Source organism: Myodes glareolus, chromosome 1 (assembly GCF_982192425.1).
Source record: "Myodes glareolus chromosome 1, mMyoGla1.1, whole genome shotgun sequence".
Classification (NCBI taxonomy): domain Eukaryota; kingdom Metazoa; phylum Chordata; class Mammalia; order Rodentia; family Cricetidae; genus Myodes; species Myodes glareolus.
This window is the reverse complement of record NC_142026.1, coordinates 73081399-73153487: the sequence shown is the minus strand read 5'-3', so window position 1 is coordinate 73153487 and position 72089 is coordinate 73081399. Positions and strand designations below refer to the sequence as shown.

Here is a 72089-nt window from a genome sequence, read left to right as displayed (position 1 = left end):
TTACTGATTGTACTTCTGGTTTAACTGCTTCTGACCTTCAAGAGAAATATAAATCTCCATATTTATGTAAATTATATGACAAAATTTCTTATTTTGTTAATGAAGTGATGTCACCATTTGACAGTTAGCCATTGACATCATCAGAGATCTGAGAAAGATAAATTAGGGGAAGTAATACAGTTCAGATGTCCTCTGAATCACCAAATGCTCTTCCATTTAACGCTAAATGCCATTTTTAGCAGACGTCGGGGAAATTTGAGGGCCATCTATTAAGTATACCTGATTTTAACCAAGCTCTGTTTTAGGTGCTTCCTTTAGGCTTAACCTTGACAGCTTTCGCACAAGGCCAAAGTCTATCCTTGTAAATGAATTACGTTTGTACTTAGTATAACTACAAACATTGCCCTGCGCACATTAAACACTTGAATTTAATCATATATGAGGTGACTAACGATCAACTTGTAGGGCTTATTTATCTTTAACACTTTACAACAATTTAGTAGCTTTTATGAAGGTTTTTTTGTAAAGTTTGAGCTTTAAATGTGAATTAAAGACCGCCTAGCATCAAAATAAAACTTTAAACCATAAATACAGTCACAAGTACAAAGAGGCTAAAAATATATCTTCAAGATACTTTCTGCAAACCTGAATAGACCTTGGGAAATTATAGACCTTAATAATCAAACATGTTGTTCTTAATTAAAAATCAAAAATTCTGGTTCCAAACAGTTAGAAAAGACATAAGTGGTTAGATATACATCTCTAAGTCAGGTTCTTTCAACATGAGGAACTTTAAAAATAGAGAAGTTTATCATCATACAGAAATTTATCCTAATAAAAATACTTGAAAACCTGCTGTTGTCACATTAGTCTTTAAAGGAAATGCAATAATAAGCCGAGGGATCAGAGAAACTCAGTAATTTTATGACTGTCATCTTAGTTGGTTTGTACCACGTGCTCATCTTAATCAAGATGAAGGTGAAGTTACATGGCATGCACCATTTAAGTCTAGCAAGGATGGAAGACAAATGGGTGCTTCATCCTGAAGCCAAGATTGAGGCAAGGTACAGGGATGGTAATAAAAAAAATCTAATTGCCTAAATAAGAATCAAATTTAAGTTACATATACAGAATTTGCTAGGAGGTAAGAGTATATACTCCTTGTTCTTATGAGGAGCCATTCGTAAAAGCATTAAAAGAAGCCTCTACAGGATTACTAGTTAAAATATTGGCAATACCCATGTAATATGCTCACAAAATTTTAACAGGGGATCCTTTGGAGAGTGGTCATCTACAATCTTCAAAAACATGCAAAGGCAATTTGCCAATCCTCTTCGGTGTGAAGCAATCAACTTGTATTCTATTTAGTGGCGCAGTTGTTTCTATGGGGTCTTTACCAGTGAGTTAAGACAACGTGTTGTTGTCCTTCCATTCTTGTCTTTGTTGTTGTTCTTGCCATTATTATTAAGTCTATAATTTCCGGTATATAAGGAGTAACAGATGGTTGTGGAAGAATTATGATGTGCATAATTTTCTTGAATATTATTAAATTTCTGTTATGTAATTTCAGTGGGAGATAAAGAGAGAGTAAAGGTCAGTAACTGATAAGGAAGTAAGATGTTATAAAGTGACTGCTTTAGAAACATCCTTAATAAGCTAATAACTAACTCTGTTTCAGGTGTTTTGTGTCTTAAAGAATCCAGCACAGAATTTCAAAAAGAAAGCCAAATGGTCACTAGTGATAGACAGATTATAGCATTGTTGACATGGCCCAAAATTTTAAATTTTGTTCTTTTAGTTTACTTACCATGAAAGTTAATCACTATTTAATAATTGTTTAGATGATCAGGACAGTAGAATGTCCTACGTATAGTGAGTGATAATTAACTCAGGAAATCTAAAAAGGTCCAACTTATACGACTTCTGTTCTAGTTGCAATTTTTCCTGTACTAGAAAGTGTACCTATTTTAATTTTTTGGCATGAAGAGACCATTGATCAACCAATACTGAGAAATTCACATTATCATAAAAAAACAAACAAAAAGCAAACACGAAAATCAAACAAACACAAACAAATAAGCCCGAGGACAGCCAGGACACAGCTCGTGCTCTTGTGGCAGAGAAGTACACATTAATCCTTGGAATTTAGATTTTGCCTCAGATGCCTTTCCAGGCTCCATGCTTGTCTAGACCTGGGATCCTGAAAAGGCAGAGAACCAGAAGGACTATGACTTTCACACAGATAGCTTGGGGTGGCAAGCGCTGAATGGGTGTGCTGACTGGAATCCAAAGAGCTCCAATGTCTACTTCCTTTACCCTGCTCAAAACTACAAAGATGAGTCCAGCAGAAAATTTTCTCCCTCCCACCCCTCTCTCCCACTCTTCTTTTTTTTCTTTTGGGTTTGTTCTTCCTAATATGGTCCAAGCAACATATTACTGTACTCTGGCATGCAAAATAATTGAGAGAGCTCTTATCTTTCCTTTGTATGTCTCTATGCACTGATTCCTAAGCAAGTAAAGTTGTAGAGCTGAGTATTTTATAACTTTTAGTTTGGATCTTTGCAAACATCTGATAATTCTGCCAAATGGTTTGTCTCATAGGACTGATTAGAACCCATGTTAATTCCATTCTCACTTATGGCCCCGAAAACTTGTGTGAAAGGCTAGAGTTTCATGATCCCTTAATTTCTATTCAAAGAAACTTTTTCTTATCTTCTCTGAGTATTGAGTCCCTCACATTGCTTGCTGGCTGTGGGTATTCCTGCAAATGCTATGCATTGCCGGGAAACAAACTGTGAGAAGCAAGAAGGAAACGTGGTTAGCCACACGGGTTCAAACTTCTGTAGTTAAACCCTAACAGTTATTTAAAACATATTAAACAGTGCAGTTTGGGAGTGGGGGCTCCCAGGTACAATAAAATCCAAAGTGCAAAGTAAATACCACTAAAATTTAACTCAAGTATATGTTATTTCTTTCAAGAATGTATATTATGCAGATAACTTACTGTAATACTTTATGGGCCTAAGGAAGGATCTGATGTAGTCAGTCATAAAAGTACTTTACAGGACATTTGGTCTTTTATTAAGCACCACTATTCCTTTTTGTGGACCCTGAGGAATCTCCTGGATATATAGAAAAAGTAAAGGTCATCTAAACAATTAGGTATCTGTGCTCCTGGTTGTGGGAGCTGATGTGGTCTGGTCTTTCAGATAACATGGAGATTATATAAACTATTAACTTACTCTGGCCCTGCTTGTGAGAGACTGATATGATCTGAATCTTCAGATATCAAAGATAACCTGGCTATTAATCACTTCTAATTCCTAGAATTCTGGGAGAAAAACAGGTTAAAAATCTGTTTCTTTGAAAAGAAAATAATTAACAGTTAACTTTTCTGACTTGCCCGGTGGGTGGAAGGCACAAGGACTTTTGTGCTGCCAACATGCAATCATAGAGAAAAGCTAAATAAAACATTTACAAGAAAATTAATGTAACTGAAATTCATTATGTTTATCATGATAGGACAGATAAAGAAAGACAATTACTGCACACTTTAATATATGGAAGCTAGATTAAAAATTATGGTTCTATATTTTTGTTTTTTAAATTTTGGGGTCAACAAACAAAGTATTGGTTTTCCTTCTGACATGTTTACACATATGCGTCATTCTATGTGTGTGTGTGTGTGTGTGTGTGTGTGTGTGTTTGTATATGTGGGTTAGAGAGAGAGGAGAGAGAAAACAAAAGCTTTATTATTTAAGATGATCCCTCCCTGAAACTTGTGGAGACAGATGTAATACAGAGAAGAAAGCAATATAAAGAGGGAAGAATGAGGAATGGTAGGTAGTAAATCCATGTGACAGTAAATCAGAAGAGAGCAACAAATGAGAGAAGAAAGGAAAACAGCAGGAACAGGGAAGGCTGTTGTCTAAGGACTTCTAAGAGCAAATTCAGATTTTCTTCAGACACTTGAGCTCAAGAGATCTAAAACAGTATATAGAGACAAAAAGCCATCTTAGAACACCTACATTACCCATTCCAAGCCTCAGCAAACATAGTAACAGAGGGTAAATGAAAGAATACAAGAACTAAAGGAAGCAAAGAAATACTGGTTGAGGCTGGTCTCTGAAAATGACTATTACACACATGAATTCACATCAGCTGTGATTAACCAAATGGATCAATAAACATGAATATGCAATTATATCCATGGTGTGCTGATGACTAAAGAAATATCACTGCATATTCTCAAGATTGGTTTACATAATTAGACAAGGTAGAAACATGATTTCTAAAAATTTTAGGCAATTTGAATGGTAGAGTTTTGTTATTTCTGTTAGTGTGATTTTCAATTTAAATGCCAACTTGCCATTATCTATACTTACTTCAAGATAGAGTCTGAGAGTTAGTCTAAATTACAGAGAGTTGCCCTATTAGCCTGTCTGGAGGGAAATTTTCCTGTTTACTTTTAGTGGTGTGAGAAGACCTGGTCACTATGTATGGAGTAGCCACATTCCCTAAGAAAGACATCCCCAGACGTTTAAAGTGAAGAAAACAAGCTGAGAATAAGCATGTGTTCCTTGTACTCTGATTTTTAACTATGAACACTATGTGGGCAATTGTCATTCCTGAGTGACTGTCTCTGTAACTCACCCATAATGATGGAACTATAACTGAAATGAACCTTGCATTCCTTAAAAATAAAAATAAAATTTGTTAAATAGAAGTGTGATAAAGTCCTTGTGTGTTCGCAGCATTGAGCAGGATGTAGACGAAGGAACTTAATTTTGATGCCAGTCTGTTCTTCATAAGTGAATTCTGGTGTCCACTTGGTTTCATGATAAACATTAACAAGAAAAAATAGGTTAAAAGAGAGGTAGGAATTTGACCTCCACCATAAATTTTTTGAGGTAAAGCCCCATAATGGTCAGAAATATAGAGAGAACTCTTAGTCTCTTCTAATTGTCTACCCAAGAGCATCAGAGAAATAAGTGTTTCAAGAAGAAATTGTTCATCTTGCCTTTGGAGTAACAAATATAGAAATATGTAGACAGGAACTCAGACCTCACACATCCTGTGGGTCAATCTACTTTATCACAAATATCTGTTGTTGCGCAAAACACGGACAGGAAGCTAACCTGGGCTGTGTCTTATCAGCATCATAACCACATAGGACATTACCTTCCTGTTCTAAGGATTATTAAAATGAAACTGAGTTACCAAGAAAGAAGGGTACCCACAAAAGCTCGACCTGCTCTTTATACAAAACTAGCTGATTTTAAGGGCAGGCAATGACAATTTAATCTCCTTAGTATTCTGCAGAGATGGCTATAACAAAATCTCAAAGTGTGGGGCTTGGTTGCGTCTATTCCACCTACTACAAGCTGTCTGGGTTTCATGGTGATTATTGGTCTCTTGAAAAGGAGAGACTGAGGTACTGAAAACTTAATAGGGATCACTAAAGACTGTGCTTAATTTGAAGAAATGCCTTATGAATTTATAGACATTCATATGATAGCTAGAGCTAAATGAAATAAACAGAGTTTGAACAAAATATCTCTTGTCAACAAAAGAAACTTCCAGCACCAAAAATGATGAAGCAGAAAATGCCAAATGGGGGACACACAATCAAATATTCCCACATTAGCTCCGAATAGGGTATACTAAAGTTTTTCTTTATTAAAAGGGAAACTAACGAATCACAAGAAGGATATAAGAATAGAGTCCGACATCCAGGTTGGTACGTGGGAAGAAGAGCAGAGAGTAGGCAGGACTGCAACTTTTTGGCACCCAAACCCATGCCCCAAACTGGTCAAGCCTCTCAAAGGCCATTGGCTGAAGGAGATTACCCATCATGTTCCCTTTTGTCTAAATAAAAGATTTCCAAGCCCACTACAAAAGCATATAGAGTAAGAACAGATATCAACTATAAAAATTGGAATTACAACTACTATAAACAATATTAAGCAAGGAACGTATGCTAAATTTTTCAAATATTATTTTATCCTAATGAGTCTAAGTCTTTTATTAGAAACGAGTTGGCTAAATCATAAAAAGAAAATAACTATGATGATCTAATTTTCTAGCCCATCGAAGGCCTGAGAAAGGTGATAATATTACTCCAGTAGGGCACTGACTTCTAGCAGATATCCATTGGAGGAGTGAGTTTGCTTCTGAGTGGCAGAAGCCCGGCGAGGAAGAGTTCAAACTTTCCCCGACCTCCTTGACTCCCAGGTCACCCTGCAGTGGTGGCTCCACCCTGCTAAGCTCTCCTGCCTGTCATCCCAGCTTCCATCCAGATACACCTTCCTATATTTCTCCCTTCCCCCTGGGGTCATAAAATTTCCCCAGCTCAGCTGCCTTGTGTGCTGGGCCTGGGCTGTAGGTGCATCCTGGCAGGAGGCAGTTCCTGTGTTTTAAAAGCCTGCCTGAGGACAAGTGGGCCCTGTGTCAGCTCAGTGACATTCCTGACCAGCAAGGGGCACTGACTTCTAGCAGACAGCCATTGGAGGAGTGAGTTTGCTTCTGCCCTGCAACAGAAGCCCAGCGAGGAAGAGTTCAGACTTTCCCCAGCCCCCTTGACTCCCAGGTCACCCTGCAGTGGTGGCTCCACCCTGCTAAGCTCTCCTACCTGCCATCCCAACATCCATCCAGGTACACCATCCTATATTTTTCCCTTCCCCCTGGGGCCATAAAATTTCCCCAGCTCAGCTGCCTGGTGCACTGGGCCTGGGCTGTAGGTGCAACTCGGAAGGAAGCCTGTGTTTCAATAGCCTGTCGGAGGAAAGGTTGGCCTCTGTCAGTGAAGTCCGTGCCCAACAAGGGAACGTGAATCGGTATAAGAAGATCCAATAGAGAGCATATGAAGGAAGAGATGGGCAGATGCCAAGGTAAGACCTCCTCCAACAATCTGAAAAAAAAACATGAAAACACCAGATCCCAACGACCCTACAATAGAAGAACTTGAACACCTTAATCCAGAGGAAATGGAAAAAAGTGCCATTATGAAAGCAATAGAGTTCCTTAAACAGGATATGAATAACTCCCTTAAAGAATTGGATGAGAAGTATAACAAAAAGATTGAAGAAATGAGTAAATCCGTGAATGATACCCTGGGAAAGCAAGAAAAAACAGGTAAAGGAAACAGTTCAAGAACTGAAAACTGAAATGGAGGCAATGAAGAAAACACAAACTGAGAAGTAGCTGGATATGGAAAACCTAGGTAAATGAACGGAGACTACAGAATCAAGCATAACCAATAGAATACAAGAGATAGAAGAACAAATCTCAGATTCTAAAGATACCATAGAGAAAATAAACGCTCTGATCAAAGAAAAGGGAAAATCCAACAAATTCTCTTCACAAAACATTCAAGAAATCTGGGACACAATAAAAAAAAACAAATCTAAGAATAATAGGGATTGAAGAAGGAGAAGAATTGCAGAGCAAAGGCCCAGAAAATATATTCAACAAAATTATAGAAGAAAAATTTCCCGACCTAAAGAAAGATATTCCTATGACAGTTCAAGAAGCATACAAAACACCAAATAGACTGGATCAAAAAAAAAAAAACCATCCCCTCGCCATATAATAATCAAAATACAAAACATACAGATTAAAGAAAGAATTTTAAGAGCTACAAAAGAAAAAGGTCAAGTAACTTATAAAGGTAAACCTATCAGGCTTACACCGAACTTCTCTATGGAAACCATGAAAGCCAGAAGATCCTGGATAGAGGTACTGCAGAAATTAAGAGAGCATGGATGCAAACCCAGACTACTATACTATACAATAGCTATCGTTCACTACCAATGGAGAAAACAAGATATTCCAGGATAAAAATAAATTTAAACAATTCGTAGCCACAAATCAAGCATTACAGAAAGTATTAGAAGGAAAATCACAACCCAAGGAATCCAACATTGCCAACATTGCCTACAAAAACCTAGACATCTAGCGACCCTTCACAAGCACAACTCAAAGAAGAGAAACACACAAACTCTACTACACACAAAAAAAAATAATAATAAGCGGAATCAACAACCACTGGTCATTAATATCACTTAATATTAATGGACTCAACTCACCTATAAAAAGGCACAGACTAAGAGATTGGATATGAAAACAGGATCCATCATTCTGCTGTTTACAAGAAACACCCCTCAACCACAAAAATAGACATCTACTCAGAGTAAAGGGTTGGGAAAAGGTTTTCCAACCAAACGGACCTAAGAAACAAGCAGTTGTGGCCATTCTAATATCTAACAAAATTGACTTCAAACTAAAATCAATCAGAAGAGATGGAGATGGACATTTCATACTCATAACAGGAACAATTCATCAGGAGGAAGTCTCAATCCGGAATATCTATGCCCCTAATATAAAAGCATCCACTTATGTAAAAGAAAAACTTTTAGAACTCAAGGCAGTCATCAAACAACACACACTAATAGGAGGAGACTTGAACACACCTCTCTCACCAATGGACAGGTCAATCAGACAGAAACTCAACAGAGAAGTAAGAGAATTACTAGAGGTAATGAATCAAATGGACTTAACAAATATCTATAGAACATTCCACCCAAATAGGAAAGAATATACCTTCTTCTCTGCAGCTCATGGAACATTCTCGAAAATTGACCACATACTCGGTAACAAAGCAAACTTTCACAGATACAAAAAAATATTAGTAACAACCTGTGTCTTATAGGATCACCATGGAATAAAGTTAGAATTCAATAACAATTCGAACACCAGAAAGCCTACAAATGTGTGGAAGTTGAACAGTCAACTACTGAATCATCCCTGGGTCAAGGAATGGGTCAAAGAAGAAATAAAGAAAGAAATTAAAGTCTTCCTTGAATTTAACGAAAATAAAGACACAACGTACTCAAACCTATGGGACACTATGAAAGCAGTGCTAAGAGGAAAGTTCATAGCACTAAGTGCCCAATTAAAGAAAATGGAGAAAGCATACATTGGAGACTTAACAGCACACCTGAAAGCACTAGAAAAAAAAGAAGCAGACTCTCCCAGGAGGAGTAGAAGACTGGAAAAAATCAAACTCAGGGCTGAAATCAACAAAATAGAAACACAAAAAACAATCCAAAGAATCAATGAAACAAAAAGTTGTTTCTTTGAGAAAGACAACAAGATTGACAAACCCCTAGCCAAACTAATCAAACGGCAGAGAAAGAACACTCAAATTAATAAGATCAGAAATGAAAAGGGGACATAACTACAGACACAGAGGAAATTCAGAGAATCATTAGATCTTACTGCGAAAGTTTATAAGCCACAAAGTTGGAAAATGTACGAGAAATGGATTGGTTTTTAGATAAATACCATTTACCTAAGTTAAATCAAGACCAGGTGAACAATCTAAATAGACCTGTTAGTCGTGAAGAATTAGAAGCAGTTATCAAAAACCTCCCGACCAAAAAATACGCAGGGCCAGATGGTTTCAATGCAGAATTCTACCAGAACTTCCAAGAAGACCTGATATCTATACTCCTTAAGTTATTTCACAATATAGAAACAGAAGAGTCATTGCCAAACTCTTTTTATGAATCTACCTTTATAAAAAGTTACTCTGATACCAAAACCACATAAAGACACAACCAAGAAAGAGAATTACAGGCCAATTCCACTCATGAACATCAACGCAAGAATTCTCAACAAAATCCTGGCAAACCGAATCCAAGAACACATTAGAAAAATTAACCATTATGATCAAGTAGGCTTCATCCCAGAGATGCAGGGCTGGTTCAACATATGCAAATCTATCAATGTAATCCATCATATAAATAAACTGAAAGAAAAAACCATATGATCATTTCATTAGATGCTGAAAAAGCATTTGACAAAATTCAACACCCCTTCATGATAAAGGTGTTGAAGAGATTGGGGATACAAGGATCATACCTAAATATAATAAAAGCTATTTACAGCAAGCCGACAGCTATCATCAAACTGAATGGAGAGAAACTCAAAGTCATTCCAATGAAATCAGGAACATGACAAGGCTGTCCACTCTCCCCATACCTCTTCAATATAGTGCTTGAAGTTCTAGCAATAGCAATACAACACCATAAGGGAATCAAGTGGATTCGAATTGGAAAGGAAGAAGTTAAACTCTCGCTATTTGCAGATGATATAATAGTATACATGAGGGACCCCAAAAACTCTACCAAAGAACTCCTACAGCAGATAAACACCTTTAGTAATGTGCCAAGGTACAAGATCAACTCCAAAAATTCAGTTGGCCTCCTATACACAAAAGATAAAGAAGCAGGGAGGGAAATCAGAGAAACTTCACCTTTCACAATAGCCACAAATCGCATAAAATATCTTGGGATAACTCTGACCAAGGAAGTGAGAGACCTATTTGACAAGAATTTTAAGTCTTTGAAGAAAGAAATTGAGAAGGATACCAGAAAATGGAAAGATCTCCCTTGTTCTTGGATTGGGAGGATCAACATAGTAAAAATGGCTATTCTACCAAAAGCAATCTATAGATTCAATGCAATCCCCATCAAAATCCCATCAAACTTCTTCACAGACCTTGAGAGAATAATAATCAATTTTATATGGAAAAACAAAAAACCCAGGATAGCCAAAACAATCTTATATAATAAAGGAACTTCTGGAGTTATAACCATTCCTGACTTCAAACTCTATTACACAGCGACAGTATTGAAAACAGCTTGGTACTGGCAGAAGAACAGAGAAGTCGACCTATGGAATCGAATAGAAGACCCAGATATTAACCCACAAACCTATGAACACTTGATTTTCGACAAGGGAGCTAAAGGTATGCAATGGAAGAAGGAAAGCATCTTTAACAAATGGTGCTGGCATAACTGGATGTCAACCTGTAGAAGAATGAAAGGAGATTCATATCTATCACCATGCACAAAAATCAAGTCCAAATAAATTAAAGACATCAACATTAATCTGACCACTTTGAACCAGATAGAAGAGAAAGTGGGAAGTAGTCTACAAGACATATGCACAGGAGACCACTTCCTAGGTAGAACCCCAGTAGCACAGACAATAAGAGAATCAATGAATAAATGGGACCTCCTGAAACTGAGAGGCTTCTGTAAAGCATAGGACACTGTCAGTAAGACAAAAAGGGTACCTTCTGACTGGGAGAAGATCTTCACCAACCCCTCATCAGACACAGGCCTGATCTCCAAAATATACAAAGAACTCAAGAAACTAGACACTAAAACTCTAATTAACCCAATTAAAAGATGGGGTGCTGATCTGAACAGATTTCTCAACAGAAGAACTTCGAATGGCCAAACAACACATAAGGTCATGCTCAACATCCTTAGCAATCAGGGAAATGCAAATCAAAACAACTATGAGATACCGTTTTACACAAGTCAGATTAGCTAAAGTCAAAAACACCAAAGATAGCCTATGCTGCAGAGGATGTGGAGAGAGGGGAACTCTCATCCATTGTTGTTGGGAATACTAACTTGTGCAGCCACTGTGGAAATCAGTGTGGCGGTTTCTCAGGAAACTGGGAGTCAACCTCCCTCAAGACCCAGCAATTCCACTCTTGGGAATATACCCAAGAGATGTCCTATCATACCGCAAAAGCATTTGTTCAACTATGTTCATAGCAGCACTATTTGTAATAGCCAAAACCTGGAAACAACCTAAGTGCCCCACAATAGAAGAATGGTTAAAGAAGGTGTGGAACATATATATATATATATATATATATATATATATATATATATATATATATATATATATATATATATATATTAGAGTTTTACTCAGCGGTAAAAAACAATGACATCTTGAATTTGGCATGTAAATGTATGGACATAGAAAACACTTTACTGAGTGAGGTAATCCAGACCCAAAAATAGGAATATGGTATGTATTCACTCATAAGTGGATTCTAGCCATAATTAAAGGTCTTTGAGCCCATTATTCGTGATCCTAGAGAAGCTAAATAAGAAGGTGAACCTGAAGAAAATCATGTAGTTATCCTTCTGGAGATTGGAAATAGACTAGAGGGCCAGAACCTTCATCTGGCGATGGATGGAGACAGAGACAGAGGCCCACATTGGGACACTGGACTTAACTCCCTAGGTCCAAACAAGAAGCAGAATGAAAGAGAACGTGAGCAAACAAGGCAAGACCAGAGGGAACCTTCATCCGACGATGGATGGCAATACAGATGGAGACCCACATTGGAGCTTATCCAGTATTGACACCATGCATTTTGTCAGTGATCGAGGCATGGGCAGTTCCTTACCCAAAGTCCAGTTTTCCCAAGAAGAAAACAAGCTCCAAGTAGAGTGTCTTCAGTGCTCAGCATTCTCTCAGGAATAGATTAGTGCTGCCAGGAGCAGTGGTGTCTGATGTCAACAGATCCCTAAGTTAATTAAATACTATGGTCTACAGTTCCTTGAAGCAATTGAAGACTACCTGTCTATGCAGAATACAGTCCCTATATATCTAAAGAACCTGATTAGTCTAACTATAATTATGACAAACAAGGATGACTATTGACTTAGTCAATACTTATAATACTTAGTACCTGTATAACTTAAAGACTAAAACTTCATATTAGAATATTAAACATCTTTAAACAACTGTGTAGCAAATGAAGACAATGACCTCAAAATGTAAACAATGTATAAGCATCTTGAACAGTGGTAAATTGTATAATGCAATATGATAAATATATCCTAAAATTGTATCAATATGCAAAATGTATTAAGCAGAGGTAGAAACATGAATGCATACAATCTGATAAAATAATTTTGCATAAGTGTATGAATATTGTGAACAGAAATAGAAGCATATTCAATATAACAAACATAATTTGAATTTGCATGAATATGCAAGAATCTATAAATCTATACTAATGTAAACTGCCTATAAATAATAGCTTACAAGTATTAATTCTATTGCTCACTATTATTATTTATTAATGTGAGCAAGCTCACACAAATCTACCTATTATTACTTTCAATTTTCTCTTTTTTCAACGAGATCTCTGAGTCTACATAATTTCCACCCCATCCCCAAACTTATACCAGCAATAATTTACCCCAAAATGATGTCCCTAACCCTGAAGACAGACTTTGTTGGGAGAAGGGTTGTCGTCCTTTAAAATTATTTCCAGCTGTCATGGGGACTATGTTCTTTCTATGGGATCCTTTAAAATTAAAATGATGCTTATGTTTCAAGATTACCGTCTGGTATAATTGAAAATTGCCTCTGAGTATTCAACAGGGCTTTCTTTTCCTAAAGTTCTTATTTGAAGTTCTGGCCAGAATATTGTAAATAGGTGCACCATTTCACCTAACCAAGTTGGAGTCATCTTGAGAAGCAGGTATCCAGTAGCAGGTCTTATAGTAGCACTATCAGCATCATGACTTCAAATCAAACAGGTGGAGTCCTAGTTATGGTGCACCATCTTCTTCCTGGAAATTCAAAGATTACTGCAGAAAAGTGTACTGTTCAATGTGGAAAACTTAAACATTATTCATATAGACATATATTCAATGAAAGATATGATATAAACAAAATAAATATGGAGAAAAGTAAAGTTTTCCTAAAAGCTTTTTTCTTTCTGTCCCAGGCCAGATGGCTCCTGACATGAGAAAGAAACTCTGGATTTTTCTTTTAACAACATGCTTGGATGTAGACAATGATAGAAATTGTCCAACTTCAAAAATAAAAATATTTTACCCTCAGATAACCTGTCCTCCTAAGTCATATTCCTCTTTGTTTGGTGATCTTTCTGGATAGTTATTTTTTTCCTCTTTAGGTATCCAAATGTCAAGGGTCTCATGACTTTTTGAAGATACATATTTTCCAGCAAAGACAAGAACAGAACCTTGCCCTAACCCTTATGAGATTTTCTTACTACTTATATGATTGTCACCTCTGTGGATGAGCTGTCATCTCTCTTTCTCAAGAAGTTTCTCCTTCTCAAATCAAAGAAGGTGAACATAAAGAAAATCTTATAGTTATCCTCTTGGATATTGGAAGTAGACAAGATTGCCAGGCAAACTTGGGTGCAGGGGGGGTGGGATGGGGTGTGGAAGTAAGTGGAGATGGTTAGAGAGAAGGGAGAGGGGGAGGATTGGGGATGGCTTGGGGGAATGGGAGCGGGGAGGAAGGATGGATATGGGACTAGGGAAGTTTATATCTTAACTAAGGGATCCATTTTAAGGTTTGCAAGAGTCTTGATTCTGGAGGGGTTCCCAGGCCCAAGGAGAGGTCCCCAGATTGTTCCCTGGGCAGCAGAGAAGAATGTACCTGAACTGGCCCTGGTCCATAACCATAGTGATGAATATTTTTGTATATCACCATAGATCCTTCATCGGGCGAGGGATTGAGATAGAGACAAAGACACACATTGGTACACTGGACTTAACTCCCTAGGTCCAAATAAGAAGCAGAAAGAGGGAGAACGTGAGCAAGAAAGGCAGGACTAGAGGGAACCTTCATCTGACGATTGATGGAGATAGTGACGGAGACCCACATTTGAGCACTGGACTGAGCCCCCAAGGTCCCAATGAGGAGCAGAAGGAGAGAGATCATGAAAAAGGAAATCAGAACCGTGTGGGGTGCGTTCACCCTCGGATACAAGGGGACTGATCGAATGAGAGCTCACCAAGGCAAGCTGGACTGGGACTGAACGAGCATGTGATCAAACCAGAGTCTCTAAATGTGACTGACATGGGGGCTGACTGAGAATCCATTGTCAATGGCACTGGGTCTTGTTTTGTCTGCATGTACTAGCTTTCTGGGATCCTAGTCTGTTTGGATGCTCACCTTCCTAGACTTGGTGGGAGAGGGGAGGAACTTGAACTTCCCACAGGGCAAGAAACCCTGACTGCTCTTAGGACTGGAGAGGAAGGAGGGAAGGGAGTGGGGGGGGGAGATCGAGTGAGGGGAATCAGAGGGTATGGGGAGGAGGGGAGGAAGTGGAAATTTTTATAAACAAATAAATTAATTAATAAAAAACTAAATAAAAAATAAAAAACAAGACTAATTCCCAAAATCAAATAAATAAGCAAAATTGTTATTAAATTCCAGAATGGTAATATTATCAGCCATCACATAACTCAAATCTTACCTGATTTAGATAATTAGAGTGAAGTGTAGTAGGTGTAATCATCTTTATTGGCCAGCAGGTGTCATGGTTGTAGCCACATAGTGGAGGAATGCAGAGGAGAGACACAAGCAGCATCTCTAATCTGGTCCCACTCTAGTTGATTGCACACACACTGTCACCTACTTAAATACTGACAAACATGCTTTGTTTAAGAAATTAAGAGCTCTCTCCTGCTACGCCATCCCAGCTTTCGGCCTCGAACCCCTCCCCTCCTCTCTCCCTTCTTCGGGGCTTAAATTCCTCCATCTCAGCCGGGGCGGGGCACCGCGGGCCGGGGCAGGCGGTGAGTGCAAAGGGACGGGAGTCCCTTGGTTCTGATAGCCGGCCTGCAGCAGCTAAGACCGCAGGCAGGGAGTCTTCTGACCAGCGAGGGGCTCTGATCCTGTGGAGGGGTAAGTGTGTTGACCGGTTAGGGGACACACAATATTCCCGCCATCCTTATCTCCCTGGCTACTCCAAAGGGGCAGCTTCCCCCAGCTAATCCCTCTCTCCTGCTATGCCATCCCAGCTTTCGGCCTCGAACCCCTCCCCTCCTCTCTCCCTTTTTCCAGGCTTAAATTCCTGCATCTCAGCCAGGGTGGGCACCGCGGGTCTGGACAGGTGGTGAGTTCAAAGGGAAGAAAGTCCCTTTGTTCTAATAGCCTGCCTGCAGCTATCTAAGACTGCAGGCAAAGTGATTCCTGGATAGCAAGGGACACTAATCCAGTAGAAGAAGACCCAGCGGAGGGAAGAGCCATTGGAGAGCATCTGAAGGAAGAGATGGGCAGGCGCCAAGGCAAGAATTCCTCCAACAATCTGAAAAACAACATGAAAACACCAGATCCCAGCGATCTTACGACAGAAGGACATGAATGCCCTATTCCGGAAGAAGTGGAAAACAGTGTCATTATGAAAGCAATAGAGTCTCTTAAACAGGGTATGAATAACTCACTTAAAGAAATAGAAGAGAAATATAACAAAAAACGGAAGAAATGAGTAAAGAAATGGAAGACAAATATAACAAAAAGGTTGAAGAAATGAGTAAATTCGTAAATGATACCCTGGGAAACCAAGAAAAAGCAATCAAACAGGTAATGGAATCAGTGCAAGAATTGAAAACTGAAATGGAGGCAGTGAAGAAAACACAAACCGAGGGCCGGCTGGATATGGAAAATCTAGGTAAACGAACGGAGACTACAGAATCAAGCTTAACCAATAGAATACAAGAGATAGAAGAACGAATCTCAGATTATGAAGACACCATAGAGAAAATAAACGCCCTGACCAAAGAAAACAGCAAATACAACAAATTCTCATCACAAAACATTCAGGAAATATGGGACATAATAAAAAAAACCAAATCTAAGAATAATAGGAGTAGAAGAAGGAGAAGAATTGCAGATCAAAGGTCCAGAAGATATATTCAACAAAATTATAGAAGAAAACTTTCCCATTCTAAAGAGGGATATTCTTATGAAGGTGCAAGAAGCATACAGAACACCGAATAGACTGGATCAGAAAAAAACATCCCCTCACCATATAATAATCAAAACACAAAGCAGTCAGATTAAAGAAAGGATATTAAGAGCTGCAAAGGAAAAAGGTCAAGTAACCTATAAAGGTAAACCTATCGGACTTACACCAGACTTCTCTATAGAAACCATGAAAGCCAGAAGGTCCTGGATAGAGGTACTGCAGAAATTAAGGGACCATGGATGCAAGCCCAGACTACTTTACCCAGCCAAGCTTTCATTCACTATCAACGGAGAAAACAAAATATTCCAGGATAAAAACAAATTTAAACAATATGTAATTACTAATCCAGCCTTACAGAGAATACTAGAAGGAAAATTACATCACAAGGAATCCAACATTGCCAACACTGACTACAATAATTCAGACATCTAGCGACCCTTCACTAGCACAATTCAAAGAAGGAAAACACATACACTCTATTACCCGCCAAAAAAATGACTGGAGTCAACAACCACTGGTCATTAATATCTGTTAATATCAATGGACTCAATTCACCTATAAAGAGGCACAGACTTAGAGATTGGATACGAAAACATTCTGCTGTTTACAAGAAACGCACCTCAACCACAAAGACAGACAACTACTCAGAGTAAAGGGTTGGGAAAAGGTTTTCCAAGCAAATGGACCTAGGAAACAAGCGGGTGTGGTCATTCTAATATCTAACAAAATCGACTTCAAAGTAAAATCAATCAGAAGAGATGGAGGTGGACATTTCATACTCATAACAGGAACAACTCATCAGGAAGAAGTCTCAATCCTGAATATCTATGCCCCTAATGTAAAGGCACCCACATATGTAAAAGAAACACTTCTAGAACTCAAGGCAGTCATCAAACCACACACGCTAATAGTAGGAGACTTCAACACTCCTCTCTCACCAATGGACAGGTCAATCAGACAGAAACCAAACAGAGAATTAAGAGATTTATTGGAGGTATTGAATCAAATGGACTTAATAGACATCTATAGATCACTCTACCCAAATAGGAAAGAATATACCTTCTTCTCTGCAGTTCATGGAACCTTCTCGAAGATTGACCACATACTCGGCAACAAAGCAAACTCCCACAGATACAAAAAAATATTAGTAACCACCTGTGTCTTGTCAGATCACCATGGATTAAAATTAGAATTCAACAACAATGCTACCCCCAGGAAGTCAACAAACTCATGGAAGTTGAACAGTCAACTACTAAATCACCCCTGGGTCAAGGACGAAATTAAGAAAGAAATTAAAGTCTTCCTTGAATTTAATGAAAACAAAGACACAACATACTCAAACCTATGGGACACTATGAAAGCAGTGCTAAGAGGAAAGTTCATAGCAATAGGTGCCCAAATAAAGAAAACGGAGAAAACACACATTGGAGACCTAACAGCACACTTGAAAGCTCTAGAAAAAAAAGAAGCTGATTCACCCAGGAGGAGTAGAAGACTGGAAATAATCAAACTGAGGGCTGAAATCAACAAAATAGAAACAAAGAAAACAATCCAAAGAATCAATGAATCAAAAAGCTGGTTCTTGGAGAAAATCAACAAGATTGACAAACCCCTATCCAAACTAATCAAACGGCAGAGAGAGCACATGCAAATTAATAGGATCAGAAATGAAAAGGGGGATATAACCACAGACACAGAGGAAATTCAGAGAATCATTAGATCTTACTACGAAAGTTTATATGCCACAAAGTTGGAAAATGTAAAAGAAATGGACATTTTTTTAGATAAGTACCATATACCAACGTTGAACCAAGAACAGGTGAATAATCTAAATAGACCTGTTAGTCGTGAAGAATTAGAAGCTGTTATCAGAAATCTCCCTACCAAAAAAAGTCCAGGACCAGATGGTTTCAATGCAGAATTCTACCAGAACTTCCAGGAAGAGCTAATTCCTATACTCCTTAATGTATTCCATAATATAGAAACAGAAGAGTCATTGCCAAACTCCTTTTATGAAGCTACAGTTACCTTAATACCAAAACCACAAAAAGACACAACCAAGAAAGAGAATTATAGGCCAATCTCACTCATGAACATCGACGCAAAAATTCTCAATAAAATACTGGCAAACCGAATCCAGGAACACTTTAGAAAAATTATCCATTATGATCAAGTAGGCTTCATCCCAGAGATGCAGGGCTGGTTCAACATACGCAAATCTATCAATGTAATCCATCATATAAATAAATTGAAAGAAAAAAATCATATGATCATTTCATTGGATGCTGAAAAAGCATTTGACAAAATTCAACAACCATTTATGATAAAGGTGTTGGAGAGACTGGGGATACAAGGATCATACCTAAATATAATAAAAGCAATATACAGCAAGCCGACAGCTAACATCAAATTGAATGGAGAGAAACTCAAAGCCTTTCCACTAAAATCAGGAACATGACAAGGCTGTCCACTCTCTCCATACCTCTTCAATATAGTGCTTGAAGTTCTAGCAATAGCAATAAGACAACATAAGGAGATCAAGGGGATTCGAATTGGAAAGGATGAAGTTAAACTTTCGTTATTTGCTGACGATATGATAGTGTACATAAGTGACCCCAAAAACTCTACCAAAGAACTCCTATAGCTGATAAACACCTTTAGTAACGTGGCAGGATACAAGATCAACTCCAAAAAATCAGTGGCCCTCCTATACACAAGGGATAAAGAAGCAGAGAGGGAAATCAGAGAAACATCACCTTTCACGATAGCCACAAATAGCATAAAATATCTTGGGGTTACTCTAACCAAGGAAGTGAAAGACCTATTTGACAAAAACTTTAAGTCTTTGAAGAAAGAAATTGAGGAGGATACCAGAAAATGGAAAGATCTCCCTTGTTCTTGGATTGGGAGGATCAACATAGTAAAAATGGCAATTCTACCAAAAGCAATCTATAGATTCAATGCAATCCCCATCAAAATCCCATCAAACTTCTTCACAGACCTTGAGAAAACAATAATCAAGTTTATTTGGAAAAACAAAAAACCCAGGATAGCCAAAACAATCTTATACAATAAAGGAACTTCAGGAGGCATTACCATCCTTGACTTCAAACTCTATTACAGAGCTACAGTATTGAAAACAGCTTGGTATTGGCATAAGAACAGAGAAATCGACCTTTGGAATCAAATAGAAGACCCGGATATTAACCCACAAACCTATGAGCACCTAATTTTTGACAAGGGAGCTAAAGGTATACAATGGAAGAAGGAAAGCATCTTTAACAAATGGTGCTGGCATAACTGGATGTCAACCTGTAGAAGGATGAAGGTAGATCCATACTTATCACCATGCACAAAACTCAGGTCCAAATGGATTAAAGACATCAACATTAATCCGTCTACTTTGAACCTGATAGAAGAGAAAGTGGGAAGTAGTCTACAAGATATAGGCACAGGAGGCCTCTTCCTAAGTAGGACCCCAGCAGCACAGACAATAAGAGAAACAATGAATAAATGGGATCTACTGAAACTGAGAAGCTTCTGTAAAGCAAAGGACACTGTCAGTAAGACAAAAAGGCTGCCTTCTGACTGGGAGAAGATCTTCACCAACCCCTCATCAGACAAAGGTCTGATCTCCAAAATATACAAAGAACTCAAGAAACTAGGCACTATATCTCTAAATAACCCAATTAAAAAATGGGGTACTGAACTGAACAGAGAATTCACAGCAGATGAACTTCGAATGGCCAAAAGGCGCTTAAGGTCATGCTCAACCTCCTTAGCGATCAGGGAAATGCAAATCAAAACCACTTTGAGATACCATCTTACACCTGTCAGAATAGCTAAAGTCAAAAACACCAATGATAGCCTATGCTGCAGAGGATGTAGAATGAGTAAAACACTCATCCATTGTTGGTGGGAATGCAAACTTGTGCAGCCACTGTGGAAATCAGTGTGGCGGTTTCTCAGGAAACTGGGAGTCAACCTCCCTCAAGACCCAGCAATTCCACTCTTGGGAATATACCCAAGAGATGTCCTATCATACCACAAAAGCATTTGTTCAACTATGTTCATAGCAGCACTATTTGTAATAGCCAGAACCTGGAAACAGCCTAGGTGCCCCTCAATAGAAGAATGGTTAAAAAAGGTGTGGAACATATACACATTAGAGTTTTACTCAGCGGTAAAAAATAATGACATCTTGAATTTTGCATGCAAATGGATGGACATAGAAAACGCTTTACTGAGTGAGGTAAGCCAGACCCAAAAAGAGGAACACGGTATGTATTCACTCATAAGTGGATTCTAACCATAATTTAAAGGTCTTTGAGCCTATTATTCGTGATCCTAGAGAAGCTAAATAAGAAGACGAACCTGATGAAGATTATTTAGCTATCCGCCAGGAGGTAGGAAATAGTCAAGAGTCCCAGGTAACCTTGGGTGCATGGGGGGGGGGGTGGGAGGGTTGTTGGAAGGGGAGATGGTTAGAGAGAAGGGAGTAGGGGAGGAATGGAGAAAGCTCGGTTGACCGGGATGGGGGGAAGGGAGGAAGGATGAATAAGGGATCAGGGAAGAATATATTTCAACTAAGGGAGTCATTTTAGGGTTTATAGGAAACTTGATTATATATGGGATCCCAGGTCCAAGGAGAGATCCCCAGATTGTTCTCTGGACAGAGGAGAGGGTGCCTGAACCGGCCTTGGCCCATAACCATACTGATGAATATTTTGCTTATCACCATGGATCCTTCATCTGGCGATGGATGGCGATACAGACGGAGATCCACATTGGAGCACCGGACTGAGCCCCCCAAGGTCCAAATGAGGAGCAGAAGGACGAAGAAAATGATGAAGGACTGCGAGGGATGCTATCACCCACTGATACTAGGGGTCGGATCTAATGAGAGTTTACCAAGGGCAGGTGGACTGCGACTGAACGAGCACGTGATCCAACCAGATTCTCTGAATGTGGCCGGATTCTCTGAATGTAGCTGGCACGGAGTCTTTCTGAGAAGCCATGGACAATGACACTGGGACTAATTTCCTCTGCATATACTGGATTTTTGGGATCCAGTCTGTTTGGATACTCACCTTCCTGGACCTGGAGGGAGGGGGGACAAACTTGAACTTCCCACAGGGCTGGAAACCCTGAATGCCCTTAGGGGCAAAGAGGGAGGAGGAGAGGGATGGGGGGAGTGGGAGGGTGTTGGGAAGAGGGGCGTAAATGGAAACTTTTATAATTTAATAAAATTACTTTCAAAAAAAAAGAAATTAAGAGCAGTTATTACTGACAATCAGAGTGGTTCTCCGTGTTGGTGGCCAGAATAAAAGGAAGCCCAGAGCTTTCAGTCAGTCACAAACTGTGAACTGTGCATCACCAGGGAAAGTAATATAGCAGGGATTCCTGGTTTCAGAAGCAACAGCATGTGGATTGCAAGCTTTGGGTTTGGAACGTCAGGTTCCTTAGCAGTGACAGTGGGCCACAGGTGGGTGAGAAACATGCCTGGGATGGTCGGGAGCATGGTCCCTGTAAACATGGACTTGTTCCCACATTGGGGGTGCCAGGTGAAGAAGAATGTATCAAATGGGGGGAATGTGAATCAAATAATTCCACACTAGCTCTAAATAAGGTATACTAACTTTTTTTTATTAAAAGAGAAACTCGCAAATTATAACAAAGTAATAGGAACTGGATCCAACATCCAGGTGTGGCATGTGGGAAGAAGAGTTGCCAGTTAGTGGGACCATGGCTTTTTGGTATCCAAAGGCATGCACTGACCTAGTCCAGACTTTCAAAGGTCATTGGCTGAATAAGGTTTCCCATCAGAATGGGTTACATATAATTGAGATGTTAGTCAAAGGGGTTCCGTGAAAATCACAACAATGCAGGCTGTAACCAAGACTATAGATTGTTCTCCACAAACTGACAGCAAAGCTCTAGTGCTAAACATAACACAACTCATTGAACCTTGAAAAATTGATTTGGTGCCTACATAGACCATTCATTTCTACATTCTACCATCTTAGGTATATAAGTGTATTCTGCACACTACCAAGCAAAAACAAGAACCTAGCCTCAAACTCTTGAATGTACATTGGTGCCATGACCATAAGATATGCTAGGGATTTGTTCATGCAAGTTTGTTAGAGTAACCAACCAATGTCCGGTTTGGCTTAAGGACCACTATACAAGATGGAACTTGTATCCAACACTGCTTGGGTACCAAGAACCAGAGACCAGTTATTCAGGGAGTTTGGTATAAGCAATAATATTGTCCTTTAAATGTAGCAATAAAATAACTGCTAATGGTACTTTCCTACACTAAGATGAGTATCTTAATACTCAGTCCTAAATAGATGCCTCTATCACCCCTGTTAGAGTTCCAGGAACCCAGAGGAAGAGGAGGAGTCAAAGAAGCTGGAAGACACCAAGTTATCAAGACGCTCTAAACTTATGACTCTCAACCTTCCTAATGGTGCAACATGTTCGTCATGTCGTGGTTGCCACAAAACATAAAATTATTTTCATTACTACTATGTAACCAATTTTAGTACTGTTATGGAATGTAATGTAAATATCTGATATGCAGGATATACAATATGCAACTCAAGTGAAAGGGTCACTAGGTGTTCCACCCACGAGGTTGAGAACCACTGCTTTAAACCATCGTGATCAAAGTTTGTTGTCTGAGGTTTCTGCCCTGCCATGTTTCCACAACTATTAAGCCCCAAAGAAATCACACAGAGGTCTACATTAATAATAAACTGATTGACCCATTAGCTCAGACTTCTTATTTACTCTTTTAACTAACATTAGCCCATTATTCTTATCTTTGTTATACACGTGGCTCAGTACCTTTTTCAGCAGCGTAGTCACATCTTGCTTCTTCTGTGTCTGGACAGGGCTTCAGAGGGAGTTTCCCTCTTCCCAGAATTCTCCTGTTCTCATTGACCCGCCTCTACTTCCTGTCTGGTTGTCCCACCTATACTTTCTGCCTGGCTAATGTTCAATCAGAGTTTATTTGAAATATAATTGACAGAATATAGACAATTGTCCCTTCAAAAGTTCATATGGACTCAGAGACTAGAGAGCAGCAAGCACAGGGCCTACAAGTATCCTCTTCGTTAATGTTATGGCTTCCAACTTAGGGTTTTCAGTGGGATTCGTGCATGTGCAAATGAGTGGCTCTCTGATTCTTATGCCTTCTCTTGGACTTTTCTTCACCTCTTTCTTTTTCTTGTTAAATTCTGATGAGACATTTATTGTTTTTTCTTTCTCAATTTTATTTTGCCATATTATATTACTATCACTTAGAAGCTAGTCTCTGTTCTAAGAAGAGAGGAAAAGGAATAGATCCAGATTGGATTGGATGTATGAAGGAACTTGAAGGAGTAGAACAAAGGAAAACCATAATCAAGAGATACTATATAAGAAAAAAATATTTTTAATAAAAATAAAATAAAGCTAAAAATGCAAATATTATTGTCATAAGGATAAGCATTCACCTCCCACTGACACCTTGAAGCAACACTAGAGGTATTGGAGTATTATTATTTGTGTGATTGATAACTTATTTATTACTTATTGTGAGTACTGTGAAGGAAGAGTAGGGTAAGGATGAGGTGCTTCCTACAACAAATACAGAAGGCAGTGAACCATTTTATGGAGTCAGCACTTGTCCTACAGACTTAACTAGTCTCATGGAATGGATCCCAAGTCACCAAAGTACATGGCAGGCATATCAATCCCTGAGCCTTCTCTCTAATACATAACTAATTATTTTTAAAGTTAATCATTGTGAACACCTTGAACCATTTATCATCAAGAAGCATTAGAAGGAAGGCTACTGCTGATGTTTCCACATTTCTGAAAATGAAGTTTTGAAGCTTTATTTGTTCTCTTCAGGTCTAGAATGGCACTATAATCCTAACGGTCCAATATGTATGGGGAACTGTAGAAGGCCGCAACCACACTCTCCACCATAGATGGCGCTGCACCGCCAGGTGAGCTAGAAAGCTCACACGTGTTGGTATTTTTCCACTACTCCCGAGGCATTTACCTGGGATTATGGACAATTGACCAATCCAAGAGTGACACGTCCGAAGCAGGGTCTGTTTTCTTTATAAGGGATGGGTTCCATCTTATCTGGGTCTCCGCCATGTGGCTTATGCTCTAGCTCCCAAGAGACATAAAGCTTTTCTGCAGAAGGATCCTATGTGTACCGCGTGGTTCTTGCTGGCGAGATGGTAGCGCGGGAGGACCCCCCAGTGATTTTAAAAAAGTAAAAATGGGGGAGAAGGCTGATTTACAAGGTCAAAAGCTTTATGTTATGTTGTTTGTGTTGTCTGTTGTGTACTGGATAGGAGAAAGATATTTAAACTTAGAAACTGCTAAGGATATGATGTTTTGGGAAAGAGGTTCTGTTTTCGTCTCCACAGAAAAGGAGAGCCTAAGGGTGTACTTGGGATTTATGTGATTTGAATCACCGAGACCTCCTAAAATGTTATAATGTTTACCCCTAAAATACAGCGGCCCAATAACAGCAGGAAGCAGCCAAAGAGACTAAACGACGCCCAAATTCCCTAAAAGTTTAAATGAGGTCCTTTCAAGCCTGCTTCTCTGAGTTCAGCTTTGCTCCATGCACCGGTTTGGGCGCGGAATGGGTGCAGCTGGGGCTGGAGGGCAGCTGGAGCGGAGCTTTGCTCTGTGGTTATGGTGGGAGGCATATTGCGCAGGCTCAGTTGGTGCCTGGCCTGGAGGGTATCACAGCTGTACCGAGAATGAGAGCGGTGCCACAGGCAGCCGGGCCAAAAGGCTTACAATGTACCTAAAACTGTGCTGGTCTCTGAGGGTAAAATGGCTCTGGTTCCATTTGGCTAAGCTAAACGATGCTGACTTCAGGCAGGACTGGTCGTATTTATCATAATAAAAACACAATTAAGGTTTAGATGCAGTAAACAGGCAGTACCGTATTACATCTACATAGTGCGACTTAAGTTTTTAAAAACAGCTTAGCATTTTAAGAACTCAAGTCCTCCTGAAAGATTGCTGTGTATACGCTTGGCTTGTCTGGTGTTTCGGGTTCCGCAGGGAGATGGATGCAAAGGGCCCTTGGATTTTGGGGTGATTGGGTCGTTGGCTGGATCTGTGAGAGTTTACAGCCGCTTTTGCTGTGGCACAGGTGTTGAGAGTTGGCTAGTAGGAAAGCGGCCCCGGTCGCCGCCTCTCCCATCAGCCCCTTGAGCCGCAGGGGCTCTGGTGTGGACCTTGAGATGTTGCCGCCTGTGCCGCCTAGGTCTGAGTGTTGGCTCCCGCCACACTCCCCCACCAACACAGCCGCAGAGGACTGGGTTGGCCCCGCAGGGAAGGCTGGGGCGCCTGGGGGTGGAGCCGCCACTTCCTGGCCTGGGACAGGCGGAGCCGCACAGCGGGACACGGGGATCCGCACAGCGAGCAGGCCCAGGGCCGCACACAGCCCTTGGATGGCGGGCGGGCTCTGGAACCCAAGGCCACCGTACCGGCAAGGAATACGGGAGCCAATAAATCCTAAACCTAATATCAACAAACAGGGCCTGCTGTATTGGCACAGACAAACAAGATTGCTCTTTAAAACAGAGACCTGTAGATCTCTAAGTTCAAGACCAGCCTACTTCCAGTACTGACTGTGCTAAATTTTTACACTGAGTTTTTTAATTCTCTTAAATGTTATTTTGGGAGATGTTTTTTTTCTAGAAATGCTGACATACATCTACTGACATTCATGCTATGGATTCGTCTGTCCAGAGGCCTGAGGACAAAGCCTCTGCTATGGAGCTGTCTGACCTGATTGCTGCGGAGCTGGCGGGTTCCTGAGGGATGGTCCAGCTCCTGCCCTTGGTCTGTCAGTTATTGCTATGCTGTTGTTGCTGTACATTACAGTGTTATTGTTGCTGTGCCATTGCTGTGCTGCTGGATTTCCCCTTGTTTTGTCAGTTATTGCTTGCTATCAGTTTCCCTTATCCTGTCAGTTATTTCTGCTAAACACTATGGGTATCTTCAAGACAGGTTACAAAATACCATGGTTATTCAAATTAAAAATTGGATAAATATCTATTTAAATAAAAAGGGGGGAAATAATAAAGGAACTGCCCCCGATGCTCTGTTCATTATACATTTTTTAAATGGCAGCACGGCCTATACCATGAAAAACAGAGACCCTCAATCAGTTATCTACCACAGTGGCTACAGCCCTGGATCAACAGGCTACCATAGATACATCTATTAGAGGTAGAATAAAAAACAGGTGGATATCTTATGGCAGCTTGCCCAATTGGACTGTAAATGGAAAACTCCAGCCTTATGTGTGACCAGTGTACCATATGAGAACTTTATAAAAGTGGCTAACTTGTCCCGAGAATTGTCTTTGTATCTTGCAGGAGAATTTTGATGATTTGCTGTCCTCCTTGAGATGGTCCATCATGACAATCAACTCCACGCGAGTGGACATAAGCTTGGCCAAAGAATTCCAGTCCTGGATTGTGTCTTTCTTTCCCTACTTCAAAGAATGGGTGGGGGTGGAAATGTTTTGGAACAGTCCTATGCTATGAAATAGTGTTTCTCCTCTGGATGGTCTGTTGACTCAAATCCCAAAATCGTAGGGACAAAGTGGTTATTGCACAAGCGCTGGCTGCCCTGGAACAGGGGCCTCTACTGATGTGTGGTTATCTATGTTAAAGCAGTAAGGTTTAAGCCAACCAGCTCCTGCACCCCTAGGACTGTGGTCCATGGCACAGGGTGGAGTGCTTGGCTTAGTTAGCCCTGAAGGTTGTCAAGCTGAAAAGCATCGCACAGAGAATGGCCCTCTCTGAGAGATAAGTCGCTCTGCATAAGGGTTTCCTGCCGTATATTCCCTTTCCCAGAAAAATGGCAGAGGGCAGACCGGATAGGTTCCAGGTGTCATGAACCTAGGGGCAGATTCCGTGTAAGCCCATTTTAATGTTTTCATTTTGGGAAGTGCGACCTCTATCTTTACCTTTTGAGGAAGTTGCCTTTCTGCTAAGAAGTAAAATTAGGGGGAGATGTAGAAGGCCGCAACCACACTCTCCACCATAGATGGCGCTGCACCGCCAGGTGAGCTAGAAAGCTCACACGTGTTGGTATTTTTCCACTACTCCCAAGGCATTCACCTGGGATTATGGACAATTGACCAATCCAAGAGTGACACGTCCGAAGCAGGGTCTGTTTCCTTTATAAGGGATGGGTTCCATCTTATCTGGGTCTCCGCCATGTGGCTTATGCTCTAGCTCCCAAGAGACATAAAGCTTTTCTGCAGAAGGATCCTATGTGTACCACGTGGTTCTTGCTGGCGAGATGGTAGCGCGGGACAGGGAACATACATATTAGTTGTAGGTAATAGCTATCTAATTGGATTTAAGGTCTTCCATACAAGAAGCATTGCCTAGTTCTAGAAATATAACTATCCAGGGCTAGTGTTATATTTACTAAATAAACAGAATTCCTAATTACAATCTAAATATCTAAATATTTGTCCTTGTACTCACAGATGACTATAGCTCTTACAACTATTCAAAAAATTCTTATAGCCTTAGATAAACACTATTAAAAATAGAAACCAATAGATATACAGATAACAGGTGATTGTTTGGTGTCCAATCATAACTGATCTGTCAATAACAGAACTCCTACAACTAAGGTTCAGGAAACATTATGTAAGACAGAGAAGAAAGACTGTAAGAACTAAGGGAACAGAGAGTTTGCTATGAGATTACAATTTCTAGAAATATAGTCAGCCCTAAAATTATATAGAAATAAATAGTATTATACAGACTAATTATATCATATTTATATATTTAGAAGGACAAATATATGTGTGTCATTGTGTGTGTGTACATATATAAAGGTAATTAAAAATAAAAATTAATTTAAGAGAAGAAAAGAGGTATACAAGAGACATTTAGAACAGTAAGGGAAGGAGAAATGGTATTACACTTTATATAAAAAATATATTAATAAAATTTTAACTTTAGAAATATGGAGTATTATCTATAAAAAAGTCTAACCATATGATAAAATATAGCAGAAAATAAACACTATAAATGTATACTACACTCTCAGGTTTGTGAGACCACTAGTCAGTCAGGTTTTAAATATATTCATTTCTTCACACTGTTTTGCAAATTCGTGAACTCTGACAGATTTTTCTAGAAATACATCATAAGAATATTGAAGTTTCTAATCTCGGTTCATTGTCATTTATTTAATAAATCTTACAGTAATAAAGAAAAAGTGCTATAGAGCCAGGAACGAGACTTGTAAATTAAAAATATCAGAAAATGTAAAACAAATTTCAAATTAAACATATTAAATATTCTCAAAGATTTTTTGTGTTAACCATTAAAAAATGAAGTGAAAAACACAATACAATATAATAAATATGCATCTGGGATTCTAGGTAAAGAATTGTAATGGTATAGGACTGGAGAGATCACTCAGAGGTTAAGAGTGTGTTGCGCACTTGCAGAGGACACAACTTCAGTTCCCTATGCCTACATCAGGAGGCTCACAATAGCCTGTGACTCCAATGCCAAGGCATCCCATTCATGTGCTTGCAATTCTGGCTGTAAAGGGAAACAGCACTCACATGCACATAGTCACATAAATTTAAAATATTTTTTAAAGAATTTGAAAGCTACATCTTAAAACAAATTTCATTTAAGGCAAAAATATTATTTCTCTGATTTTTCAAAAGAAGTGGAATTTTTATTGTACAATCTATACAATCAATCAAGAAAAACATTGAATAATTATAACCCAACACTGGATTATTGTCAGCATAATCATTTTGATCGACACATTAAGATTGTTGTTATAACAAAGCTAATACTCACTGGACATTTTACACAGAACACCAGAGGAGCCCATCAAGTCTTAGATTTAAAACTCAACAGCATGCAAACTTTTAGTGCAATAATCAAATTGATTATTTGAATAAAAGTTGTTGTGTCCAGAATGCAGCTCAGTTGTAGTCATGGTAAATTCTGTGTCTGAAGAGTTGATGACTGAACAATTTCCAAGAATCTGCATTACTTCCAGGCTATGGTCAAAAGGGGGGTTGTGAACCCTCCTATATGGACATACACTTTTAATCCAAGCATTTTGTGGGAACTCTCAAGGAGATTGTCGAATTCAAATCAAGCCTTCTCTACAAAATGCATTCTAAGCTATTCAGAGATACAGACTTTTATGTCTGGAAAAAAGTAATAAACATAGGGTGAAAGCAAATGTGATCTGTTGATCAGTTTTCCGTGCTGTGGTCAGGTAGATACTTCAAGACTCTCACGACATCCTGTAAGTTTTATGCTGGCTCTGCCCCCTTGTCAGTTAAAGAAGCACCATGCTGTCTGTGCTCCTAAACCTTGCGTGTATTGGTGAGTCCTTCTGGGAATGAAGGGTGTGGAATAACAGCGTGGGAATATTGTTCTGGGAGGCTGGATCCATCGACAGCAGAAATGCTGGCTTCCATGGTGGATAATGATACATCAGTTCATTTTAACAAAGTGAGCTCTGGGTCCTGGTTGTGATGGTGCACAACCTTTAGTCCCAGCACTAGGGAGGCAGAGGCAGGTGGATCTCTGTAAATTCGAAATCAGCCTGCTCTGCTAGACCTATTTCTAGCAGAAATACACAGAAAAATCAGTCTCAAAAAAAACCCAAAATTTAAAAATTAAAAGGAAAAAAGTGAAGTGACCTCAGATTCTACTGTATAGAGAGTCTTTAACAGGGGATGGGGACGTCAGATCTCCAGGATATTGGAGGGAGATAGATCATCCATCATGAGATTTTCTTTCCAGGCTTCATCCTACTCCTGACTCCACTGGCACAAGCAGGTGAGTATATCCTTAAAACCATTACCTTAGTTAAGTTTTATTTTAAGAGGAGAGCCTGTATTATGGGGTTTTGGAGAGTGGTTTCTGTGAGGGACTCCTTGGTAAGTCTTCTGAACTTTAAAGTTATAACCCTAGAAATCTGCATCTCGATTCTCTCTGAAATAGTCCCACATTCTGCCCTTGGTTGAGTTAGACAAAAACATTAATCAAAAAGTTTTTCTTTGTTTCTCAAAACAGGGTTTTTCTGTGTGACCCTGACTATCCTAGAAATCACTTTGTGTAGACCAGGCTGACCGTGTACGCAGATATTTGCCTGCTTCTCTCACCCAAGTGCAATAATTAAAGTGGGTCATAACACATGGAGGATAATCAACATTTTAAATAAAAGATAATCTTCCCCTTTGCTATACTCTCACCTGATCACCCCACATATTTTGAGATATTTATGTTGTAATTTATGATGTTTAAATATGGTTGTCACTTGAAAAATTATTGAAGATATTATTTATGTCTTCAAACACCTATGCTACTGATAAAATCTGTGTACCACCTGCATAACATTGCAGCCTCTTATTTTGCCTTGCTTTTATTATCTGTTTTTACATTCTCTACATGAAGATGCTTTGTGTAACTCATTAGCAGCCTTTTCTTAAAATTTGAAGGACTCTACAATGTTTAGTATACTTATGGTGATTGATTCTGTATGGTACGTTTTTTTTTGAAAAATTCGTTATCAGTATTTATGAATGACAGTGCTGCTGACATTTGGAGGCAGACTATTTCTTTGTTACACTCACTTCATTGATTTCATCATTCCTGTCTCTTGTGGCTTGTAGTCTTTGCTCAGAACTCGGTCATTAGCTGTATTGGAAGTCTTTTGTATGTTCTTTGCTTCTTTTATCATTCTGATTTCAGGATCTCTTATGATGATAATGTGTTCTGTGATCATGATTATGTGGGTTAATTTCTTTTGTGTCAGCTGACCTTCTGAGACCTCATCATATTCATTTTATTCCAAGTTTAAGAGTGTTCTATACTTTCTTTACAATTTTTCATTTATTTTTATTACCTGTCATTCGTGTCTTTTCTTTACATTTTACTAAGTCTTTGATAACTTTATACAATGTATTTTAGTTATATTCAATGTCCAGCCTAAACTCACCCTAGTTCGACTGTTTCCCCTACACACCCAGGAAAAGCTCTATATTCCTTTACACTTGCTTGTGTTTTTATGACTGATAAGTTGGTATTTGGATGATAACAAGAACTCCTGTCATCCTTCTTCATTTTATTTTTATTCTGTTTCTGTATTCATATTTTATGCCTCATCTAAGCTCACTCATTCTCCTATTCTATCAAGGATAATATGTAAACATTGCATAAACTTTATAAAATTTTGAATTTTTTGAGGCACACCCATAATCGTGTGTACCCATATATTTGTGTCTGTGTGTGCGTGTGTGTGTGTGTGTGTGTGTGTGTGTGTGTGTCTGTTATATGTCCTATGGCACAAGTGTGGAGGTAAAAAAACAACTTTCTAGATTCAGTCTTCTACTTTTACCATATAAGTCCCAGCAATCAAATTCAGAGATAAGGCATGGCAACAAGAATCTTTACCTTTGTAGACATGAAGCTGGTCCATGCATTTTTAGAATTCAGTAGTTGTGTTCTTTACGCAAGATGAATGTTGCCAAATTTTTTATGTTATTCAATTATTTTATTTTCAAAATTTATAAAATATTTTAGACAGAGGTTCTTTTTTAGTTAAGACATTTTTTATATTTAATTTTTAGATTTAATTTTTTGATAATTTCATGTTGGAAAACTATATTTCCATTATTTCTGCCCCTTGACCCAAAGGACCTGAAACACTGTGCCATGGATGCTTTCTCAGTCATGGTCTTTGCTTTTCTAGTCTCAATGCTGAGGACAAGGAAACAGACTGAAAGTTCTTCTGCTGGTGAATAAATAATAAAAATGTGTCACATGTACACTCTGTAATACTATTCACTGGAGAGCAACAATGAAATCAGAAAATTTTCAGAAACATACATGTAAGGTAAACCAGTAAGGTGACCCAGGCCTAGAAAAAAAATGTCACATTTTCTCTCTAATTTGTGGTTCCTAGCTCCAAATCTTTATTCATATTTACTTTTTTATTTTTCATTGTTTTATTGACCTATATATTTTCTCTATTTCCTCCCTTCCTCCCCCTCCCCATCTGTCTTTCCCCACTCCCATTTACTCAGAGGATCTTGTCTTTTTCTACTTCTAATGTAGATTAGATCCATTTATGTCTCTCTGAGAGATCTCATTATTGTCTAGGTTCTCTGGGATTGTGAATTGTAGACTGGTTTTTCTTGGATGATTGAGTATCCTTTGGGTAGTTACCCAAAAATGATATTGCTGGGTCTTGAGGTAGGCTGTTTTCTTATTTTCTGAGAAATCACCATACTCATACCCAAAAGGACTGTACCAGTTTGCACTCCCACCAACAATGGAAGAGCTGCTTTTTTTTTACCTTTACCCCACATCGTCTCCATCATAAGCTGTCATGAGTCTTTTTGATTTTGGCCATTCTTTTTTTTTTTTTCAACTGTCTGAAATTTATTAAATTATAAAAGTTTCCATTTCACCCCTCCTCCCAACAACCTCCCACTCCCCCCACTCCCTCTCCTCCTCCCTCTCAATCCCTAAGAGCAGTCAGGGTTTCGTGCCCTGTGGGAAGTTCAAGTTCCTCTCCCCTCCCTCCAGGTCCAGGAAGGTGAGTATCCAAACAGACTGGATCCCAAAAATCCAGTATATGACGAGGAAACAAGTCCCAGTGTCATTGTCAATGGCTTTTCAGAAAGACTCCGGGCCAGCCACATTCAGAGAATCTGGCCACATTCAGAAAATCTGGTTGAATCACGTGCTCGTTCAGTCCCAGTCCAACTGGCCTTGGTGAACTCTCATTAGATCAGTCCCCTTGTGTCAGTGGATGATCGGACCCCTCACGGTCCTGATTTCCTTTTTCATGTTCTTCCTCCTTCTGCTCCTCATTTGGACCTTGTGGGACTCAGTCCAGTGCTCCAATGTGGGTCTCCGTCTGTATCGCCATCCATCGTCGAATGAAGGTTCTCTCTGGTCTTGCCTTCTTTGCTTACATTCTCTTTCCTTCTGCTTCTCGTTTGAACCTAGGGAGTTAAGTCCAGCGTTCCAATGTGGGTCTCTGTCTCTATCTCCATCCATCGCCAGATGAAGGTTCTATAGTGATAAGAAAAATATTCATCAGTATGGTTATAGGCCAAGGCCAGTTCAGTCACCCTGTCCTCTGTCCAGAGAACAATCTGGGGATCTCTCCTTGCACCTTTGATCCCATTTATAATCAAGTCTCTTGTAAACCCTAAAATGACTCCCTTAGTTGAGATATATTCTTCCCTGATCCCATATCCATCCTTCCTCCCTCCCCACATCCCAGTCCACCGAGCTTTCCCCATTCCTCCCCTACTCCCTTCTCTCTAACCCTCTCCCCTTCCAACAACCTTCCCACCCCCCCAGGCTCCCGAGGTTACCTGGGACTCTTGTCTATTTCCAATCTCCAGGAGGATAACTACATGATTTTCTTCAGGTTCACCTTCTTATTTAGCTTCTCTAGGATCACGAATAATAGGTTCAAAGACCTTTAATTATGACTAGAATCCACTTATGAGTAAATATAGGTGTAAAATAGAATCTCAGAGTTGTTTTAATATCCAGAAAATATGGGACACCATGAAAAGGACAAACCTAGGACTTATAAAGATAGAAGAAGGAGAAGTCCAACTCAAAACACAGAAAATATATTTGACAAAATCATTGAAGAAATCTTTCCCAAAATAAAGAAAAATATGCATGTCAGGATTCAAGAAGCTTACAAACACCAAATAGACTAGAACAGAAAAGTCCCCTTGCTACATAAAAATCAAAACACTAAACATACAGAATAAAGAAAACATATTAAGAGCTGCAAAAGAATATTCACAGTTTCTTATAAATCTGTCAATTCATTAAAAATATTACCATGAATTTTCATGGATTTCACAGGTTTTCCTTTCCTCCATGTTTGCTACCAGAGCCTCACTATTGTTCTCTGTCATGATTTACTTCTATGATTTTCATACTTAAATTCTTACACAAAGGCACCTACATATGAAAGAGAACTACGTTCTCTGTCACATGTTGAAGTTCTTTGGTTGTAAATAGACTTTTACTATTTCGTCTAATCTGAGAATGGAGTTGGACAAATTAGTTGCAAACCTGGGCCAGATGACCATGATGTCAATTTCATTTGTTTGACTATCCTGCCTCTTCTGTTTTAAGATCAGATGTTTTTGGTAGCTGGGCTTTCTGTTTCAGTAATTTTATTAGCTGCACTCCACAATCAGGGACAGTTTTTCACTGGGTTCCATCATTGCTTCTGCATGAGCCATATTATAAGATGCCCACACTGACTAGATTCTATATGGTCTTCACTGCAGTGTTTTGCTATTGCCCCTTTCCTCAGAAACATCCATCATGTGAATACAAAACAATGACAAGATTCATGAACTGACAATTGTGAGTCAAAATCAAGCAAACCTAGTGGTAGAGCAATGCTATAATCTCAATATTTCATATGCAAAGAGCCTTTAAATGGTGGGGAAATTCTCTCTCTCTCTCTCTCTCTCTCTCTCTCTCTCTCTCTCTGTCTCTCTCTCTCTCTGTGTGTGTGTGTGTATTTGCCTATCAGTTTTAGTGTAAAAACATGATCCTATATGACCTCTGTGAATGAAGAAGTTCTGTACTAGAGTCATTCCTTCTATTTTGTTGTTTATTTTTCAGTTCTGTGGTCCCATGTGCTGGCTCACTTTCACTTTTGAGGTCTGGAATACTTACAATGTAATTATAACCTGAGTATTTGTAGAGTTCTAGAGCCAGTGAAGGTGAGTCAAGAGCATTTCTCTTCTGCTATCTTTGTGTCCACAATTTCCATCTTTCATCTCACAAATGAATCTTTTCCTCTAGTCATCTGATAAAATTTCCTTTTATATTACAATTTTCAAGACCAAATCTATTTTATTATTTAAGACTTCACAAATTTCTCAGTTAACAAATCTTAGCATAGAAAGATATACCATATATATGTAGTGGTTGTGGAATACCCATTAATGAAAATGACAATATTGTATTTGGTATTTTTCTTGGGAAGATACAACATATGCAAATGTCCTCACCACGTAAAAGAAACCTATGACTGATCACACAATGCTTGCCTCAAAGTTCAAAGAGTTGAATTTGTCAGTTTCCTGAGTTTACTAATAGCAGCATGAATGAGGAGTTACATGGAGAAGCAAGGAATGACTCAAAAGTATTACTGAAATCACACCTCAATATGGGTGGCTATCATAAAAGCCAAAATCCTGGAGCTCTCTACACAACTTGCAGGCAGTAAATAGTCCTTAGAAATCTCCTCTAAAATTCAGCAGGCCCAGGTAGCTTAGTGTTTCTATAGAGCAAGGAAGGGCCACTGATGAATCTGGCAATTTTCAGCTTTCCAGTACATAGGGTGTTTGTTTAATTCCTGAGTCCCCTGAGCTTTCCAGCCTCACACATTTAAACAAGGATGTTTCAATTCAGAGAAATTTTTGTACAAAGGATCCCAATGAAGTGAAAATTGGATGCTCAGTTCTCACAGATGAAGGGGGATCATTAAGTTATTTATGTTGTGCATTTTTATACAGGAAGTCATAATAAGCCTTCACTGTCTGCCTGGCCAAGCCATATTGTCCCTCAAGGACAGAGTGTGGAACTTCGCTGTGACTTTTATAGTGAGTCTTACATATTCATGCTACACAAAGAACATGGGGATCCTAACCATCAGGTCCATGAAAGAATGTTCCAGAGAAGGCTTGTCTTGGGTCCTGTGACAACAGCATATGGAGGAACTTACAGATGCTACGGTTTTAAAAGTCAATACCCAAATGAACTTACAACACGCAGTAATCCTCTGAAGGTCATAATTTCAGGTCAGAGATGATGTTTGGAGTGTCTTTTCATAATCTTCCAACCCCAAATCTTCCAACCCTGGAATTTTCAGAAATAGTGTTATATATAAGTTTGTATTTATAAATGAATACTTAACACAGAGAAATAGATAATGCTTTGGGTATAGTATGATACATAAGAATATGCCTTTTCTATGCCCCAAGTCTTTCTGAGTGCTAAAAGATTCGAGGAGAAATTGGGCTTGAAGATGGAACTCAGAGCTCAACAAGTACAGTCAGGTTGGGAGACTATCCTGAATTATTTTGGGTCCATAGAACTACAAGGGTGGATAGTAAAAAAGTAAGTACAAATTCATTGCTGGACAAACCAAAAATTATTGTGGATACACAATATCACTAACTTTGACATGGAGGAAGAGCCTAAGTGCCAACGGATGCATGAAGTCTCTAGATGCTGGAAGGCAAAAAGAAATGGATACCCTGTGCTACTTTGACCACTAACATATCCCTGAAAATACCTGGTTTATGTCATTTGGGCTTTTCAGAATTCTGATCTACAGAACTTTTGTAATATTTTTTAAGATTCACTTTTGTGGTGATTTGCTATGGTAGTAATTGGAAACTAATACAGGATCCTGTGTAAGATGAATTAAGAACCAAAGAGGAAATGTATTGAGAGAAGAGTCAGGATGCTAATATATGCTAACATAATAATATGTTGGCAGGAAGCAATGCTTGTGATTCTGAATCAGGAATGAATTACAGATGTATGAACCATAGAGAGCCCCAGAATACGTTCCAGATTAAATATTCTGGATATTAATTCCTTTTCCTTGTCAAGGATTATGCTTTATTCACACAAGCATCAAATGGACATATAAAGCAGCCTGGTGTGAAGTTTGCCATATTTCCAGCACTCCCCAATCATGGGAAAATACAATAGGATCTATGGAAGAGGGGTTCAAAAGACACATTCTCACCACAAGCCAGTGGAAAAATACTGTGTTGTTTCCAGAACCAAATAAGTGGAAAATGGACACAGAAAGACAGAGAAGTCTGTGTACAAAGGTGACATAAACACAGACAAGGGCACTGGGACACGGACAGGAAGGATAGGTTAAGGGGGATAACCATAAATTTTCTTGGATGCATAGATCTGGGTCAGGTTCAGACTCACAATCTCTTTATTTTTAGGAATCTACAGGAAGCCTTTCCTCTTGGTCCTACAAGCTCCTCGGGTAAAATTAGGAGAGAAGATGACACTACAGTGCCACTCAGAGATTATGTTTGACACTTTCGCTTTGATGTCACATAGCATGGACTCTTACGAGCTGTCTACAGAATCTCATTTTGGGGGATCCCGTGCCAACTTCTCAATAGGTCCTGTGACACCTGAACATGCTGGGAATTACACATGTTATGGTTCTTCCCACCACACACCATATGAGTGGTCTGAATCCAGTGACCCTGTTGACATAAAGATCACAGGTAAGAGATTGTTACCTGCTCATTATCTGTGAGACAGAACATATATTGTCTAGACTGGAAGTCTTGAGATGTCATGAGGAAGATGAGCGTGGGAAACTTAGAGAAAAGAAGCCTTGGTGTGTATATTACTGACATAGACAATGAAGACAGAGACATGAGAACAAATCACTGCTTATAACATAAAGCAAAGATACAGGGAGGTCAAGGGAGTCATAAATAGAGATAAAGAGAAAATGGCAAGTAGGCAAGCTTGATATGAATTAGATTCAATGATGTACTTCTACTTATGTTCAAAGTCATATATAATTCAGAATTTTGCCTGCTCTCTACCTTGTAGAGATAAGAAATCTGCCAGAAGAGAGAGATAAATCTTGTGTCTGACCTAAGTTAAAATTGTGTCTAGTGATTCATGAGTCATGAGGCCTTAGAACAGATGGCACCCATAGATTTTTCTTCTCAGTTGAATCTTTTTCACTTTTTGTATTTGACCCATTATACATTCCAGAATAGTTTTGTAGTGATATTTCATTTGTCTTTTAATAAATAAAGCTTGCCTGAAGATCAGAGAGTAAGACAGCTGCACTAGTCAGTCTTATAGACCTTATAAGACCTTATAGTCTTATAGTGGTGACACAAACTTTTATTCCCAGTAGCCACATTAGTTTGCCACTCACAGTCTCATTCTGAGGATTCTTGGAGGCAGGATCACCATTTTTGGACTGAGGTATAAGTAAGAGCCAATGGCTGACTGTTCTTCTATTCTAGTCTTCAGGTTGAACCCCAATATCTGTTTCTGGGTTTTTATTAACAATGCTATATGCTTAACCTGGGGTAATTGAGTAAACCACCAATCTCTATCTATTCATAACATCTCTAAACTGTTTTCAGTTAATGTTCTGAAGTTACTCAAACATTCTAGGATGTCTAAAAACATACTACAGGGTGCCCTCACTGATAATCTGATTCACATAAACTAGAAAAAATGTATATTTTCACAGAGTGAGTCAGAAAAGGGGAACTGAGAGGAAGACTCAGAGATAGAGAGTGCTGAGGAAATAGTAAACATATCATGTGTAGGAGGTGCAAACCTGCAAAAAAAAAACTTAAGCCTGCATAGAAATTTGAAAGTAGAGATGGAGAAATAAAAGCAGATATTAGATATTTCAAAACAGAGATAAGGAAGCAGATGAAAGACCACATGTGAGCTGTATACATACTATAGGCACAAGGGAGGGAAGATCATCCTAGTCCCTGTTCAAAGGAAGCAAATGCATTCATGGAATATTCTGTGGGTTGTAAAGAGATTAATTGACACAGATCTGTAAAAAGAGATAAGATAGAAAATAGATAACTTAGAATGTAGTCAGATTCTAGTTTTTCAAAATATATAGAATTGGAGAGTTAGAGGTCACTGAATTGGAAATGGATCATGAGAAGGGAAGGATGTTAAGAGAGAGATGGGGAAAGATGTAGAATACATATGCTATGAAAGAGTAAATGGGGAGGGAAAGGACAACAAAGCTGGTATAGGGGAGAGGAGTGGGGAGAAAATGAACCAAAGCAAATGTATGAGAATGTCAAAATGAAGGCCATTACTTTGTCTGCTATTTAAAACAACATAATAATTAACTCTAATTATACCCATTGATTTTTTTTGAAGATTTCGCAATGTTTAAAATAAAAATGTCAAGAAAAATATTGCATAATATAAAAATGATAATAGACATGGTATGTATAAATTCTGAAGATTACAATTTATTACAAACTAATTACTGCTCATTTTTTTAAAGAGCACATGAATTAAATTCACAAGAAAACATACTACTGGCATATAGCTTTCGACTGACCACTTCAGCTTCCAATTCAACCTTCTTTTTCCTATCTCTCTGAGCCTCTGGCTGCCTGTACTTCTGACAACAACACCAAACTAAGTTAAGTGATACTTCCAGGTAGTTGTTGCCAGGGCTTGGTACAAAAACTCAATACAGAGAGGTTGGTGGATAAATGAGAGCCTGTGCTGCAATTAATGCATCCTGAGAGCTCTGCTGATTTCCATCTCTGCCATTTTAGGTTTATCTCTTTGTGGGGCAGCATAAGGGAGGGCTGGGTTACCTGTGGTGATGCAGATTTCATTCCTAGAGGGGCTGAAGTCTGTGGTTGGCTTCCCCTTTTCCTTGGCATGGTTGCCACAGTTGTCCATCTCTGTTGACTCTCAAGGATGGGAGGCATCGCCCCTTCTCCTTTTGTGCACTCCACTTCTTCATGGTAATAGAGATCTTATCTCTAACCAGATTGGCATGCCTTAATTTCGCTACTTTATGTACTGGTACAAGAAAGCCACATGCTTGTTAAGGCTTTAGGTCCATTGCAGGTTTTACCACACTGAGAGTCAGGTTTGCACATAAAATGAACCTAAAGGAACAGGATGAGAATTTCAAATTCCCCAAGTCACTCACTGGGGAAGGATAAGAGAACCCAAGAAAGCATCCGCATTTTGTTTTCCTTATCAAATGTCCCCACCATATTAAAAACATGGTTGTTTATGGTAAATGACCACAAGTCTTTTGGAAGCAGGCCTGCGGAATATTCATTTCTTGTTCTGTGGTTACACTGTGGGGGTCTTCCTCCGGAGCCCCTACTTTTCTTCCAATTAATGGGAAAGCTCGACTGTGCAGGAAGAGGGTAGAGAAAAACAAATTCCCTTGCAGTGGATGCCATGAGCTGCTTTTCTACCAGAACTTGACAGCTTTTTTTTTTCCCTTAGACTTGTTTATTCAAGTATCCGAAAACACTCTTTCCACTTCCTCCCCTCCTCCCAACACCCTCCCGCTCCCCCCACTCCCTCTCCTCCACCCTCACCATTCCCAAGAGCAGTCAGGGTTTCCTGCCCTGTGGGAGATCCAAGTTCCTCCTCACTCCCTCAAGGTCCAGGAAGGTGAGCATCCAAACAGGCCAGGATCCCAAAAAGCCAGTCCATGCAGACTAAACAAGACCCAGTGCCATTGTCAATGGCTTCTCAGTCTTCATTTGGACCTCGGGGGCTCAGTCAGCCCCCATGTCAGCCACATTCAGAGAATCCGGTTTGATCACATGCTCGTTCAGTCCCAGTCCAGCTGGCCTTGGTGAGCTCTCATTCGATCAGTCCCCTTGTATCAGTGGGTAAATGCACCTTTCACGGTCCTGACTTCCAGTGCTCCAATGTGGGTCTCCGTCTCTATCTCCATCCATCGTCGGATGAAGGCCCCCTCTGATTTTGCTTTCCTTGCTCACAATTACCCTCCCTCTGTTTCTCATTAGGACCTAGGGAGTTAAGTCCAGTGTACCAATATGTGTCTCTGTCTCTATCTCCATCCATCGCCATATGAAGGTTCTGTGGTGACATGCAAAATATTCATCAGTATGGTTATGGGACGAGGCCAGTTCAGGCACCCTCTCCCCTGCTACCCAGAGTACAATCTGGGGACCTCTCCTTGGGCCTGGGAACCCCTCCAGAATCAAGTCTCTTGCAAACCCTAAAATGGCTCCCTTAGTTGAGATATTTACTTCCCTGCTCCCATAACCATCCTTCCTCCCTCCACCCCCATTCCCCCAAGCCATCCCCAATCCTCCCCCTCTCCCCTCTCCCTAACCATCTCCCCTTACTTCCACCCCCCCACCCCCCATGCACCCAAGTTTGCCTGCCAATCTTGCCTACTTCTAATATCCAGGAGGATAACTATATGATTTTCTTCAGGTTCACCTTCTTATTTAGCTTCTCTAGGATCACATATTATAGACTCAAAGACCTTTAACTATGGCTAGAATCCACTTATGAGTGAGTACATACCATATTCCTCTTTTTGGATCTATGTTACCTCACTCAGTAAAGCGTTTTCTATTTCTATCCATTTGCATGCAAAATTCAAGATGTCATTGTTTTTTACAGCTGAGTAAAACTCTAATGTGTATATGTTCCACACCCTTTTTAACCATTCTTCTATTGAGGGGCACCTAGGTTGTTTCCATTGATTTTTAAAAAAAGCATTTGGAATAAAAGAAAGCATAATAAAGACCAACGAGGAAAAGTAAAAGGATCGGTGGAATTTGACAGAAAATAGAAAATAAACATATAAATATGTAGATTTATGTAAGAACAATTAAAAATAAAGAGGACATAAAGCAGTGTAACACTATTTAATTTTACAAATTAAATTTTTTTAAAAACCTATGAAAATGTTTTATATATGTATGAATATTTAATAATTAATTCAATTGAGAGATATTTCTAATATATGTTAATAAAAACATAATTTACAAAACAAAAGGATTGAACCAATGTGGCTAGACACATAAACTGTCAAAAAGCAAAAACTGATAATGTAGAAGAAAAGAGGAGGAGAGAGCAAAAGAAAGAAAGAAAGAGAGGCAGGGAGAAATGGAGATATACAAGGAAAGAGAGAGAGAGAGATCACAGACATGGAAGGAGATGGAACACTGAAGAATGAATAAGCCCTAAATGCTGCTAGAGAAATTGCCCCTGTGTCTCTTTTCTTCCAGGTTTATACAAGAAACCTTCCCTGTCAGCCTTGATGGGTTCTGTGGTAATGTCAGGAGAGATCTCGACCTTGTCCTGCACCTCTGACCAGCAGTTCAAAATGTTCCATTTGTTCAGGGAAGGAGTACCTCAGGGACACAGGCTTCCTGCAGTGCAGAGCCACAAGGGGTCATTCAAGGCAGACTTTCTTCTTGATCCTGTCATCAAGAAAGGGACCTACAGATGCTATGGCTCTTTCAGGAATTCCTCCCATGTGTGGTCATCCCCAAGTGACCCCTTGTACATTCCTATCACAGGTAAGAGAATGTCATGTCTTGCGACTAATGAAATCCTAAAGCCATGTTTGACAACCATCCTAATAATAGATAAAAGGTATCTTAGGCAGCTCAAAGAAATGGTTGCTGAGAGTCATTTTGTAATGTATTTATTTTGAAACAATAGACTCGGTAACATAAACACACACACACACACACATACGTATAACACACATGTGTATAACACATGGGGTGTATGTTATACAAAGAAAAAGAGACTGTCATTTAAGGGAGTGTGTGGAAAAGTTGAAGTAAGGTTACCTGGAATGGGCTGGAGAGAGGGAAAAGAAAAGGAAAGACAGATAATTACATCTCTGGTGCAGGACAATTGTCTATATTCTGTCAAATATGTTTTAAATAAATACTGATTGTCCAGGAGCCAGGCAGGAAGTATAGGCAGGACAACCAGACAGGAAATAGAGGCAGGTCAGTGAGAACAGGAGAATTCTGTAAAGAGGGAAGATCCCTCTGCAGTACTGTCCAGACACAGAAGAAGCAAGATGTGACTATGCCGCCGAAAAAAAAGGTACTGAGCCACGTGGCTAGCACAGATAAGAATAATGAGCTAATGTAATTCATAGGAGTTAATAAGAAGCCTGAACTAATGGTCCAATCAGTTTATGATTAATGTAGACCTCTGTGATTTCTTTGGGACTTAATGACTGCAGGAACCAGGCAGGACAGAAAACTCAGACAACATATCTCATTTAATAATTTTTCTAAAAAGACATGGCTTTTGAAAATGGATATCAGATTACAAATTAATAGACAAAACCACCCAAACAATCTTTTCCTGCTGGGCAGTCATGCTGGGGTATGTCTGTCCCAGGAAGAATTTAAAAAAATATCAGGACAGACTCATCAAGATAAGGTTGAAATCAGTTTGGGTAGGTCAGAGATAGAGCAGCTCTGCCGACCTCCCCCTCACAGAAGTCTCTCCACAGTATTCCTACTGATTCATCACAACTTAAACCCAACAAGAGAGTCAACACCTCAAAGCAAATTCATAATGGCATCCTATAATTCTGATGGCTCAGCCCTAAGAGATGGAGTGCATGCTGGTTACTGTTCAAATTTAAGGGACTGTCCATAAGGAAAAGACACACTGCTTCTTGATTATTTTCTTATTCTCCTGTCCCCTTCCCTAGGAAACTCATCAAGAAATTGCACTTTGTCCAGAGAAGCAGACTCTAAAACTAGTGAGTAAATGATTCTGCTTCTCTATTGTGGGAACTTAACAGAGAAAAGGTATCTGATGCAGCTAAAAGAAATGGTTACTGAGAGTCATTTTGTAATACTTTTGTTTTGAAACACTAGAGTCAGTAAGATAAACACACACACACACATGTATAACAGACATGTGTATAACACATGTGGTGTGTGTTATACAGAGAAAAAGAGATTATCACTTAAGAGACTGTGTGGAAAATCTTGGAGTAAGATTACCTGCGATGGGCTGGAAAAAGGGAAGGGAAAAGGAAAAACAAATAACTATTTATTATTTAACAATTTTTCTAAAAAGACATGAATTTTGAAAATGGATATTAAATTACAAAATAATAAACAAGGAGCCACCCAAACAATCTTTTCCTGCTTGGACAGTCACACTGGGATGTGTATGTAACCAGGGAGAATAAGAATAAAGTCAGGACAGACTCATCAGAGATAAGGTTGATTCAATTTGGCAGGCTAGAGATAGAGCAGCTCTGATGACCTCTCCCTCACATAGGTCTCTCCACAGTATTCCTATTGACTCATCACAACTTAAACCCAACAAGTGAGTCAACTCCTCAAAGCAAATTCATAATGGCATCCTATAATTCTGATGGCTCAGTCCTAAGAGATGGAGCGGGTGCTGGTTACTGTTCAAATATAAAGGACTGTCCATAAGGAAAAGACAGACTGCTGTAAACATGATGAGTATTTCACTATTCCATATCAACAAGAAGCTCACTATTTTTATTAGTGTATGTTTCTAGTATATAAGAATGATATACAACATACTATGTCCTATGACAACTTCATAAGTGTGTGTATGTGTGTGTGTTTAAGTAATATTCACATCATTTAGCCTACTCCAGTCAGCTATTCTTATTCAAGAAGACCACTCTAAACTCTGATCTTTATCATATACTGTTCGGTGTACATGAAATGCTGTTTGTAAAAGTCTTCTTTCACCAGAAACCTCTATATAGTTCTTTAATAGTTTAATGTGGACTTTTCCTCTATTAAGAAACATTTTCTAGATGTAATTGAGGCATGGCATCTCCTCTTTCTCACACATTTCCATTAATATTCTGTTGAAATTTTAGCTTCTCTGAATTGAAATCATGCATGTTGGATGAGAACTCATTAAGACTCAAGAAGTAAACAAAATCTCACAAGCTTCAGAAAGACCCTGAGACATAGGTGATTGACAAGGGCCCTCCCCCAAAGTTCCATGAGTAATAGAAATATCTGAGAAGAGGCCCTCCAATGAACCAAGCCTCCAGTAATAGCTCCAGGGATACAGCTTTAATGAGTCATCCCCCAAGCTGGCAGTCACTTTTGAGACACTTATGTTCTAATTATTTTCCAGTCATCCTTGTCCTGGCTTCGCCCCTCTGTAATCTTAGCTTTATCATCTTTCTCTGATTCTTGAACTCTGCAAAATCAGAAGTTATTTAGGGGCTACATGAAATCTTTAGGAACTCTCCATCCATAATTTCTTCATCTGAGACCCCAGTAAGTGATCAAAAAAAGTAAATTCCCTTCCTTCCAAACAAGAGTAAAGTGCTAATTCTATAACTCTGTTCATCCTGGAGGGGTAATGGGGCCTAATGTATTGAGGAAGCAAGCAGAAGGGAATATAGTAAACAAACACAATGTGTGATGGAATGGCCTTGACTTCATGTTTTCTTTTTTAGAGTTTTATTGTTTGGTTCAGAAGTGTTATAGATTTATAAATTCCAAAGCATATTAGCTGAGCACTGGTGTGAATATAAGGTTAAGAAATAGAACACAGGATCTGTACATACTGTCTTGCCTATTTTCTGTCAGTGGCATAAGGCTACTGAGTTGGAACACTCACAAACAATCATATGAAACAGAAGATAATTATGAGGCAAAAACTGAGGTTTCATTTTATTGCAGTCTGTCAAGGTTAAGAAATGATGCAGACTGGCAATGGAATTGCATCAGCACTCCCCCCTCCCCGCCCCGCACAGTTCTTCATGGAAATGAAGGACTATCTTGGATTATATACACTGAAGTCATAGGAACATAAAGCTAAACCATAAGGCACGTTGTAGTACAGATAGTAACAGAGCCCAAGGTGTTCTGGAAGGTTCCTCCTTGCCTCAATTTATACCATTTACAGCACATTCTACATTTCTTCTTTCTTTATTTATTTATTAAAAATTTCCACCACTTCCCCGCTCCCATTTCCCTCCCCCTCCCCACCTTCCCCTCCCTCCTTTCTTTATTTATTTATTAAAAATTTCCACCACTTCCCCGCTCCCATTTCCCTCCCCCTCCCCACCTTCCCCTCCCTCTCTAGTCTTAAGAGCAGTCAGGGTTCTCTGCCCCGTGGGAAGTCCAAGGTCCTCCTCCATCCATACAGGTCTTTAAAGGTAAACAGTCAAACAAACCAGGCTCCCACAAAGTTAGACCATGCAGCAGAATTATATCCCAATGCCATTGTCCTTGGTTTCTCAGTCAGCCTTCATTGCCCGCCACGTTCAGAGTGTCCATTTTGATTACATGCTCCATCGTTCCCAGTCCAGTTGGCCTTGATGAGCTCCCATTAGATCAGTCCCACCGACTCAGTGGGTGGATGCACCCCTTGTGATCCTGACTTCCTTGCTCACGTTCTCCCTCCTTCTGCTCCTCATTTGGACCTAGGGAGCTAAGTCCAGTGTTCCAATGTGGGACTCTGTCTCTATCTCCATCCATCACCAGATGAAGGTTCTATGGTGATATGCAAAATATTCATCAGTATGGTTATGGGACGAGGCCAGTTTATGCACCCTCTCCTCTGCTGCCCAGGGAACAATCTGGGGATCTCTCCTTGGACCTGGGACCCCCTCTAGAATCAAGTCTCTTACAAACCCTAAAATGGCTCCCTTAGTTGAGATACTTACTTCCCTGCTCCCATATCCATCCTTCCTCCATCCCACCCATCCCATTCCCCCAAACTATCCCGAATCCTCTCTTTCTCCCTTCTCTCTACCCAACTCCCCTTACATCCACCCCCAACCCCCACCCCCACCCCCTGTGTACCCAAGTTTGCCTGGCAATCTTGTCTACTTCCAATATTCAGGAGGATAACTATATAATTTTCTTCAGGTTCACTTTCTTATTTAGCTTCTCTAGGATCAAGAATTATAGGCTCAAAGACCTTTAACTATGACTAGAATCCACTTATGAGTGAGTACATACCATATTCCTCTTTTGGGGGCTGGGTTACTTCAGTTTCCTGAGAAACCGCCACACTGATTTCCTGTAAAAGGAGCAGTGGGCTGCGTTCCTGCCATTCGGCTCCCGGCTAGTTTATACCCGAAATAATTACACGGAAACCGTTTTCTTTTAAACACTGCCTGGCCCATTATCTGTAGCCTCTTATTGGCTAACTCTGACATATTGATCTAACCCATTTCTAATAATCTGTGTAGCACCATGAGGTGGTGGCTTACCGGGAGGATTCTAACCTGTGGCTGTCTCGGAGAGGAGAGTCATGGCGACTGCCTCACTGCCTTCTTCTTCCCAGCCTTCTATCCTGTCTGCTCCACCCACCTAAGGACTGGCCTATCAAAAAGGCCAAGGCACTCTCTTTATTAACCAATGAAAGTAACACATAGACAGATAACCCTCCTCCATCAATTTCGACAGTGGCTGCACAAGTTTGCATTCCCACCAACAATGGATGAGTGTTCCCCTCACTCCACATCCTCTCCAGCATAGGCTCTCATTGGTGTTTTTGAGTTTAGCTATTCTGACAGGTGTAAGATGGTATCTCAATGTTGTTTTGATTTGCATTTCCCTGATTGCTAAGGAGGTTGAGCATGATCTTAAGTGTCTTTTGGCTCTACATTTATTCTTAAAATTTTATATGAGAAAATACGGAACACATAGTCATATATACATGTTTGTTTGTTTCCTGGCTGCCCAGACATGAAATAATTACACAGAAACTATATTAAAAGTAACTGTTTGTCCAATAGCTTACCTTATTTCTAACTAGGTCTTACATCTTAAATTAACCCATTTCTATTATTTTTCCATTTTACCATGAGGTTCGTGGTTTACTGGCAACTTCCTGTTAGCATCGGGCGTCTGTCTCCTGCTGTGGCTACATGGCTCCTCTCTGACTGTGACTTCTTTCCTCCGCTATCTGCTTGGAATTCCCACCTTGTTCCATTCTGTTAAGCCACTGTATGAATCAGCTTTATTTATTAACCAATAAGATCAACACATGTGCAGAAGGACTTCCCAAACCAATATACACCCTCTAGATTCTTATATTTTATTTTATTTGTATTTGAGAATAATAAGCAATGTGCTTTGATCATATTCATGCTCTTTCTCAACTCCTTCTGAATCTACCCATTCAACTCTGTTATCTCTATTTGTCCATGAAGTTCAATTAATAATGACCAAAAAATTAGAGGAAGCAAGGTTAACTTTCACACATGACAAGACTCTTGAAACTGATCCTCCCAGCAGCTATCATTAACCTACAGCTCCTTGACTGGGTTGAGATTTCATGTCCACATTCCAGTGCATGCTGAAATTTGGTCCACTTGAGCATGCACTGATCTTGTGCATGTAGAAAAAACTGCTTTTGAGTTCATATATGCAACTGCCCTCCTTTTTCCAGAAGACACTCTTTAGCAGAAAAGAATACTTTTTGGCAGAAAAAGAATACTAGGTTCTTCAACAAGAATTTTTCCTAAATATTAATAGTCCATTACTTATCCATTTATCATTAAATATTAATCAATCTATTACAGATATCCTAAAATTGACATCTTATTGATTCATATATTCCATCAGATAATCATGGACTCCTGCATATTCTGATTAGACTGTCACTTTTCATGATTGCTGTCTTCCTCATCTTCATCATTCATTCTTGGGGCTCTGCCGAAAGGAATATCAAGAAGCCAAAAGGAGACATCTAAGGAGCCTGAGAAACTAAACTGGAGGAAAATGAGTATGTGGTCTTCATTCACTTAGGCCATGACAGGGCCACTGAGGTAGGGCTTTACAGTAGAAAAGGTAAGTCCTTATTCTTTCCCTAAGCCTTCAGACTAGGAACTAATTCTTCACTGTATATTCACATTCAAAGAAGACTGTTATCTAGAAGAAGGTATTATGAAAAAGAGCGAGCTAAAGTGAGAATGAGTAGCAGAGCATATGATTACATGGGGCTTGGAACATAGAGATGCAGAACAGCTGACTGCTCTAGGGAAGAAGAGCCACCTTGGATTTTACGGTATCTCTCATTAAAACATCAGTTTTTGAAATGAGCTTACAGAAGTGCTTTTTAAATGTCTTTAATTACTTCTGCCCCTAAAACTACAGCCATTAATGACTGAGGGTCTGAAGTTAAAAGAACATGAAAGAAATAGGTTCTCACGGACCTACCCCATTCCATATATGATGGGTCCTACATTCCTTCATACAGTCTAAGAATATGTGTAGTGAATTAGGACAGTTTCTTCATCAAATATGTGCCTATAACATCACTTAACATTTACCTCTTTCTAGAAACATGACAGAAAAGAAATGCTGGAGGTGACATACACAGAATTTGAACAGGGGACATTCAAACAACAATTGACCATGCCCAATCCTGAGCAGCCCCAGGAATTTTCCAAAGAGATCAGTGTGTACATGGTAGTTATGAAACAATAATCTAAGAACAAAAATTATCTGTAGCTCATCAGTTCTCAGAGAAAGATCTGAAGACTTCTTCTCTGAAGACCACAGCATTTTTGGAAGCATAAACCAAGAGAATCAATGACACAATTACTGAAATCATATGACAGAGGTCTCTAACTTCAGGATCATTCATCTTTATTCCAGTCTGCATCTGAATGTGGATTTCTTTCATTTAAAAATATTATGACTTTCACTTTTACTTTAGACAGAAATCAAAACATTTTCCTCAATCTATTGGTATTTATTTCTTTTAACTTCTGCCAACCTGCACAACCTAACTAGCTGTACATTCTAGATCTACTTGAAGCTGTAATCATTTGATTATCTAACAATTTCATATCAGCAAGAGACTCACTCTTTTTATTAGTATATATTACTAATATGTAATAATGTTATACAGCACATTGAGTCTTAAGACATTTTTTATATGTATCTGCATTTTGATCATAATCAAACACAATTATCCTGTGTTGACTTTCGAATACTCCTTCTAACGTCCTTCCAGAGTCCACATTTAACATTGGACTTTAGCATACGCTGTTCTATGTATCCAAAATTCTCTTTGTCAAAGTCATCTCTCATCAGAAGCACCCATGTGTTTTCTTAGTCTTTCAATATAGACTTCTCTATTGAGAAAAGTTTTCTAAAATGTGATTGAGGTAAGGCACCTTCTTCTCCCTTGTTTCCATTACTATGCTCCTGAGAAGTTTGTTCCTCTGAGTTGAAGTCTTTTGGAAGAAAAATCATTAAGACTCAGGATGTAAACAAAACCTTTAAAGTATCAGCAAGACCCTGAAACATACAAAACTCAAATGTGCCACCCTAAGATTTCATGAGTAATAACAATAGCAGAGCATAGAAGACTGTCCAGTTAACCAAACTACCTGCAGGGCAGCGAGGGAGCACCAGGTGAACAGCTTTCCTGTAGCATCACCCATTTCCTCACAAGCGTGTGGAAGTACAGACACTTTTGAGTCACCCGTGCTCCCATTATTATCCCCTCATACAGTGGCATGGCTAATGTCACATGGATGGCTAACTTTACTTTTAAAAGCTTAAAATTTCTGTGCTCAATAGAACTGTAAATCAAAATTGGACTTGAAATGTTAAAGCCTGCTAATGGTTCTTTTTGTAGTTGATGGTTTTGTACAACATTAACAAAACTGCTTTTTCTCTTTCTACAAATGAAACCTTGCTTTGTACCAGATGACCTTCTGCTTTCTTCTAGACAGAATATAACGTTAGGTCCTTGCCTTTAAAAATCACCTGACTGAGGTGTCTCAGAGCTGCTGTTTGGAATTCCCAATTTTAGATGTATGCCTCGTGTCAAGATATGAATTAAAGCCTCTGCTTTAATAAAATGTATTAATTGTCAAACACCCTTGCCCATAGCACCATAATCCTGTAAACAATCCTAATAAACTCATTAGTTCAGTAAAATTATCCTGCATGAATCATTTATTGGATTTGTCTTTGATGTCCTATCTGGGATCAACAGAGCTCTACCCAGAAAGAGTAACAATCTATGTACATACTAAAAATTTTAGATATATGTTCTATTTCTGGGACAAAAACCCCATGACTAAAAGTTAATTGGGGTAAAGTATCTATTTGTATTCCATATCTTACACAACTCCAGATCGCATTTCATTCTGTGAAACCAAGGCAGGAACCTAGAGGCAAAAGCTCAAGAAGATGCAATAAAGGCTCATCACATACTGGACTGTTCCTCATACCTTGCTCAGCCTACTTTCATATAAAATTCCAGATGACCAGCCAGGGAGTGGCACCACTACAGTGATCTAAGCCTTCTCATATTAACCATGAATCAAGGAAATGCCCAGCAGACATGCCTATAGACTAATCATGAGGATGAATTTTCTGAAATGAGAGTTCCACTTCCCAAACAATTACAGCTTGTGTCAAATGAAAAAAAAAAACACTAGGACACTATCCCCTCTATTCTATTTTGCATTTTTCATGCCAGTTCTGTAAAATACAACTTTGTTTTTGTGTGTGTGTGTGGGGGGTGTCTGTCTGTCTATCAATTTGAAACTGGAACTTGCTAAGTACCCTCAACTTGCAATATTCTTGCTTCAACCTCCCCAGAGTTAAGGTGACAAGGACTGTGAGAATCCAGAAGATGGAATTTTATTTGAATTCTCTTTAATCCAAATACCCTTCAAGAATTCCCTTCAAGAAGAATGCAACAGAGAAGTTTTCGACTGCCATGTGACTTGAAAGTTTTAGGCAACATAAAAAAAATCAATTGCATGAAGGTGGATATACCTCTAAATTTGTGCCAGTCATGTTTGGTTCTATCCTAAATCTCTGGGCTGTCCAGCCTCTGGGTCTGGCTCTCCAGGCAGTGTTAGGGGTGGACTCCCTCTTGTGGTATGGGTCTCCAGCTGGATCAGTTGTTGGTTGGCCACTCCCACATTTCATATCAACATTCCTTCACCATATCTTGTAAGAAGAGCAAATTTTAGGTGAAAGGTTATGTGGCTGGTTCATCTAGCAATCCCTCCACTGGTGTTGCCTAGTTAGAGAACATGACTGGTTCAGGCTTTGAATCCTCCATCACCAGGATTCTTAGGAGTTTCCATTGCACTAGGTTTCAGACTCATCCCAGAGATGCCCCTCATCCCATTTGTCTTTCCCAGTACTTTCTCAAACCAATCTCCACCTGATCTCTCCTGTTCTCATGCCCAATTCCCCATCTAGACGCTCTTGGTGTGGGAAGTCCATCTGTCTATCTGTTGTTTTTATTGGTTAATGAATAAAGAACTGCTTTGAGCCTATAACAGAGCAGGGCAGGGTGGATCAGAGTTAGATGGGAAGGACTAGACAGAATACTGGGAGAAAGAAGGGCAGTGTCAGGGAGATGCCATGGAGCCACTGCCTGAGTCAGACATGCTGAAAATTTGATGGTAATCCACTACCATGTGGAGATAGACAGATTAATAGAAATGGGTTAAATTCAAGTTAACCAATAAGAAGATAGACCTAATGGGCCAAGCAGTGATTTAATTAATACAGTTTCTGTGTGATTATTTCACGTCTAAGATAGCTGGGTGACCAGGAACAAAGCAAGCCCTCTCTCCAACACCCTCCCCCACATATGCCTGTGTTATAATCTATTCGCCCTTCCCAGCAAGATTTATGCATGTCCCCCTTGGACCCTCCCCATTACTTAGCTTCTTTGGGTGTATAAATTGCATCATGGTTATCCTTTACTTTATGGCTAATATCCACTTATAAGTGAGTTTATACCATATTTTTCTTCCTAGGTCTGGGTTACCTCAATCAGGATGGATGATCTTTTCAAGTTCCATCCATTTGCTAGTAAATTTCATGTTTTATACATTCATAAAATATTTTGATCATATTCACTACTGACTTACTTCTCTAACTCCTCCAACAACCTGGCATCTTAGCAAATCTACATCAGCTCCTTTTAGGTCTCAGGAAGCAGTACCTAAAAGAGGCAATATAAAAACCTAAGAGCCAGAGAATGGAGAAGTATGCTGTGAGGGACTGGCCACTGTACATGTCATGGCTATTGCACATGTAAACTCATAGAAACTGTGATTACCTCCTGGTGAATCAATAAAAGTGAATATGTCACTGTATCCAGGATTTGTCAGCTTACAATTTTTCAGGCACATAATCAACAGTGCTGTAACTGAACAATGTAGCTCCATTCTTATTGCTTGAGAAGGTGACCCCTGAATGGATATGGCAGTTCTGGAGTCTCAGCAAATGTAGAGACATGTCAATATTCTCTCCCTCTCTCTTTCTCTTTCTCTCTCTCTCTCTCTCTCTCTCTCTCTCTCTCTCTCTCTCTCTCTATATATATATATATATATATATATATATATATATATATATATATGCAAAAAATATATATTTGCATATATATGCAAAAAAGAATATGTACATTTATTCTACTTGAGAGGTTCCAAAAAAATCTTATGCTACTCTGGTTTGCAAAATAACTAACAGGAATTTTGTTTCCCCTTACGAGCTCTCAATACACTGGTTCCTATGTGAATAAAGGTGCACAGCTATTGTTTTGAGTATTTTGTTATTTTTAATTTGGATCTTTGCAAACATCTGATAATTATGCAAAATGATTTGATCCATATTACTGATTAAGCCTATGATAATTCCTCTCTCACTTATGGTGATGAAACTTTCTTTGAGAGACCAGGGTGTCATGAACCCTTAATTCCTATTTAAAGAAAAAATTTCAACCATTCTCTGGTTGCTAGCTGTGGGAATCCATGCAAATGCTATGAATGGAAGAGAAACAAACCACAAGAGGCAATTAGGAAACACAGTTCTGTACAACTTAGTTAGCCTGGATGTTACAAACTTCTTCAGTCTAATCCCAAGCAGATTATCTTAAGCACACTAAAAACAGCATACTTTGAGGGAAAATAGTTTCCTAGAATAATACAGTCCCCAGTGTAAAATAAGCATAATGACATCAAAACTCAGTACAAAATACAGATCTTTTTACCTAGGATACAGACTCTAGAGATAGGCTACCTATATTAGCTTGAGGCTGATTATATTTTTAAGTTAACTAACAAAGTATAAATTTTTATGGCATATTTATACATATGTGTCATATTATGTATATTAAAATGACAAAGAAAACCAATAGCTTATCTTTTTTTCAAAGTTTATTAAATTATGAAAGTTTCCATTTCAGTCCCTCCTCCCAACACCCTAATAACTTATCTTTTATTATGACCCCTGAAACTTGTAGATGGCTGTGCTATAGAAAGAAAGGAAGCATAAGTAGGGTGGAGAATAAAGAATGGTGGATAATAGAATCCATGTAATAGGAAAGTAGAAGAGACAACCAACTAGGAGAAGGAAGAAAACCAGAAGGGTCAGGGCAGGCTGTGACCTGAAGTCTTCCAAAAACAAATTCAGCCAATTTTCAGGCACTTCAGTCCAAGTGATCTAAACCACTATGCAGAAACAAACAGTCATCTTCGAAACTTTACATTAAACCCTTCCAGGCCTCAGAGAACAACTCAAAAGAGGGCCAGTGAAAAGAATGTAAGAGCTAGATGATAGGAAGGAATACTGTAAGAAGCTGGTCTCTGAATAGAACAAGGCTATTAGGCAAATGATGTCACAGCAGCTGTGATTACCTAGTGGATCAACAAATATGAAAATGCAACTGTATCCATGGTATGCTGATGACTAAAAGTCCTTGCTGATTATTCTCGTCATCAATGTAGCTGATAAAATGGTGATACTTGCTTCAAGATACATTAGGCAAATATAAAAGAAGGGTTATCTTTGTATTTCTTCAGTGTGCACTTTAATTTAAATGCCAACTTGTCAGACTCTAGAATCACTTCAAGGTAGAGTTTGAGAGTTTGTTGAAAGAACAGAGAGTTGTTATATGTGCATATCAGGGTAGATTTTTCCTTTTTGGTATAATGGTTTGAAGATACTTGCCCAATATTTAGGGAGAAGCATCATTTCCTAAGAAGGATGTCCTTAAATGTTTAAGAGTGAAGTAAAAATACTGAGTGCACTTCTTTATCTCTGATTTTTAATCATATATCCAAATTGACCAACAGTCTCTCAGTGGCAATCTTTGTACTTCATCCACAATAATGTAACTATAAATCAAATCATTCTTCCTTAAAAACAAAAATAATGATGAAAATGTATAGACAAGTGTGGTATTGAACACCTGCCTTATCAGCATTGGGCACTATGGAGGAGATACAACTCAACTTTGAGGCCAGTCTGTGCTTAATGAATAAATTCTGGTATAACCTAGGTTGTGTAATAAAGACTGCCAGGGAAAAGTAAAAATACTTTTAAGGTGAAAAGAGAAACATGAATTTAACCACCACTAGACACTCTCAGGAAATCCCTCCTTTCATTTCAGAAATTTAAGCAGAAGGATTCTTTGTTTCTTCTAAGTGTCCACAGAAGACCAACTAAGTATTCAAAAAGACACTTTAGTTTGCATTTGAAGTAACAAATAAAGAAATGTGTAGACATAAATTGAGACCTCACACATCCAGTATGTCCTAATGTGTCACAATCACCTGTTGTTTTAAATGCACAAAGCTAACTGGACTGAGGCCATATCAGAATCTGGGCCCACAGGACACCACATTCTAGTGTCTCCGTGAATCCTTAATCAAAGTGAGTTAGCAAGGAAGAAAAGGCTCCCACACAAGCTAGATTGTCTATTACGAGAAACACTAGCTTCTTTTAGTTACAGTCCAGGATAGTCTAATATTCTTAGCATTCTGCTAATGTGACTGTAACTGTGTCTGGAGTGGTGAGGGTTGGCTGCTTCTATTCAATCCATGACATATTACCTGGGTTTCATGGTGATGAAAATTATGGAAAAAAGAGACTGAAGGACTAAATACCAAATGGAAATCCTCAACACTTTGTTTATTTTGAAAATAAAAATGTGGTGTGATATACAGGCAAACCTGATAACTAGAACAAATTAAAAAATGGCAGGCAGTTAGGCTGAAAAAAAGAAGTAAATAGATGATGCATAGAAGAAAGATGTGTGATGAATAAATGGTTGAAAGATAGATCAATAAATCACAAATGCATAGATAACTGACTGACATCAGTTGATTGATAGAATAAAGAGGCTAAATAAAAAATAACTGGTAGTTTGATCGCTCTATATATATGATAGACAAATGATATGTACATACATAGAAGCATAGATATATGAAAGACAGATGATGATTGATAGATATTAAATATATAATAGCAGATAGAAAGATAAATAATTATAGATCACAGTGATATACATAGTTGATGTGTTCAAACTTATGGGCACACTGAAGATGTTCAGAGCATTAAGTACATAAATAAAAATATTTTAGAGCTATAACACAAGGAAGTTAATAGCACACCCAGAAGGACTAGATGACAAGGAGGACACAAACTGCTGGTTATACTTAATACAAGAGAAAAATATGAAGAATCACTAAAATAAGCTTATTCAGTGAGACAATCAATAAGATTGACAAACACTTATCCAAATTAACTAAAACATAGAGAGCATATTCCAACTGAGAAATAAGACATGAAAGGGATGGTGATGCCTCCAGAAGTTCCTTTATTATACAGTAATGTTTTGACTATCCTGGGTGTTTTGTTTTTCCATATGAAGTTGAATTGTTTTTTCAAGGTCTGTGAAGAATTGTGTAGGGATTTTGATGGGGATTGCATTGAATCTATTGATTGATTTTCGTAGGATTGCCATTTTTCCTATACTGATCCTACTTATCCAAGCATGGGAGATCTTAATATTTTCTGGTATGTTCTTCAATTTCTTTCTTCAAAGACTTAAAGTTCTTGATGAATAGGTCTTCCACTTCTTTGGTTAGTGTTACCCAAAGAAATTTTATGTTATTTGTGGCTATTGTGGTGGTCTTTCCCTGATTCCTTTCTTGGCATCTTTATCATTTGTATATAGGAGGACTATTAATTTTTTTGAGTTGATCGTGTATCCTGCCATGTTGTTGAAGGTATTTATCAGCTGTAGGAGTTCCCTGGTAGAGCTTTTGGGATCACTTATATACTATTATATCATCTACAAATAAAAAAATGACTTCCTCCTTTCCAATTTAAATCGTCTTGATCTCCTTTTGTTGTCTTATGGCTATAGCCAGAACTTCAAGAACTATGTTGAAGAAATATGGAGAGAGTGGACAGCCTTGTCTTGTTCCTGATTTTAGTGGAATCACTTTGAGTTTCTCTCCATGTAATTTGGTGTTGGTTGTCGATTGATTTAGGTAGACATTATGAAGTTAATAAGAAATCTGGCTTTGGAGAAATTCCCAGGAATCCACAAGGATGACCCCAGCTAAGACCTTATTCAATAGAGGAGAGGGTGCCCGAACTGGCCTTGCTCTATAGTCAGGCTGATCTTAAATATCACCACAGGACCTTCATCTAGCAACTGATGGAAAGAGTGGCAGAGAACTGCTGTGGTGCACAGAACTGAGCTCCCATAGTCCAGTTGAAGAGTGGGAATAATGAGAATATGAACAAGGAGGTCAAGACCATGATGGGTTCACCCACTGAAACAGTATACCTGAACTAATGGGAACTTACCAACACCAGTTAGACTGGGAAAGAACAAGTATAGGACCAAACTAGTTCCTCTAATTGTGGTTGACTGTTGCATGTTTGGGACAGACTGAGGGGCCACTGGTAGTGGCACCAGGATTTATTGGCTTTTTTGGGAACCTATTCGCCTTGGAGGGATGCCTTACCCAGTCTATATATAGGGAGGGCCTTGGACCTTCCCCAAAACAATGTTTCTTACCCTCTCTGAAGAATGAATAGGGGTGGGGTGGGGTATGTAGACAAAATGGGAGGAGGGAAGGGACTGGAACTTGGATTGGTATGTATAATGAAAAAAATAGTTGTTTTCTTTTTATTATTATTATTATTATTATTATTATTATTATTATTAAAATTCCACCTTCTCCCTACCTCCAATTTCCCTCCCTCTCGCCCTACTCCCCTCCCCCTCCCTCTCCAGTTCAATGAGCAGTCAGGGTTTTCTTCCCTGTGGGAAGTCCAAGGTCCTCCCCCCTCCATCCAGGTCCAGGAAGGTGCTCACCCAAACAGACTAGGCTCCCACAAAGTCAGTACATGCAGTAGGATCAAAACCCAGTGCCATTGTCCTTGGCTTTTCAGTTAGCCCTCATTGTCCACCATGTTCAGAGAATCTGGTTTGCTTTTTTAAAATATAAAAAAGGCAAAAAAAAGAGAAATAAGACATGATCTTGGGGTATTAAAACAGAAAAGAGGAAATCAAAAGAATAATAAGGATGTAATTTAAAAACCTGTGCAACAACAAATTGAAAATCTAAATAAAATGGATAACTTTCTCCAATTATTATAAAAGGTAAATCAAGATTATATAAAGAGTTAAAACATACATATAAACCCTAGTAAAAATCAAAGCAATCAATAAAACATCTCTGTAGGGAGAGAAAGCCTCAAGCCAGATGGACTTAGCACATAATTCTACCAGAATTTCAAAGAGTTTGTGCCAATATTACTCAAGTTATTTCACAAAACATAAAAAGGAAATATATTTTATACATCTTTTTAAATTTTTATTTAAATATTTTTTCATCTTAAATTTTTTATTGATTTTACATGCCAACAACACTTCCCTTCCCCCTTCTCCTCCAATTCCTCTTCACTTCCTCACTAACCCATCACCATCCATACTCAGAAAATGTAAATGGTAGTCAACAAAGCTGGGCACATCAAGTCGAGGCAGGACCAAGTCCATCTGCACTGCATCAAGGCTGAGCACAGCATGCCACCATAGGGAAGGGACTTTAAAAAGTCTGTTCATGTACTAGGGATAAATTCTGGTACCACTAAACTGAACTCAACAAGTGGAATATAGTGTGAGGCCATAGCTATCCTATAGAAAGACCCAACAAGAAAAATATATCGCAAACCCATTAGTTTTATAAAATAGGGTGCAAAAATGATCAATAAAATGCTTACAAGCTGAATCCAGAAAACAAAAAAAGATTAGTCACTATGATCATTCAGACTCCATCTTAGGAGGTATACTTCATTATATGTAAAACAATAAAAGTAATTCATCATATACGCAAAGAGAAAAGCCACATGATCACCTCATAGGATGCAGAAGAACTCCTTGGCAAAATCAAAAACCCTTTCACAATAAAAGTTCTGGAGAGTTTAGGGAATACAAGACCAAACTTAACAGAACAAAGTCAGCTTAGAGCAAGTTCATAGACAATATCAATTCAAATATATAGAAATGCAAAGAATTTCCATTAAAAATAGAACAAACAAACTTATTCAATATATACTTGAAATCTTAGCTAGAGCAATAACACAAGTGAAAGAGAGCAAGATAAAAACCTGAAAGAAAGAAATTAAGACATCTATATTTGCAAATAATATTATAGCATAAATAAATGATCCAAAAAATCCACAGATCCCAGGTCCAAGGAGAGATCCCCAGATTGTTCTCTGAACAGAGGAGAGGGTGCCTGAACTGGCCTTGGCAAATAACCATACTGATGAATATTTTGCTTATCACCATAGATCCTTCAACTGGCGATGGATGGAGATGGAGACGGAGACCCACATTGGAACACTGGACTTAACTCCCTAGGTCCAAACGAGAAGCAGAAGGAAAGAGAACGTGAACAAGGAAGGCAAGATCAGAGGGAACCTTCATCCGACGATGGACGGCGATACAGACAGAAACCCACATTGGAGCACCTGACTGAATCCCCCAAGGTCCAAATGAGGAGCAGAAGGAGGAAGAACATGAAAAAGGAAATCAGGACCGTGAGGGGTGCGATCACCCACTGATACAAGGGGACTGATCTAATGAGAGTTCACCAAGGTCAGTTGACTGGGACTGAGTGAGCACGTGATCCAGCCAGATTCTCTGAATGAGGCCGGATTCTCTGAATGTGGCTGGCCCGGAGTCTTTCTGAAAAGTCATTGACAATGACACTGGGACTTGTTTCCTCTGCATACACTGGATTTTTGGGATCCAGTCTGTTTGGATGCTCACCTTCCTTGACCTGGAGGGAGGGGAGAGGAGCTTGAACTACCCACAGGATGGGAAACCCTGACTGCTCTTGGGGATGGAGAGGGAGGAGGGAAGGGAGTGGGGGGAGTGGGAGGGGGTTGGGAGGAGGGGCGGAAATGGAGACTTTTGTATTTTAATAAACTTTGAGGAAAAAAAATCACCTTCTATCAAAAAAAAATCCACAGGCAAACTCCTACAATTAGTAAACACTGTCATTAAAATAGCTGAATATGATATTAACTCACAAAACTCAGTAGTCCAATTCAAAACAAAATGACAAATGGACTAAGAAAGAAATCAGGGAAACAACACCTTTCAGGATAGCATCAAATAATATAAAATTCCATTGATTATCTCTAACAAAGAAAGTAAAAGACTTATATGACAAAAGCATCAAATCATTGAATAAAGAAGTTGAAGAACTATCAAAAGATAGAGGATCATTCATGCTCATGAATCAGTAGAAATAGCATAGTAATAATGACCTTCCTACAAACAGTAAACTATAGAATCCCATCTATGCAATCCCATCAAAATTACAACACAATTCTACACAGATCATAAAACGACTATTTCAGCTTCATATGCAAACACAAACAAAGAAATAGCAAAATAGCTAAAACTATCATGAACAATAAGAACTGCTTGAGGTCTCACCATTCCCAATTTCAAACTATAGTATAGATCTATAGTAATAAACATAGCATGATGTTGGCACAAAGGCAGACAACTTTATCAAAGGAATCAAATTGATGATCCAGACATAATTCTAGACACCTCTGTATATCTAATTTTTGCTACAGAACCCTGAAACATTCACTGGAAGAAAGAGAGTATCTATCTTCAACAAATGGTTTTGCTCAAACTGGACAGCTGTATGTAGAAGAATACAAATAGCTTCGTACTTATCAATTAGCACAAAACTCACCTCTAAATTATTCAAAGACCATAAAATAAAGCCAGGTACACTGAATGTGATATAAGAGAAAGCAGGGCATACATTTGAACTCATTGACATAGAAGATGACATTCTGAACAGAACACATATAGCACAGACACTGTTATCAAAAATTAATAAGTTGATTATTTGTTCCTTTGATGACCAATTTCTTGATTCTGTGTATAGTAGGCTATAGTTTTGTCTTGTTGACCATATCCTTTGCTTTACAGAAGCTTTTTAGTTTCAGAATGTCCCATTTATTAATTTTTTTCTCTCAGTGTCTATACTATTGGAGTTATATTTAAGAAGTAGTCTCTGTGCCAGTATGTTCAAGTATACTCTCCACTTTCTTTTCTATGAGGTTAAATGTGACTGACTTTATGTTGAGGTCTCTGATCCATTTGAACTGGAGTTTTGTACATGGTGATAGATTTGGTGATGGTGATCTAAATATTTTCATTCTTCTATATGTTGATATCTAGTTATGCCACCACCATTTGTTAAATATGCTTTTATTTTTCCAACTGATATTTTTTTCCTCTTTGTCAAAAATTAGATGTTTGAATAATCCAATAAAAAATGGAGTACAGAACTAAACAGAGAACTTTCAACAGAGGAATCTCATATGGCATAAAGACACCTAAGTAAATGTTCAAGATACTTACTTATCATAGAAATGCAAATCAAAAAACTCTGAGAGTCTATCTTACATCTGTAAGAATGGACAAGATCAAATACACTGATAACAATTTATGCAGAAAAGACTATGTGTTAAAGGGAACACTCCTGCATTTCTGGTGGGAGTGCAAGCTGGTACATCCCCTTTGGATGTCAGTATGGAAATTTCTCAGAAAATTAACAAACAACCTTCCTCAAGACTCAGCAATACCTCTTTTGGGTATATTTCCAAAGAATACTCAATTACGCCACCAGGACAAGTGCTCAACTATGTTCATAACATCATTGTTTGTCATAGCCAGAACCTGGAAACAACCTAAATGCTCCTTGAACAAAGAATAAATAAGAAAAATGTGGTACGTTTACACAGTGGAGTACTACAGATAGGAGAAAAATAGTGACATTTTGAAATTTGCAGGCAAATGGATGGAGCTAGAAAACATCATATTGAGTGAGGTAACCCAGACCCAGAAAGACAATTATCATATGTACTCACTCATAAATGGCTTTTAAATATAAAGCAAAGAAAACCAGCCTAAAAGTCACAATGCCAGACAACCTAGACAACAATGAGAACCCTCAGAGAAACATACATGCATCTAATCTACATGGGAAATAGAAAAAGACAAGATCTCCTGAGTAAATTGGGAGCATGGGGACTTTCAGGGATTGTTGAAGGGGAGGGAAGAGGCAGGGTAGGGAGCAGAAAAAATGTAGAGCTCAATAAAAATCAATAAAAAATTAATAAGTGTGACCTGATGAATCTAATAACTATCAGTAAAGAAAAGGACACCATCATTCAGACAAGGTATTAGCTTTAGAGAATGTAAATGGGTATTTACTAACAACATATGTGCTGGATGACTAATATCAAAAATATATAAAGAATAAAAAAACTAGATATAAACCCAAACAGACATATTTGAAAATGGTATGCAGATATAAACAGAGAATTCATGAAACAGTTAAATATCTAAAAAACACTTAGAGATATTATCAGCATACATAGACCACAGGGATATGAAACTCATATTGGCAAAGGTAAATAAACCAAGAGACAACTCATGTTCCTAAGGAAATGAGTCAAAATAAACACTCATGTGTTGCTGGTGGAAGGAAAACTTGAACAGTCACTACAGATTTAGTGTGTTAGTTACTCAGGAAGGTGAGAATCATTATACCACAAGATACAGCTCTATCACTATTGTAGGGCATATGTCCAAAGGAAGTGTTATAATATCACAGACATGCTGACTTGGTATGTAGTAGCTAGAATTTGGAAATAACATTTATGTTCCTCAACAGAAGTTTAGATAAAGAAAATACGTTTTTTTTTACAAAATGAATGATTATTTGACTTAAAAAATGGAGCATCACAAAATTTGAAAGTAAGTGGATGTAACTAGAGAGCAGGCAAACTTAAGAGAAATAACCCAGACCCAGAAAGACAATATGATATATGTTTGCTTATATGTTGATATTAGCTGTTAAGTTAATTATAGCCAAACTACAGTCTATCAATCCAGAGGTTAGGTATAGACTAAAAAACTAGTATTACAGACATATCTTGTGGGGAAAGCAAGATAGGACAGTCAGTTATGGATAAAAGGTGTGGGGGTGAGAGATGAGGAAGATCCAGTAGAGAGGGGGGAGAAAGGCGGAATAAGGAGAAATCTGGAGTGAGATATCTAACATTAAGGGCAATCTGAGTGTTAGTATAGAAACTTACTACAGTATTACCCTCATAAAATATATACATATATGATGGTGATCTAAATAAAACAGTCAATAATGATGGAAATAGAGTTCTAACAGGATGTATCTTGTCTCCAAAGAAAGTTTCCAGTACCTAGAATGGGTTACATCTTATGGAAATGTAGGTCAAAGGGGACCCATGAGAATTCCCAAACCATCCAGGCTATTATGAAGCCTATAGTTTCCTCTCCACACACTGACAGCAAAACCATAGTGCTAAAGACAACACGACTCACTAAACATAGAGGAGTCGATCTGGTGCCTCAATAGAGCCTTCATTCCAGTGTGCTAGCATACTTGGTACAAAAAGTTACTCTGCATACAACCAAAAAAAACATAAACAACAATCCAGCCACAAAATATTTTACCTTCTTTGGTTTTGTACCTACAAGATGTAGTAGGGCAATGGTGGCATGTTCTAAGAACCTGCTTGTTCATTACCAGCTGTCCAGGCTCCCGAAATAACTACACAGAAATTGTATTAATTAAATCACTGTTTGGCCTATTATCTCTAGCTTTTTATTGGCTAGCTCTTCTTAATTAAGCTACATCTTAACTTAACCCATTTGTACTAATCTATGTATCGCCACTTAGCTGTGGCTTCTCTGGCAGGGTTAAATGGCTTCTCTCAACTCCACCTTCATTCTCCCAGCATTCAGTTCAGTTTTCCTTGCCTAGCTCTGCTCTGTCCTATCACAATTAAAAGAAACTTCCTTATTCATTAACCAATAAAAGCAACACATATACAGAATGACCTCCCACACCATTTCCCCTTCTTTGTTTAAGTAAAAGCAAAGGTTTCAACTCTAACATAGCAAAACCACAACAAGACAGGTACCAAGCAAAATTACAGTCACAACATTTATATCTACTTTATCTTTTATCCTAAGGAAAACTATAATTATAACTATCTATTCTTTAACTCCATCAAAGACCTCAGAATGATACAACATTACCCAAGGAAACAGAAAGTGCATTAAGTGACCTCCAAAGCCCAAGAACTGACAGAGATATTTTGCCACCTGGATAGTCACACAAAGTTCCCCTGCAATGTTGCAGGCACCCATCTTCAGCCCACAGTATCTGGCAGACTCTTCTGTGAAGCAGGAAATTTCAAAGACAGTTTTGCCTACATTGGCAGTTTGTAAGTCACTTTCTTCTGTGTCCTGCAGAATGTCTGGCAGACTTTTTCATGAAGCAGGAACTCCAACGGATTGTTTCACCTTTAGACAAGTTCAGCAGTCACTTCTCTGTGGGTCCTGCATGTCCAGTTCATCAAGCAGTCCAGGCAAGAGCAGTTTCTTGCCCATAGGACTAACAAACTTCATGAGGAGCCTCTTCAAGGCCCATTTTCCTATTGAAGTAATTGGGGCTGACAAGAACAGATATGTCTCACATCATGACAAATAAATGCCATATTCTGAAGGTCTCTGAAAGATTTGAAAAATACCAACCTAATTAAAATATATCTCTATACATCCATCCAGAAAACCCAACCAACATAACTAGAAGTTCAGGCACTATAGAATCTTCTATTAATCAGTCACACAAGGCTGTGAGATCAAGTAAGTGGTTTAACTTAATGCATACAGACAGAATTTGTGTACCACTAGAACACTATGGTAGTATCTTATTTTGGGTTGCTTGTAGTGAGCCACTTTTTTTTTCCAGATATTTTCATGGAATCATTGCCAGTCTTTCACCTTGAGGAACTTCGCAGCATTTCCCTAGCTTAATGCGGTGAATTATGTCTACTTCTGTTTTCTGAGAAAATCTTTATTTATTTCATTTCTGAAGCACAGTGTTGCTGACATTTATAGTCAAGGTTTGGCTTTTTTCCATTCACCGCATAGAATGAATCATGCTGGTCTCTGGTGGACTGTAGGTCTTTGCTCAGAGATCTGCCAGTAGCTGTATTGGAAGTCAATTATGTGTTACTTGCTTCTTTTGTCATTCTGTTGTCAAGCTCTTTCATGGTAATACTATGCTCTAAGAAATAGATTATTTCAGTTGAATTTTTTTGATAAGCTTAGATTTCTTGAATTTGGCTATTTTCATTTTTTCAGTGACTCAAAATTGTTCTATAGTTTTTTCTCAAAGTTATTATGCTCATTTTAGCTATGTTATATCTTTTGTTATTATTTTACAGATCCTTTGAGAATTTAAATGTGTTCTAACAATATTCACCTACACAAACTCCTTACATATTTATGCCATCCACTATGCACCCAACTAAACCCCATATTCCATCACACTTTCTTGAATATTTATGATTTAAAATTTGATATTATGGTGTTATTTGAAACTCTGTCATTCGTCTTCACTGTGTTTTCAATGAGTTTTCATACTTTCCCATCAGATTAGATATTGTTGAGCAAAGCTCTTTGGTTCTCCTATTTTATCAAATATAATATTGAAACATCATATTAATTATGAAATTTTTGCATTTATTTGGTATGTGTGTGTCTCTCTGAGTTTGTACCTTTTTAATTTTTGTATGTATTTAGGGTGAGTGTGTGTGTGTGTATACGTGTGTGTGTGTGTGTGTGTGTGTGTGTGTGTGTGTCAATGAAAAAAACAGATTAAGGAAATGGTTCAAACCTAGAAAATTGAAAGAGAAATAGTAAAGAAAACACAAACTGAAGGAATTCTGGAAATGGAAAAACTGGGTAAGCAAACAGAAATGTCAGAAGCAAAAGTATCATCAACAGATTACCAGAGAAGGAAGAGAGAGTCTCAGACAATGAAGATATGATAGAGGAAATAGATTCATCAGTCAAAGAAAATGTTAAATCCACAAAGTTCCTAGCATAATATATCCAGAAAATCTTGAACACCATAAAAAGACAAAACCTAACAATTGAAATAGAAGAAAGAGAAGAAACACAGCTCAAAGGCACAGAAAATTATAGAAGAAAACTTTCCCAAACTAAAATAATCCATGCCTACTAAGGTATAAGAAGCTTACAGAAACCAAATTAAGTAGACAAAAAAGTCCAATTGCCACATAATAATCAAAACGTTAATCATACAGAATGAAGAAAAACTATTAAGAGTTGGAAAGGAAAAGGGCCAAGTAATATAGGAGGAGGGCACGCTTGTTTGTTCTGTGGCCCAGCTCCTGGCTGCCCTGCTAGCTTATCCCCTAAATAACCACACAGAAACTATATTAATTAAAACACTGCTTGACCCATTAGCTCTAGCGTCTTATTGGTTAACTCTTCCATCTTAATTTACCCCATTTCTAGCAATCTGTGTATTGCCACATGGCAGTGGCTTACCGGCAAAGATTCCGCATGTCTGACTCTGGCAACTCCATGGTGTCTTTCCAGCTCTGCCCTCCTTTATCCCAGCATTCTGTTCTGTCTTCCCTGCCTACCTAAGTTCTGCCCTAACAACAGGCCAAGGCAGTTTCTTTATTCAATAATAGTAATGTCAGCATGCAAAGGGGACTCCCACATCAAAGTAACACATAAAGACAGATCTATCATAATTACATTAGTCGTCTCAATGGAGAATCTAAAAGACAGAAGAACCTGGACAAACATCATTCAGACACTAAGGAACCATGGACACCAATCCATACTACTATACCCAGGAAAATTTTCAATCACTATAGATGGAGAAAACAAGATATTTCACTACAAAATCAGATTTAAGCAATAGCTATTCACAAATACAGACTTACAGGAAATAAAAAAAACCCTCCAACCCAAGGAAGTTAACTGTAGGCATGAAAACATAGGCAAGAGATCATCTCACACCAGCAAAATCCAATGAATGGAAACACAGCCATGAGAAGAGAGAGAGTGAAGGGGGGGAGAGAACCAACACTGACACCAAAAATAACAGAATTAACAATCACTGGTCATTAATATCTCTTTATATCAATGGACACAATTTGCCTATAAAACAATGACTCTCAAAAGTACTAAAACTGGGTCAAAGAAAGAATGAAATTAAAAAATTCATAAAATTCAATGAAAATAAATGTACAACTTACTCTAAATTATTGTACACTATGAAAGCAGTGCTAAGAAAAGGTTCATGGTACTAAGGGCCTCCATAAAGAATTTGGAAAACTCTCACCCTACTGACTTACCAGCACACCTGAAAGTGCTAAAATAAAAAGAATCAAGCACACACAGGAGGAATAGACAACAGAAAATAATCAAACTCTGTATTGAAACGAATAAAATAAAAACAAAGAAACAATACAAAGAATCAGAGGAACAACAGAACTGAGAAAAACGTATAGTTCAATAAAATCAACAAAAACAGAATAAAAAAAGATAAGAAATCTTTATCCAAACTAACTAAAATGAAGAGGGAGAATATCCAAATTAATAAGATTAAAAATGAAAAGTAGGACTTATATAACAATGGACACTGAGGAAATCCAGAGAATCATCAAGTCATAGTTTAAAAACCAGTATTAAGCAATATTGACAAATGTAAAAGAAATTAAAATTTTTCATGATAGGTACTACATATAAAAGTTAAATGAAAACCAGATAAGTAATTTAAATACAACTGTAATCACTAAGGAAATAGAAGCAGTCATTAAAAGTAACACTAACCAAGGAAGTGAAAGACCTATTTGATAAGAACTTTAAGTCTTTGAAGAAAAAAATTGAGAGAATACCAGAAAATGGAAAGATCTCCCATGTTCTTGGAGAGGGGGAGAGAGAAGGGAGAAGGGGAGGATTGGGGAGAGCTTGAGGGAGTGGGATGTTTGAGATGGAGGAAGGGCAGAAATGGGAGCAGGAAAGAATATATCTTAATTAAGGGAAACATTTTAGGGTTGGCAAGAGACTTGACTCTAGAGTAGTTCCCAGGTGTCCACAGGAATGTCCTCAGTTAGGTCCTTGAGCAGTAGATGGATAGGCAGGAGAGGATGCCTGAACTGGCCTTCTCCCATAGCCACACTGATGAATATTTTGAACATCACCATAGAAACTTCACCCAGCGATGAATGGAGATAGAGACAGAGACCCACACTGGAGCACTTAACTGAGCTCCCAAGATCCAGTTGAAGACTAGAAAGAGGGAGAAGATGGGCAAGGACGTCAGGACCGCAAGGGGTGTGTCCACCCACTGTGACACACCTAATGCTTGATCTAGTGGGAGCTCACCAAGGCCAGCTGGACTGGGGCTGAATGAGCATGTGAACAAACTGGACTCTCTGAATGTGGCTGACGATAGGGTCTGACTGAAAAGCCATGATAATGGCACTGGGATTTGTTTCTACTGCATGTTCTGGCCTTTTGGGGATCCTAGTCTGTTTGGATGCACACCTTCCTAGACCTGGATGGAGGGGGGAGGGTCTTGGACTTCCCACATGGCAGGGTATCCTGCCTTCTCTTAAGACTGGAGGGGGAGGGGGAGGAGAGGGTAGGAAGGAAATGGGAGGAGGGGATGAGATCGAAATTTTGAATGGTATTATTTATAAAGCAATAAAAACTTAAAAAAAATACAAAAATAGAAAAAATAATCAGGGACTAAACAAAACATCACAAGTGTCAGAAAGGCCATGAAACATACAAGATTCACAGATTCAAAAGCACCTTCCTTATGATTATAGAAATAATAATAGCAGAGGACAGCCTAGTGTTGAAAAACCTACCTACATGTTATGCAGGCAGCTCTGGGTCTGAAGCATTCATGAGTTGTCTCACTCATGTTATACAGGCAGCTCTGAGGATGGAGAGCTTTTATGAGTCACATCACCTATGTTAGGGTAGACTTTAGTGGTACAGTCACCTTTTTCACTTATATTCCCAAAATTATCCCCTTATCCATGATCCTGTAAGTGTACTAAACTCCTCAGTACAGTAAATGGGCCGAGGTGGATCATTTATTGAATCTGTCATTGGTGTCCTATCTGAGATCAATAAAAGTCTGTTCATCAATCCCCAGAAAGACTCACATAGCCTATGTACACATTATCAATCTAAGATACAGTTTCTATTTCTGTGTTAAAATTCCTTGACGAAAGGATGATTGGAGTATGGATTTCTTTCACTTAAATACCTTACATATTGGAGCACACAATCTACTCAGAGAAGTCAAGGCAGGAACCTGTAAGAAAGAGCAGAAGCCAAAGCCATGAAGGTTCACCACATACTGGATTGCTCTTTATGACACTCACACCATTTTTTTCTTATGTAACTCAAGAAGGCCTGCTCCAGAGTAGCTCCAACCACAGTGGCCTATATGTTTCAACACCAAACATAAATTAAAAAAGAATGCTCCACAGACTTGCCCATAAGCTAATATGGTGGTTTCTTTTTCTCAATTGTGAGTCTCACTTCCCAAATTACTATTGCATGTTTCAAGTTGACAACAAGGAACTAGAACACTACCCCACATGTAGGCCTGCTCTTTTCTGAAGAGAAACAAGTGAGAAGTGTATCAGGAGAGAGAGGAGGCTTGGGGTGGACTGTGAGTTGTGAAGGGAGGATTGTGTGAGTGGGGTATATTATATGAAAGGATAATACAGTAAACAAATGATGTAGGAGGGTTATCTGTCTATATGTTACTTTCATTGGTTAATGAAGAAACTGCCTTGGCCTTTGATAGGACAGCAGCTTAGATAGGTGGAGTAGGCAGAATAGAATGCTGGGAAAAAGGAGGCCAAGGCAGTGGCAGAGAGCCATCCACCATGAAGCTGCCAGGTCAGACATGCTGAATCTTTCCCAGTAAGCTACAAACTCATGGTGAGATACAGGTTATTAGAAACAGGTTGAATCAATATGTGAAAGTTAGCCAATAAGAGGCTGGAGGTAATGGGCCAAGCAGTGTTTAAATGAATACAGTTTCTGTATAATTATAGCAGGTAAAGCTAGCCAGGAGCCAGGTGGCGGGACACAGCTCGTTGCTTCCATTTACTACAAAGAAAAAGCAATTTTATACGGGAATATGAGATGAAACATTTTTGATATCTGCCTGTCTGTCAGTCTGTCTGCTGGTTTGAAACATGCCCTGGTTAAATGGCATCCAACTTGTGATTTTCCTATCCATCCTACCAAGAGTTAGTGCTACAGAATCTGTGAGCAACCAGAAGTTGGAGTTTTATTTGAGGTTCCCTTAACCCAAATTCACTTCTAAGAATTCAGCACAGAGGTGCTTTCAAGGATCATGTGTGACATAAAAATTTTATGTAGAATTGGGTATCCCTACAAATACTGGGGTTATTAGAGAAACAAACAATGAGAGGCAAAAGGGAAAACTGGACTTAATAATCCATGCTAGTTTAAACTTTTGGAGTTTGCCCCCCCCAGAAATATACTGTAAGCATATTTAAACCCAGTACAATTTGGAATATTTCCTGGTGTAATACAGTGTCAATTGCAAAAGAGTCATACTTATATCACAATTCAACTAAATGTTCATATTCCTTCAAAGTAGATGGAGTCTAGAGAGAAACTACATTTCAGGACAGATTATTCCTTTACGCTGTATGACATTGACTTACTGTGATTGTTATTGCTTTAATAAAGAACTGAGTGCCCAAGAGGTAGGCAGGAAGTTCAGTGGAACTTCTGGGAACAGAGAAGACTTGGGAAAGAAGAAATGCAGAATCACAAGCCAAATACAGAGAAATAGAGAGAAAGCAGCTGGAGCAGTATGGAGACAGGAGTTAATGAGTCATATGACTGACCATAGGTTAAAATAAATGAGTTGATTTATGTTACAAGTGCTAGTGGGACAAAACTAAGTTAAGGGAAAGTTTTCATAATTAATAATAAGTCTCTTGCAATTTTTTTGAAGCTGGCTGTACAGAAAAAGACTTGCTACAACATGCTAAGGAAGTACCTGTCATGTTTTCTGTCAATACATAATAGTTATTGGGCTTTTATCCACCTCTGTTCTTGGTTGTGGTACCATGGGATGGTGTGGGAAATCCTTTTGTCTACATGTTGCTTTTATTCATTAATGAATACAGCAATTACTTTGGCTTATACCAAGGCAAAACAGAGCTAGGTGGGGAAAGCTAAACTGAATGCTGGGAGAAAGAAGGAAGAGTCAGAAGAAGCCATATAGCTTATACAGAGACAGAACCTGGACAGAATCTTGCTGGTAGCCACAACCATGTAGTAATACACAGATTAATAAAAATGGGTTAAATTAAGATGTAAGAGCTAGCAAAGAAGAAGAAGGAGGAGAAGGAGGACAAGAAGGAAGAGAAGAAGAAGAAGAAGAAGAAGAAGAAGAAGAAGAAGAAGAAGAAGAAGAAGAAGAAGAAGAAGAAGAAGAAGAACAAGAACAAGAACAAGAAGAACAAGAACAAGAAGAACAAGAACAAGAAGAACAA

General features: G+C 38.7%; 1 protein-coding gene across 1 annotated transcript; it reads left to right on the top strand.

Annotated features, from left to right (window-relative positions):
• The first annotated feature begins 29942 nt into the window (after positions 1-29942).
• Positions 29943-51212, top strand: LOC148123457 (killer cell immunoglobulin-like receptor 3DL1). The gene is made up of 6 exons (XM_087909716.1): positions 29943-30045; positions 30469-30504; positions 36246-36332; positions 37704-37997; positions 42534-42827; positions 48879-51212. The coding sequence occupies exons 1-6, from the start codon at positions 30012-30014 to the stop codon at positions 49004-49006; spliced, it is 873 nt and encodes a 290-aa protein (XP_087765842.1). The 5' UTR covers positions 29943-30011; the 3' UTR covers positions 49007-51212.
• Positions 51213-72089: the final 20877 nt, after the last annotated feature.

Bases quoted from the DNA above. Each gene is read 5' to 3' on its own strand.
- LOC148123457 (XM_087909716.1), top strand. From the start codon at position 30,012: ATGCTGTCTGTGCTCCTAAACCTTGCGTGTATTG. The intron at 36,333-37,703 runs GTGAGTCTTACA...CTTTATTTTTAG, and splicing joins ACTTCGCTGTGACTTTTATA to GAATCTACAGGAAGCCTTTC. The intron at 37,998-42,533 runs GTAAGAGATTGT...CTTTTCTTCCAG, and splicing joins TGTTGACATAAAGATCACAG to GTTTATACAAGAAACCTTCC.